General features: G+C 43.9%; 1 long non-coding RNA gene across 1 annotated transcript; it reads right to left on the reverse strand.

The window, feature by feature from the left end:
* Positions 1-20,157: 20,157 nt before the first annotated feature.
* LOC309795725 lies at positions 20,158-57,457 on the reverse strand. Its single transcript, XR_014292350.1, has 3 exons — positions 57,348-57,457; positions 36,345-36,417; positions 20,158-20,337 (listed from the first exon to the last, which is right to left on the reverse strand). It is a non-coding gene; the product is annotated as an uncharacterized lncRNA (long non-coding RNA).
* Between the last annotated feature and the right edge of the window lie 3,491 nt (positions 57,458-60,948).

A 60,948-nucleotide genomic window follows, 5' to 3' on the forward strand; every position in this document is an offset into this window, starting at 1 on the left:
GTCAAAGAAAGAATGACTGAGGCCAGAAAGTGACAAAGCACCTGCGGGGCAGTGCCCCTGCCCCTCGGTCAGAGGCAATAACAAATGTGGAGACACCCCCGGTCCAATCATGTCCCTCAGGCTGATCCATACGCATTAAAAGTCAAATATATCAACACAACCAGCAAGAGTGATAAGCAGCCCCTTTCAGAGGCATTGGGATAATTTTAAAATTTATTTCTTTTACAATATAATTTAAAATGGGATTCTTCCCGTTTTATTTCTGGCTGACAGTCCTGTGTTAGTTTCCTGGGGCTGCTGTAACAAATTACCCCCAACTGGGCGGCTTAAACAACAGACATTTACTCTCTCCAAGTTCTGGAGGCCAGACGTCCCAAATCAGTATCACTGGGCTGAAATCAAGGCCAAGGCCACACCACGTCAGGAGGCGCTAGGGGAGGATAGGCTCCTTGCCTCTTCCAGCTCCCGGGGGTCGCTGGCATTCCTTGGCTTGTGGCTGCGGCTCTGTCGCCTGTACCTCCATGATTACATTGCCTCCTAACCCTATGTGTCCAATCTCCCTCCACCTCCCTTGTAGAAGAGTGCTTATGATTGTATGAAGAGCCCACCCATATAGTCCAGGATAATACCATCCCAGAATCCTTAGTTTAACCCTGTCTTTTGCCATGTAAGGTAACAGTCTCAGGTTGTGGGACTTAGGACTGAATATCTTTGGGGAACGTTCTTCAGCTGTGACAGCTCCCACAGGCCAAGAACAAATCACTAGGTGCCAGGCCAATGTAGGACGCAAAAAGCATCCAAAAAGGTTAAAAAAAAAAAGTCAAATACCATCACCCACCTAGATATCCAGAGGTGGATGCTAGAGAGGCCAGAGGGGGTCACCAGGATGCTGATCACTTCCTCCCACCCCCACGGAGGAGAGAGGACCTTCCCCTCTTCCAGGCCATGTAAGGCGCTGCCTGGAACAGAACGCAGCATGGTGACAGAGTTTTTAATGTGACTGCAACCCCTGGAGTGTGCAGAACACAGACACTGGCAGCTCATTCCTGCCTGGGAAACCTTAGGGCAGAAGCTATGACCACAGGCTTGGGCAGGAAGAGCTGAGGGAAAGGGAGGTGGGCCTGGGGCTGAGTGGGGAAGCACTGCTCACAGGCCGTGGAAGACCCCCTCCACACCCAACAGGGCTTCCTGGAGGGGCACTGCCTTCCAACAGAGGGACCGCCATGCAGAGACCCCAAGACTGAGGGGGGAGTCATCGTAAGGACCCAGCAGAACAGCTCTGTCCTCCCCACGCGGTCCACAGTCAGAAAGGGCCCCCATGAGAGAGAAGCAGACAGTTACCTAAGATCATGTGCAATCCACTGTCTGATTACATCTGGGTCCTTCAGGAAAGACCTCTTGGTCTCCCTCCACACCTCCCTTGCCCCAGCTCCAGCTCCTGGGAAGCCAGGAGCAGTGTCAGGAAGAAGACATTGGAGGAAAAATCCCTATGTCAGATCTTGAGCCCACGGCAGACACAGAGCAGGAGAAAAGCTTTAACTTTGGATGAAGTTTCGAGTTTTGATGCATACATTTAATTTCTGAAATGCCTGATTTCTGAAATGAGACTTATCTTGAGATCTAAAGGACACAGAGACTTTTTATTACTGGCAGTGACAGTCAGTGGACCTGCCTGAGTTTTCCCCCAGCAATGGGAATGAACTTGCCTACAGAATTATACAGAAGGGATTCAGCTGCACTAGAGAGAGACAAAATAACGCAGTTTTCTGCGTGCACGTTATCAAGTCTAGCCCATTCACCATAATGTTGGATTTCTTTTTACCGTTTGGTCCTCTTTCATTTTTTAGGCCATGGAGCTGGATTTTGCCAGTGATCCTAAGCTTCAGGAGAAGGGCAACATAGCCATGTGCATTAGCTAGAGCTGCCCAGGTCTTCCTTTTTTCAAAGATCAACTGCACACATCGCCTTCACAATGTATATCCTTAGCCATGGATGACAAGGATTTCTGGGTCAGTGGGGAATCCCCCCCGTTTCCAAAATTAGCTGAGCCACTGACCTCACTGCTTAAAGAGCTGCAGTTCATTTGGCTTCCAAATGTCATCCAATTTCAGTTTCGGTACAGCATTTTTCTTCAGCCTGGGAACAAAGTTTACTGTTTTACTCACCCTTCCAGTCCTGGGAAGCCCCATGACTTTTTAGCATCCTTTGTAGCTCCTCCAAACGTAGTCATCTCTGCATTTATCTGCTCCTAAATGTTAAGCAGCCTGAACAGCTGGAGCAGATAAAGAAAGCCCAGAATGGAATAAAAGAGTTGTATACCACACTTCCCTCTTCTATTTCTCTTCTTTGTAGACTCAGGCAGTGAACCTGAAATTTTTTTTTTTTTAAGAAGATGTTGGGGGTAGGAGTTTATTAATTTATTTATTTAGTTTTGCTGTGTTGGGTCTTCGTTTCTGTGCAAGGGCTTTCTCTAGTTGTGGCAAGCGGGGGCCACTCTTCATCGCGGTGTGCGGGCCTCTCACTATCGCAGCCTCTCTTGTTGCGGAGCACAGGCTCCAGACACGCAGGCTCAGTAGTTGTGGCTCACGGGCCTAGCTGCTCCGCGGCATGTGGGATCCTCCCAGACCAGGGCTCGAACCCGTGCCCCCTGCATTAGCAGGCAGATTCTCAACCACTGCACCACCAGGGAAGCCCCGAACCTGAAATTTGAATCATGGTTTTCCAGGATCAGTGGTGGATCCGAGGGCATCATGCTTCCTAGTGGCAGGCGGTCTCCTCAATATAGGGCCAGGACACAGTTGTGAAAATGCAGAAACGGCGTTAGAAAGAAGTCAGAAGGCATGTGGTGTGGTCCTGGCACAGTCCCTTACTGTTTCCATGTCATCCTTCATCTGTGCTATGGGCATATGACAGCCTCATGACCTGTCTAACTAGGCTGAGAAAAGCCAATGAAACGAAAATCGTGACAGTGCTGATACACGCATTCAGGAGCGTGAAGACAGCTCATCGTCTATCATTCCAAGGGAGGTGGTGATTGAGGGCTCTGACCCCTCCATAAGGAGGATGATCGGACATACTCATTTAACTCCACTCCTGTCTGTATTCCCAACAAAATGAGGATTTGGAATAAAGTCACTAGGACAAAGAGACTGGGGCAGAAGACAATAAAACAAATCCATGCATACATATCTCTGTGTGTGTGTGTGTGTGCGCGATGTTTGTTAAAAGCAGAAGGACAAATGATAACTGGCTTAGAATTTCTAGGCAGAATCACTCTAAGTCAGCAGGCAGGAAGCTGAGAAACAACTCAGTTTGCATCCAGAACCTTCAGAAGCCTCGGGAATTGGTAGCACAGGTGCTTTTAGAAGCGAGGGTAAACAAGGGGCAGAAAAGGAGACAGTTGGTTAAAAGTCTATTTACAAAGCAGTAAGGTGCACAGATCCCCTCCTCAGCTCTGCACGGATGGGTGAGTGTCCCTCCCTGCCACCCCCCTCCCCAGAAGATTGGAGTCTTATTCTCTAAGGAGGACAAAACAGAAGATCTACAGACACCAGACCAGTTGAGTACTCGGGCCAGAGTGCTTGGTTGAAAACAGAAGGATTAACTGAAAATCCCCAACCTCCCTCCCTGACTCGACTCCTAAAACGCTGGCATCCAGGGTGACATTCTTCAGACAGGAGGCTGGAGGATCTCCTCTGGGAAACACGATCGGCCTGAGATTCAAATGCCCAGTGATGTACCATAAATGCCCTTGTGCACATGGTTCCCAGTCTGATTTTTAGCCCCCCTCTAACATCTGGAGACAAACAGCCAAGGATCACAGGACATCTGAGGCAAGTCTCAGATATGAAAGGCAAACTCCAGAACAGACAAACAGAAAAAAGTAACTTGAAGTAAACAGAAACTATGCAAGGACATAAGAATTACTCCCCACCCTTGTCAAAAACAAACAGAAAACTGCCACTGTTACTTTCAGAGAGCTAACAACAGAGATTACAGCTTAAAACAAGAATAGAATTGTTTCAGGAAGGAAGAAATAACGACGTAGGGAGCGTACCATATAGCTCAGCCATAAACAGGGTTTACACAATCCAAATGATGTAATCTGCTATGATATCATCAAAGTATGATGCAGCTCTACTAGGAGAAGTGAGCAGTGATGGGCAGTAAAAGTCTGCCTTAATCTTCCACATGGGAAGGTAAGAGCTAATGCTTAAAGCTGAAAAAAGAAAAAGATCACATGATGAACAGTAATAGCGAGAGACACGTATGTAAATATGAAAAGAAAAAGTAAAATAACTGGAAGTGACAGCCTTGAGAATGAGGAAGTAGGACAGCGGAGTGTGGTGCTACGGGGTTGATAGGCTGGTATTTTTAGTAGTGAACTTTGAGAACTGTTTGGCTCTTGAAACTACGTGTATTGAAGTTTTATAAAATACAAAAACCACATTATAAAAGAGCTTCGGCTCTGGCATCAGCCTGCCTGGATTGGTAACTGGTTCTCATCACTGGCTCCTTGTAAGATGTTGGACAATCTACTTAAGCTCTATGTGACTCGATTTATTCCCTCATATGTTTAGAGGGGATCATAGCAGTACTGCCGGATAGAGCTGTTGTTCGAGTGAAATGAGGCAATGCGTGTGAAGCCCTGTAGCACGGAGCCCGGCACGTGCTATGTGCTCAGTAAACGTTACCTACTATGTTGCCATTACTGTTGCTGGCTCAGCCCTAAAGACCTGATGTAATTGGTCCGGGGTGTAGCCTAGGTACAGAGAGTTTGAAAAGATGCCCAGATGACACTAACACACAGCAAAGGGAAACCAGTGGTCCACAGCCTAGAGGAAGCCAGCTAGGTGAGCAACACAACTATTGCTAAAAAAAGATGATCCCTGGATGCTTCCTTGTCAGTCATCTCCCTCCAGCCCTATACCATCCGGAGGATAAAAAGATGGAGCATTGGGCTTCCCTGGTGGCGCAGTGGTTGGGAGTCCGCCTGCCGGTGCAGGGGATGCGGGTTCGTGCCCCGGTCCGGGAGGATCCCACATGCCGTGGAGCGGCTGGGCCCGTGAGCCATGGCCGCTGGGCCTGAGCGTCCGGAGCCTGTGCTCCGCAGCGGGAGAGGCCACAACAGTGAGAGGCCCGCGTACTGCAAAAAAAAAAAAAAAAAAAAAAAAAAAGATGGAGTGTTAACCCCACAGTATCTCTCATTTTACTAAAGAGTAGTTACCCACCTGGAAAGTTGACTATACACCAAAGTCTTCTAAATTGAACCCATTTGCTCACTGAATTAGATTTGATTTCAGACATAGGAGAATGCTGACCCTAAGATATACTAAGGCTCAAGCTTAAGAATGTAGTAAAAATCTTAAGAGCACACTGTTTAAGCATAAAAAACATTATGGAAAATATTAATAACCTCTAAGCTTTGGCCGGAGGTGGTTCAACAAGTGGTATCTTTAGAGCACTTAGGTTGAACCAACATCAAAAGCTTAGGGAAAAATTCACTTATGTCAGCTTTAGTGATGTACAGGTCTCCCCCAAATCTCCTGGTTAAAAATTTCCAACACAACTCAAAACTAGCTTAAGCAAAATAAAGGGAATATGTAGGCTCAGAAGGCGGGAAGGGATCCGTGATAGAATGAAGGCAAGAGCAGAGGGAACCAGCTCTGGAAGGCCTTGGAGGCCAGCACTGGAATTTGTGGTGCTCGCTGTGTTCCAGGGTCCCCCGGGGACGTGCGGGACACAGCAATGAGAGCAACAATAAAAACCAGAGAGGTAAATATATAGTGCACACAAGTTAAAAGACAGCCATGTCAGAGGATGGAGAATCGTTCAGGAGCTGAGGAGGCTGACGGGCTCCAAGGAGGAAGGGACGGAGGTTGTAGGGAAAACCACGGTAAGACTTTGGCTCTCCTCCGGGTGAGAGGAGAATCCTCTGAAGGGTTTGAGCAGAGCAGTGACAAGGAGTAATTAACGTTTCAAAACACTGTACAGGCAGACAACTAAATGACCTCTTTGCTGCATGGAAAATGGACTGCATCAAGGCAAAGCAGGAGCAGGAAGACAAGGCAAAGGTACTGTCATTTTCCAGGGGAGACACAATGAAGGTTGAACCTAAAGTTGTTATGATGGAGATAAGACCCTGTCACATTATCAGGATCAGGTTCCAGTTCAGAGGTGGAGATGAAAGAACGTGCTGACGGATCCCACCTGGGCTGCTACGAGAGAGCGTCATGTTTGATGCCTTGCTACCAGGACTCTCCCCCTCCCCAGCCATCCTCAAGCATGTGTCCATCCATCTTCCATCTCTGCCTGCCTCTTGGCTTCACTCTAATTTTCCACGTGGCAGGAGATAGTATGATGTCCAAGAGCCCCAAATCTACACCCTCCCATTTAGCGGCCATGGAAGCTCACTTCCTATTTATATATCAGACCTCAGCAAAGCCCTGTCTGAGTCAAGGATCCAACCCTTGTACCAATCACTGTTGTCAGGAAGATGGGATATAATGATTGCCCAGGCCTGGGATACACACTTATCTCCGTGGCCAGGGCAAGTTACTGAAATCGGGAGCTGGAAAAGCATTCCAGACAAGCAAAAACCAACGGTTACCACAGTCTAAGCACCCCTCCCCCGCAACTGAAACCCAAATTATTTTCCCTTTGAGTTTTATCCAACTCCTATGGACCCTGAAGACCCTGCCTTTTCCCTAAACTCAGAGCAGCTTTCAATTTGGGGCACCTACCTCAAAAGAAACGTTTTTCTTTCGCTATCAAACAATAAGTACCCAAATTAAAAGTCACAGTGATTTTAAATCTGGCCTCGGTATCTGACTTGGTTTGTCATTCAAAAGCAGGTGCATTGGGGAGGGGGAAGAGAGAAAGATCATCTCGAATTGCCAGAAAGATCTTTGATTCCAACCCCCCCACACCCAGTTTAATTATTGAAAGAGATTTTTCTCTCAAATGTTTTCACAGAGAGCTGCGCAAAGAAGTATTTCCAGTTGGTTCTCTGAGCATCCTGAGATGTTTTAGAGCAAGGCTGGCCTGCATTTTTATCATCCCCAGGCCTTTCTGCACTCTTGGTCAGTTAAGGATTCTTGGCCCCAAACCAGCTCCACCACTAATGTTTGTGTGCTTTGGAAAAACTGCTGAAGAACTGAGGAAACAATCCATGATCTGAAAGAATTTACACACTGTGGTAATGCAGGATTTTGAAAAGCGAGTTTTACAAAGGGCAGGGGCCCCTGCGCCCTGTCCACATTAACATCCAGGGACTTCCGTGCAATCAGGGCCTGATCACAACCCACCACAGCTGCCATGCTCATCCTTCCCCTGGAACACCTGCTCCCACACTCGCTGAGAAAGACCTGATTTATGTTGACAGTTTCTTACCCCAAACAACCCTGGGCTGTTTATAGTACACATCATACACTAGTGAGGTTTTCTTGTTCTCTTTTCTCCCAGATGCCCCTCCAGCTCTTCCTCGCCTGCTTTCATTCTTGTCCGTCTGCCACCTGGAAGCAGCAAATGCAGCCGCCCCTCTTGCTCTTCTGCATACCAGAGGCAACCATAATATTTACTGTGGCAGTGAGAGGCCTTCCTGCCGTCCTCACAGCTCAGATCGTGGTGAGAGCCAGGGAGAGCCCAATGCGGAACCAGGGCTCTTTCCCAGAGAAGCGTTCCGCTCTGACCCAAACTCCTGGTGTGATCCTGTACAGAAGCCCCCCTCCTTGGCCACCTGGGACGCGGTAACCAGGGAACTCCGAGAAGTTTCCCCAAAATGGAACAGTGTCCCTCTAGGTGTTCAAGAAAAAGATTGTTTTTTTTGGAAGAGAGTTACAGAAGAGATGAAAGCATCTGGTTGAATTTGAAATTTGAATCTAAAAATAGATTTCATGTATCCCAGAGACAACAAAGATAATATGTTAGAGGACAGGAAGAAAATAATATAACTTTTATTTATTTATTTGTAAATATAATGTTTGTGTTTGTTTTAAAATAAATATATTAGTACAGAAGGCTAAGGATGTCATTTAAAAATGAATGAATACGCTTAAATTGAAGCTACATGCTCAAACTGTTTTTTATTGCTGAGGGTAGATGATCAAAAGGGTTTGGAAACGATTAAATTAGGAGATACATATGCTCTTTTCTCACTGAAATTCTGTGGTTCTGTGGTTTTATGTCCTGGGACAAAGGCTGCCATGGTAGAGCCGATGAAAGGAGGTGAAGGCAGACAACTGTCTGTCCAGGGCTTGCCAGATTCCAGTAGCCTTTCTGCCGTCTGAGCCTCTGGGCCCTCTCGCCACTCCTGGAGGGTGCAAGAGTGTGAGCAGCTCTCGGGGAGGAGGTGAGGGAGGTCTCAGGCCCGGGGCACACGATGGGCCTTGCTGCTGCCCTTTGTGCAGGTTCAGAGTCACCAGGCATTGGGACCCGGCTCCTGGTCTTTACCGACTGTGTCACCAAACGGCACCATCTTCTCCTGGTCCTGTTTGGGTGGTTCTCGGTCCGATGCAGACCGTGTCGTCCAGCTTCAGGCTGGAAAAGTCTGCCTCTCGATCATCTGCTCCGAGTCTGACCACTTTGTCGCTCTTTGTTTGGGATTTAATACAGGATGTTTTAAATCTTTTCACTTTTCTTTACTCCTTTCCCATTCGACTTTTCTCATGTACTTGTTCATCATTTTCCTTCTTTCTGTTATTCAATTTCACCTTTGTCTTCTCTTATAAGGATCTGTGGCCAAATGCCTTTAGGCAATGCAGATTGCCAGTGCCCCATGCCGTTTGGTCATCATTTTTTAAAGATTGTATATGGAGTCCAAACCTTCACTTCAGTTGCTCCCCATTCCCTTCAGTGCATCTAACCTCTCCTCCTAGAAAACCCCCCTGCCTGGAAAATTCCGATTTATTTTTTTTAAAACACAGTTTAGATGTCATCTCTTCCAAAAGCCCTCCCTGTGCCTTATACACCATTCAAACAAGCTAATCAATCCCTTCATTGTATTTTCTACACACACTTCTTTTTTATAATTGAGATATAATTGACATATATTACATTAGTTTCAGGTATACAACATAATGATTTGATATTTGTGTATATTGTGAAATGATCACAATAAGTCTAGTTAACATCCATCACCACACATAGTTACAAATTTTGTTTTCATGTGATGAGAACTTTTTTTTTTTTTTTTTGCTTCATTGGGCTGCTGTGCTTGGGCTTTCTCTAGTTGCAGCAAGCGGGAGCCACTCTTCTTTGCAGTGTGCGGGCTTCTCATTTTGGTGTTTTCTCTTGTTGCAGAGCATGCGCCCTAGGCGCGTGGGCTTCAGTAGTTGTGGCATGTGGGCTCAGTAGTTGTGGCTTGCGGGATCTAGAGCACAGGCTCACTAGTTGTGGTGCAGGACTTAGTTGCTCGGCGGCATGTGGGGTCTTCCCAGACCAGAGCTCAAACCCATGTCCCCTGCATTGGCAGGTGGATTCTTAATCACTGAGCCACCAGGGTAGCCCTGTGATGAGAACTTTTAAGATGTACTCTCTTAGCAACTTTCAAATACACAATACATATTATTAACTATAGTCACCATGCTGTACATCACACCCCATGAAATTTATTTTATAACTGGAAGTTTGTACCTTTTGCGCACCTTCTGCACATACTCCTTTCACGGCACCAATGACACTTGTCTCCCTCCCTCTGCTAGTCTGTAAACTCATCCAAGGTCAAGGCTGGAGCCCTGCCCGGCAGCTTCTAGCACAGTGCCTGGTACAAAGCAGGCTCTTAAGAAATGGAGTGAACAAAGGGAGAATATCTGAAGCCAACTCCTCTTGGTCTCCCTGTTGATCCACCAGAATGTGGCCAACTGCAGAGGGAACAACAGCAAAGCTAATACTTATTCCATGTGCTTTCAGTGGGAAACCAATGACATATAACTGGCTGAGTAGAGACCACCAGACCAGTTAACCATCCACTCTATTCACGAAGAAGCAGCCCCTTCTCCTACACACGTTGATGAGTATATTCCAGGTTAACTGACGGCATCTTATTGCCAGGCTCTAATTGTTAGATTGTTTCTTAAGTTCATTTTCTGTCTTTTAATCACAGTTTATGCATGACTGTTCCTGGACTTTGAGGATTCAGACTTTGCACCAGGAACACTGCCATTTTCTTGTTCCTGGAAATTCACTGGAAATTTTCCAGTCACCGAAAGGTTGAATCTAACTGAAACACAACTTTCCACGAATACAATTTTCTTCTCCAACAAAAAATATTATTTTTTTTTTAAAAAATCACCAAATTGAAAACAAGAATGCAGTTTACTAACTTTGATGACTAACTTCATCATCTGACCCATCATGCACAGCCAGGAAAAATCACATACTTTTTCTTTTATTTCCCAGGCCATGAAATCTTTTGCACCTGTGAGCACTCCTCTCTCAGTGTTATAACCAGGTCTCAGCCCTTTCCACCCAAAGCTCCCTATTAGCAGCTGCCCAGAAACCGACAGAACCCGAGAACCTCCCAGGCCACCCCACTTCTGCCAAAGCATCCCTGCCCCCCAAGTCCCCACTCCCACACTGATACACCCATCCCAACAACGTACCTGTGAAGAAAACTCCTCCCTCGAGTCAGGGCAAGCCCGTACTGTCCTCGAGCTTCCCTCTCTGGTTGATGTTATCACAGTCTTAGAAAACTGAAAACTGAACTTAAAGGCACGTATCCGAGTTCTAAGATCCTCGGCTACCTGAAAACTATGAGGCCTTGGATGATTCACTGAGTCTCTGTGGGTCACAATGAAATTTAGCAAACCTGCATGTCCCCCCGGGTCTTCTTCCTTCTTTTCGTCTGATCTGCCCACTCTCCGATCTCTCTGCTTCTACATAAGGTCATCGTGAGGACAGACGAGACAATGTTTGTGAAATGCCTTAAATTTCTACGAAGGAGGTTTATAAATTCAACCTATTATTGCTTTTGGAGGTGCTAATTTTAGTGCCGTGTGAACGCTGTCAACATATCTTTATAGATAAAGAGAGTTCCTGGTTGGATGGTGGTGATGGTGGCACAATGGTACGAATGTACTTAATGCCCCTGAAATGAACTCTTTACAGTGGTTAAGATGGTAATTTTTTTTAAGGTGGTAAATTTTATGTTATGACTATTTGACCACAATTTTTAAAATAAATATATCGTCAACAACAACAACAAAATCTTTGTATTATCTGATTGTTTAGAAAGCAGGTTTCCTGGTATCCACCTGCTCTGTGTCCCCTTTTGCTTACTTGCGTCTGCTTGCCTTCTGATCTGTGATGGAACCTCACATAGCATGGGAGGGGACTTGAAGATCGGTGGTCCATCTCACCCCTTCATCCTACATTACAGATGAGAAATGAGGCCCTTTTGAACAAAAAGATCAACTCTAATTTAAAGTTCCTCCCTCCTACACTGTTGGTGGGAATATAAGTTGGCACAGACACTATGGAAAACAGTATGAGGTTCCTCAGAAAACTAAAAATAGAGTTGCCATATGATCCAGCAATCCCACTCCTGGGCATATATCCAGACAAAACTATAATTCAAAAAGACACATGCACCCCTGTGTTCATAGCAGCACTATGCACAGTAGCCAGGACATGGAAACAACCTAAATGTCCATCAACAGATGTGAATGGATAAAGAAGATGTGGTACTATATACAATGGAATACTACTGAGCCATAAAAAAGAATGAAGTAATGCCATGTGCAGCAATATGGATGCAATCAGAGATTATCATACTAAGTGAAGTAAGTCAGAAAGAGAAAGACAAATACCATATGATATCACTCATATGTGGAATCTAAAATATGACACATATGAACCTATCTACGAAACAGAAACAGAATCACAGACATAGAGAACAGACTTGTGGTTGCCAAGGGGCAGTGGGCTGGAGGAGGGATGGAGTGGTAGGCTGGGGTTAGCAGATGTAAGCTATTATATGTGGAATGGATAAACAACAATGTCCTACTGTACAGAACAGAGAACTATATCAGTATCCTATGATAAACCATAATGGAAAAGAATATAAAAAAAGAATGTATGTACATATATATATATAAAACTGAATATATATATGTATAACTGAATCACTTTTCTGTACAGCAGAAATTAATACAACATTGTAAATCAACTATAATTCAATAAAAAAATATACGAAAGAACAATTTAAGGTTCCTAATTTCAGGTCAGATTTTGTTTACCTGGGGGAAAGTAGCAGCACATCAGTCTATAACCATAATATTAGTAACTATCATAATAAAAAGCTGTAAGACAACCTCCTTCCACACACCCGCCCCCTGGGGCCCTGGGAGAAAGGCTACAGAAAGTGGAGCCCAGTGCACATCTCTCTGGGCAGGGGACACCCCCGAGGCCACTGCTCCAGGACCAACAGGCAAGGGCACACACACTGGAGTATGTCTGATTCCCATCCTCCTCCCCCTCAGGTTTTAGGTGACCAGCTTTTGATCTAGTACTGACTCAGAAAACTGAACGCCAAGTTTCACCAGAGAATGGACATTTTACAAGTGGGTTATAAATTGTCATTAGGCAGCTCTCAGACAGGTTGACATAACCTCCCGCTACCTTGGCTGAGTGGCACCGCAGTAACTCAACCTGGGCCTTTCGAAGATGCTCTCCCTGGATACATGTCTGCTGAACATACGATGTGATCACCAGGCAGGGCAGAATCCCGGGAAAGGAAGCACAATTGCGTTAGTCACAGAGACACTGTGAGAAAGTAAGAGTGGGAGGGACCTTAGCCATCTGGTCAAACCCCTCATTTCATAGATAAAGATCTGAGGACAGAGGCACTAGGGGCGGGGCCAGCAACCTGTCCAAGGCTGTCCACTCAGCGGCGTCTGGGAGTGGAGGCCAGACCGTTTACCAGCTGGGATCCATTGCTCTTTCTGCCACCCTAGTCCATCTGTGCCAGGGAGGCAGAAGGGTAGGGGGAAAAGCATGGACTTTGGAGCCAGGCCCAGCCACACGTCCCATCTCTCCTTTAATGGCTTTGGGCAAGTCATACTCTCTGAGGCTCAGTTTCCTCATCTATAAAATGGGCATAATAGTTGTCATCTCTGAAGGTTGACATGAAGGTTAAGTTAAATGATGTGTGTGAAATGCCAGCACGGTTCCTGGCAGAATAAGTGTCCTCATAAATAGCAGCTGTGACTTATTACTATTCTTTGGGCCACCATGGTTCTCTGAGCACAGTGGGGCAGGATTCCAAAGGCACTGTGGGTCCCGCTCGTTGGATGAGGGCAGGCCTAGAGCACAGAGGGAGGACTCCAAGGTGGAATGGAGGGGTACACAGGAGGAAGGGTGCCCCGGCTAGCTGGAGTGCCAGGAGGTCTGAGGGACTCCATGGAGCCGGCTAGCGCATGCCCAGGACACTGTGTTCCTTGGGATTACCAGATATGATACATAATTAGATGGCTTTCCCCCAAATCAACAAGATCAGCAAAGAATAAAGCCCTTACATTTCCAGGCTAGAAAAAAAAAGAGGCTGCCTCCCATCGGCTGGCTTGAGAGAGTGGGGCAAATTAATTCGGATGTGCCCTCCAAGCACACATAAATGAGGGTTCACAGAGCTCCCAGGGGCACACAAGGAATGCTGAATGGCTTAGCTGTCTCTGGATATAGTAACAGAAGATCCACGGAAGCCAGTGGTCCTCAAAGTGTGGTCCTTGGCCCTTTGAAATGCAGCATCTCTAGCCGCCACCCTGACCTACTGAATCCTCTGAAGATGGGCTCCAGGAGATTCTACCAAGCCCTCCAGGCCATTCTTAGGCACGTACAATTTGAGAACCGCTGGCCTGCGCCATTTCTCCTGATTTCCTGACTGACAGCACAGTAGCGGCTATCAATCTTGGCTGCACAGAAGCAGTCCGCTGCCAAGGCTACAACCCAGAGCAATTAAATCAGAATCTCTGGGATTGGACCCCGGCACCAGGTCTTTTAAGGCTCCCCAGGTAATTTCAATGTGCAGCCAAGCCTGAGACCCACTGATTTGGAGCAAGAATTTGAATGAGGCAGTAAGTCATTCATAGCATTTGTGTGTGAGCGTATCAATCAACTAAGAATGCTGAGAGTTACCACCTTTTCCTTTGCTCAGAGTTTTTGTGTTTGTTTTTCCCACCACTACTTCCTCGATCGTCCTCTGCAGGTTCTGCAACCCCAAGAGAAGTTCTGAAGACACTTGTCCCCCCACCCATTCACCCACCGCTACCACCATCCAATTGTTAACATTACTGAAATCACTGACTCAAGCTAAGATCTAAGAAAAGGCTCCATTCATTCTAGGTTCTTAGGATCCAGTGTGAATCTGCAAATTGGAGACAATTATGTTTCTGTTATATGTGTGTTTCTTCTGTGTCGGATTTATCTACAGTGTTCCTATTATGTTCATGCATTTTATTCAGCTTTTGGTCCAGATCAGCACCAAAGAAGGCTAATAAGGCCTGGTTTATGTTTTGTTTAGCCTTTGAAACATGCAAGCATCTCACCTGCTAATTGGATATAGTGGATGGGCCCCAGCACAGTGTTTCCTCAGCTGGGGGAGGGTGGAGAGGGAAAAAAAAAATCAAATTTTCCCCCTAGTATCCTGTGAATTGTACTGCAAGAAAGCTGGTGAGTTGCTTTAAATGACACTTTCAGGTTCTAATAAAAATATGTTTTAAGGGCTTCCCTGGTGGTGCAATGGTTGAGAATCTGCCTGCTAATGCAGGGCACACGGGTTCGAGCCCTGGTCTGGGAGGATCCCACATGCCGCGGAGCAACTAGGTCCGTGAGCCACAACTACTGAGCCTGCGCGTCTGGAGCCTGTGCTCCGCAACAAGAGAGGCCGCGATCGTGAGAGGCCCGCGCACCACGATGAGGAGTGGCTGCCACTTGCCACAACTAGAGAAAGCCCTCGCACAGAAACGAAGACCCAACACAGCAAAAATAAATAAATTAATTAATAAACTCCTACCCCCAACATCTTCTTTAAAAAAAAAAAGGCCACCTATTGTGTGATTCTATTTAAAAAAAAAAAAATATATATATATATATATATATATGTTTTAAAATGGAGCAATAGGATAGTTTACCTAAGATGTCATCATAAAGGCTAGGCTTACACTTTTAGCTTCAGATCAATTACTTGGAAGTTTTAGAAATCTTCAAGAAGCCCAATTTAGCAATGTGTCCAGTTCCTGGAGTTAACAATCTTACTCTGCCAATGTAACTCAAATGTTCTTTCTCAGGGGCTCCCTAGGGTGCCATCTTCCACAAAGTCTCCAGGAGTTCTGAAACTATTCTATTTAAAGAGAAATGGATATTTAATATACTTGTTCATGTTTCTCTGCACATATTAGGCTGACCAAACATCCTGATCACTCTGGAACTTTCCCGTTTTAGCACTAAAAGTCCCATATTCACCTTCCATCCTGGGCAACCGGGACAACTGGTCATCCTACATTCTGCCCAGATCTCCTTGCTCACCATCACTTTATAAATCCTCTCCTTCCGTGTGACTCATGCACTGCCTCTTCTTAAACCATCAGCACTTGTGCTTAGAACACACACACACCTGGTTCCTTCCTCACAATGCGAATGCAGATACAGTCATTTATTCTTCTAGAATTTCTACTTCCCATTTTTCCCATGGCCATCACCACCCTCTCTCTCCACAGGGATGATTCCAGAAACATCGTTCTTTTTAATCACACCACCAGAGCAAATGCGAAGAAGAAAGGAAAGTGATTCCTGTGTTTCAGAGCTCAAACTAGATGAAAGGGTACATCATAAAAGTTAACGAGTGCCTTTTTTCAATGGCGTAAATCTTTATTGCATCTCCCTTAATTGCTGGATACCGAGTCCACAGTAAGCAAGCTAATAAGTGAGACAAACGAGCTCTCTTCACTCAGTAAGACTCCCTGGCATCCTAGATTTCCCTGTTCCTGGACTTTCCATTGAACTGGGTAAATGCATCTTTGGTCTTTGCTATTCTTTATCTTGGGCTGCTAGTAGCAACTGACTGAATCCACTGCCAATTTGTTCTAACTTCGGTGCTGCTCCAAAATTATTATAATAAACTCAATTAATTTATCGTAGTGGTTCTAAATTCTGTCCACAATGAAGTTCTTCAACCCACCCATCACACAGCGCATGGCTCTGTCATCTACCTTCCTGGGTTCAACATCATGGGGTGGAGTTCCAGCTACCGTTCACCTCCTACCTTACATTCTCCCAGGCTCATCATGGTCATTTTCTCTTGCCCTGTTGTCTTAAATAAGGAAATGTATTTTATTCTCTCTGAGACTTCTTCCTTTACCCTCTATCACTTCCTCTTTTAACATGCTTCTTCCATCAGTACCCATCAGATGTATTTTTCTGCCTTTTGATTTCTCTTTAACATGCAAATAGGCTTAAATCACAATTACTCTCAAGAAAAAAAGAGGTGATCTGACTCCACTGAAACTGTGGAATTCCCACACCTTTCCCTCTTGACCACGCCCGCCATCCATTTCTCCCACCCATTTCTCAACCCTGTGCTATCTGTGTTTTGCTCCTGCTAAACTGAAATTTTCTTTCAAGTGGTACCAATAAACTACCTGTTAAAATGTGATGCCTCTTCTGAGTTCTCATCCATCCAAGACTCTTGGCATCATTTGAGGGTGTTGTTGGGATTATTCACTTTGACATCTCTCATGTTATATACCCTGACTCTCCTGTCCTCTCACTGGACCACATCACCTCCCATTGCCTGTTCTTCCTCCTGTGCCTCTTCCAGTCTCACTCTGGACCCCATTCAGTGTCATGGGCTTCAGCTATAGCTCCATTCTGTTGACTACACATCTATATCCCCACCTCTGAATTCTCTCCTGAGTTTTCTATCCTTATTTCTAAACATCTAATGGGCAGTTCCACATGGCAAAATCCAAAGATCCTCAAACTCAATACGTCCAAAGTTAAGTTCATAATCATCCCTCAAACCTGTCTCCCTGCGTTTTCTGTCTTAGTCTCTGAGTCTATCCTACTAGAAACTCCTCCATCAATCTTTACTTTTTTCTAGTCCACACTTCCAAGCATTTGCTAAATAACATCATGTTATGTTCATCATCAGAACTTTTTATTACAAATAGCAGAATCAAAACTCAAATTAAACAAGAAAAAGAAATGTATTAGCTCATGGAACCAAACCATAAAAAAAGGATGGATTCATGTGAATGGTACCAGATTTCTCTCTCCACCTCTCATCTCAGCGTTTGTTTTTGTTTGCCCTCATTCTTGCAGGCTGCTTCATGTGGAAGGGGCCATGGCCACTAGCAGCCCCGAAGGCACATCCCGTTAACAATAATGAGAAGAGACACTTAATCTGTATCAGGCACAATTCTAGGCACTTCAGAGCCCGTGAGGCAAGAAAGAGAAAATATACTCTCCACATCAAATGTAGAAGATCCACAGACAAGCTCTAAATTGGGCCAGCTTGGGTAACGTACCCACCTGCTGGAGCAACCACTGGGTCTAGAACCATGAAGTAGAGTAACAAGCAGGGTTTGGATCATCCATCAGCCCCTGACCTTGAGTGTTTCAAGTAGGAGGGGTCCGAGAACCACAGCAGGTGGGAAAAAATGCAGGGTTAGACTTTGGGGCGAGAAATGGAAATGCAGAAACTCAACAGTGCTAATTCACGTTCACGGGTCTTTGCATCACCTTATGAAAACTAAGAAGCCCATCAGGAATTGTATGTGAATAGATGCCCTACCCTCCAAAAAAAAAAAAAAGTACAGAAGAAAATCAAGGCATTCCTCAGAAAACAGTTTTAAGAACACACTAGGGCTTCCCTGGTGGCGCAGTGGTTAAGAATCCGCCTGCTAATGCAGGGGACGCGGGTTTGAGCCCCGGTCTGGGAAGATCCCACATGCTGTGGAGCAACTAAGCCCATGCGCCACAACTACTAAGCCTGTGCTCTAGAGCCTGCGAGCCACAACTACTGAAGCCTGCACACCTAGAGCCCGCGCTCTGCAACAAGAGAAGCCACTGCAATGAGAAGCCCATGCACCGCAGTGAAGAGCAGACCCGGCTCACCGCAACTAGAGAAAGCCCACGCACAGCAACGAAGACCCGATGCAGCCAAAACTATAAATAAATAAAAAATAAAAAAAGAATACACTAAAAACACAAAGAATGGGTCATCAAAGCTCAAAAATGTATGCCGAGAGTTCTTAGCCTCTGCAAGCACAGAATATCTTTTTTTAAAAAAAGTCTCAAACTTCTAAATAACAGTGGTTGTCATGATAAAAAGCATAATGTGAGACAGGACGGCACGCCTCTGCATAACGTTACCTGTTCAGCCTGCAGGTGTTGTTTCATCTCCTGCACTGACTGTGAGGCCCCAGGGAGGTCTGCAGTCATGGGTGACGTTTAGCTCTTCTTTCTCACAGAACTTCAGAAGGAGTTCTACCTGGAAAATTTCCAGAGGGGGTATTGAAATTGAAGCCATAAGAATCTCTATAATGTACCTGTAGTTTAACTTTCCAGTATCCCTTTTTAAGATGAATAGTTGGAAAATATACCCTGAGGTAACTGCACAAGTGAACTTGACATTGTTTTAGACCCCATAACAACTGCATCTACGGGCTGGCACTAACTGTCATGGATGGTGAACTCTATTTTTTTTGTTTCTACATCTATAGTTCCTCAGTTTATTGATTTCTCATTCATCAGAAGATCTGTAAACATAATGAAGCCTAAATGGAGCACACATGAATATGAATTTTGTGGTGTGTATAAATTAAGCCTCCCGCTGCAACATTTGGGGGAGATATTTCTCCTAGGAATGAATGTTGCCACCCGACAGGTGTGTAATGAATGTTATTTTCATCCTCCATCATCTAAGGTTTTGAATGTAACTGGAAACATTCTTGGAGGCGGGGGAGGGAGATGCCCTGAGTCATTGTGAAAACCATTATTCTGCATCATGCTCAGCTGGACGTGGGAATGAATTAAAACAAACGTTCAAGAATGTTCTATTTCCATATGAAGCTATTTCATCTGTTATCTTTTTCTCTTGCACTTAAATGTGACCAAAAGATCTTCCAAAATGAAATGCAGCCTTGTATGAAATCAAATTGATTTCTCTTATTTGTAATTTACCAGAGAATATCTGTTCTGAGTACTATTAGGCAGCAAAGCTATTCTATTTATTAAAAAAAAAAAGAAAAAGGAAAAAAACATTTGGAGTTGATGTTAAAAAGAGAAAGCTATACAGTGTGTTCTACATTTGAAATTCCACAAACTGTTATTAAATTGGATTTTTCCTGTAAAGAGAGGCATGCATCCTTTTGCCTCATTTCACCAGGCTCAGTGTTCACTTTTGCCATCCCCAGCACCCCTTGTTCAGTCAAATGTGTATGAAGTCCAAAGCCATCTAAGAAATGCCCTGCTCCAGCCAGGATCAAACAGAATGCTTCTGGAATGGAACATCAGCAGAGCTGCTCCCTTTGTTCACTTTTTTCCCTTCACGTTTTTTATTGTTAGTAGTGACTACATTTCAGAAACAAAGCCACCTGCTTTCAAACACAAATGAGGGAAGGCTGAGTCTGTGTGTTTGTACGTGTGTATGAACGTGCTGGGATGGGGGGCACGGATGTGTGTGTGTGTGTGTGTTCCCTCGCAGAAGGAGTTATTTATGTGTCTAACCTGTCTTCAGGCACTTATAAAATATTCAGCAGGCTGGAATGAACCTCTCCGGAGGGTGCTGAGCCCCAGATGGACATGTTAGGGAGTAAGGCACAGGAGTAATGCTGGGAAGGGACTCATGCTGAGATGCTCCTAGCCTGGCAGAGCCAGCATTCACCTGAGGGGCCAGGAGAGCCTTGACTCCTTATCTGTGAAAATCAGGGCACCTGACGTTGCCTTTGGGAGCCTTGGTTTTCTTATCTGTAAAATGAAAAGTCTGAACTATGTTGGGGGTCTCCATTCTTGGCTGCACAGTAGCCTCGCTTGATTTTCTTATTTTTAATAATGATGCAAGGGCCTTACCCCAGACCACTTGAATTAAACCTCCAGGGATGGAATCCAGAAACGAATATTTTTTTAAGTTCCCAGGTGCGTCTAGGTGCAGCCAGGGCGGTGAACTGTGGCTGGGTGATCGCCAAAATCTCTCCAGCGCAGGTTCTGCAGGACTTGCTCCTGTCAGATCAGGTGTCTGTTGGGTCAGCTCTCTGTCCTCAGCGGTCCACCCTGCCCAGCCATTCTCCATCCCATGGAACGTTCCAGTTGCATAAGTCATCAGGGCCGAAGCTCCAACAGGATCTGCGGAAACAGTCAACATCATTAACTGGACTACCTAATCTAAACAGTGAGGATTTGGGGGATGGGGGGAGGGAAGGGTTGTTTAAAGGGAATCGCAGTGGTTCCTAAGAAACCTGTGGGACAGAATCAAAGCTGCTGGGAACTCTGAACAGTGAGCTCATTCCCCTGTGCACACCCAGCTACGATGTCTCTTTGCAGCCCGGCGCTGTGCTGCAAAGATAAACAAATTTAATCAATAGCAAGAGCTGCATTTTTTTGTTTGTTTGCTTTTAAAGTTGTTTTTTTTTTTGACATGGACCAATTTTTTTTTTTTTTTTTTTTTTGCGGTACGCGGGCCTCTCACTGTTGTGGCCTCTCCCGTTGCGGAGCACAGGCTCCGGATGCGCAGGCCCAGCGGCCATGGCTCACGGGCCCAGCCGCTCCGCGGCATATGGGATCCTCCCAGACCGGGGCACGAACCCGTATCCCCTGCATCGGCAGGCGGATTCTCAACCACTGCGCCACCAGGGAGGCCCGACATGGACCAATTTTGAAGTCTTTACTGAATTTGTTACAATATTGCTTCTGTTTTATGTTTTGTTTTTTTGGCCGCGGGGCACATGGGATCTGAGCTCCCTAACCAGGGATCGAACCCGCACCCTCTGCATGCTTTTGATCTTGCAGTCAAGTCACATAGTTTCCTTTTCCAGGACAGTGCCACACTTCCTCTGCCCTGTTCTCTTGTCTCTCCGAGCTTTTCCCCTCCTACTCCTGTTTAACTCATCCATCCCCTCGCCCAGTCAGCCACAGATCTGCTCCCCACCCCGCCTTGTGCCGCCCCCGCCAACCCTCCGCATGATTTTATTTATTTGTTTGTCATTTCCCATTCACCCTACTTTGTATGCTCTCACCCTCCCTTCCCACTTCTCCCTTTCCCAACCAAGATCGCTGGGCCACCTATGGCTGTGAGGATGTGAAAATCTGAGCCACAGGCATGAATAATGAATTGGAAGAGGCAGACTGAAGCCAGTCGGAACTGAGACAGTATTTCCGAAATGCAGCCAAATGACTTAGCAAGAGGAAGGTCGGAGTTACTGCAATCCCTGGAAGCCCCGGACACACTGGTAATTATGAAAATGCAGTTGTGATCAAGTACAAATCTGCAGTTGTCCTAAGGCTGACGGAAGCGTCATACCCTGCTCTGGGCTGAAACTGGGAGTTCTGGAAGGTGCAGGGACACTTGCTGACCCCATTGCGCTGGGGGACTAGTGCAGTCACTGGCGAGATGGCCTGCTTCCTCATTCCAAGAATAGCATCTCCACCCTGCGTTGGGGGCAGCTAGACAAGGATGGCTAGAGGGTGTGGTACTGGGAGCTCCCACCCGGCAGCAAGGTCAGGGAAGTGGGGGATCTGGATCTTGAGGTTGCCGGAGGGGGAACAGGCAGGAGTCTGGACGCCAAGGAGAGGTGTCTGCTGCTCTTCTAACTCATCAGAAACCAGAGTAAGTAGCAGCCCTCAGCTCTCAGGTGTCTGATCCTGCACTGTTCCCATTTAGTCGGAAACCTCCTTCGGACCTTCTTTTACAAGCAAGACTTGCAAGACTTGGTGATGGGTCTGTGGAGCCAGTGGTCCAATCTGCAGACCTGCTGGAGCTGGGTGGTGAATGAGGGCCTGCAGACAATCTTAACTAACATTCTGGCTACCCCTCGAGTTCTCTCCCATTTGCCCCAGACACGTCTTTGTGAAATATAAACCTGGCTATAGCGCCATCTGCCCAGAAACCTGTCAGCAGCTACTCATTGGCTCCAGAACTGAGGCTAAAGTCCTGTTAATAAGCTCCAAGGGCCTCTGTGACTCGGCCCAAACTTCCGTCTCCGACTTCACGTCTCCACTCGGTGACTTGAGCCGACAGTGCAGACGTGCCGAATGCTTTGTGCTCCGTGCCCGCTGCCGCTCCTGCCCTGCACGCCCGTGACGCGGCTGCATCTCTGCCCCCTTCATGAACACCCATTTATCCTCCCAAGACCCAGCGTAGGAGCCGTTTGCTAGGAATTGCTCTGGAGCTCTCAGATTGGGCAAACTCCCTCCCCAGCCTGTGCTCCCACCTTACCTACTGTCTACTTAACGTGGAAAGGTCTTTGTGAGCCCGGAATGTGTTACCCGGCCCAAGCACGCTCTGCTCGCTGCACGACAGGCCAGTAAGTCGGGAGACAAGTTGTTGAGGCAAGGAGTAATGACGTCAACGGGAAAGCTAGCAGACTGAGAGAATAGCCGACTGGTGTCACAAAACACCATCTTCCCCTCAGTCCAAATTCGGGTTTTGTTACACAGAGAAAGGGGAGGGGGAGGAGCTCACTGCGATGCCAACCAATGGCTGAGCAGGACTGCTAAGGCTCACTCGCTAACTAACGGTTACCCGCTAAGGGTCCTTCCCTACTAACAGTGGCTCCTTGACACTTGCTCGCTAAGGGTGGCTCGGTTGGGGGGAGGGGCTCCCTGCGAGGCCGACCAACGGCCGAGCAGGACTGTTAACGGTCACTCCCTAAGGGTTTCTCCCTAACGGTCAGTTGCTTGGGGGAGGGGCCCCCTGCGAGGCCGACCAACGGCCGAGCAGGACTGTTAACGGTCACTCCCTAACGGCTGGTCCCTAAGGGTTTCTCACTAACGGTCAGTTGCTTGGGGGAGGGGCCCCCTGCGAGGCCGACCAACAGCTGAGCAGGACTGTTAACGGTCACTCCCTAAGGGTTTCTCCCTAAAGGTCAGTTGCTTGGGGGAGGGGCCGCCTGCGAGGCTGACCAACGGCCGAGCAGGACTGTTAACGGTCACTCCCTAACAGTCAGTTGCTTGGGGGAGGGGCCCCCTGCGAGGCCGACCAGCCGCTGAGCAGGACTGTTAACGGTCACTCCCTAATGGTCGGTTGCTTGGGGGAGGGGCCCCCTGCGAGGCCGACCAGCAGGGGAGCAGGACTGTTAATGGTCACTCCCTAACGGTTGGTCCCTAAGGGTCTCTCACTAACGGTCAGTTGCTTGGGGGAGGGGCCCCCTGCGAGGCCGACCAATGGCTGAGCGGGACCACTATGGGTGGCTCGCTAACAGCCATGTGCCTGCCCCGCCCCTATTACAAATGGACGCTCTGGGGGCAGAGACCCCCTCTCATTCCCCCAGGAATGTTCCCTGCATCCAACACAATGCCTGGAATAGAGTAGACATCCATTAATGCTGTGTAAAGAATCCTGGCTGGAACAGAACAGGAAGCTAGGATTACAGTACTCCCATCTTCCGGGTATGGATGTTCCCACAGTCCCTGCCTTGCATAGAGGTCCAGCCCTCAGAGCAATGCTCCCCTGCCCCGTCCCTCCCAGTGGAGAGCTCCCAGCACCTGCTCATCTGATACTCCCTCCCCCAGCCTGACGTGTTGTGATTGTGATCTCAGGGGTCCACTGCTCCCCAGTTCCCTGTCTCTTCTCAGTGTTGTGCAGCCTTGACGGGCAGAGGAGATGCACCCTGCTGACTCGGATATTGAACTAAATCTTTCAAGCCAAAACTTAGTTCACTTTCCCCGAATGAGGACAATGACTGAGTCACGAAGGAACAGGTAGAGTAGGTATGAGTCTCTGTCTGCAAATTCGAATGTGCTAAAAAGCAATCCTGAATTTTTCATAACTCGATTTAATTTTTATTTCAAGCTCCATTTTTTTCCTGAGATGGTGGGGTGAGTCTCCCCTCCGTTTTCCCGAGTGTGGCACCTGAGCACCAGGGGGTTAACGTGATGTCGGGGTGAGGGCAGACCTGGTCTTCACCCTCAGTGTCGTCTATTCATCCTGGTTCCTGCTGGGAAGCACCATCTCATGTCACACAGTGTCCGCCCTGGTGGTCGCTGAGGCTGCCTCATTACCGTACTCTCTGCCACACTTGGGGACCAAGAAATCATGTTGGGGTCATGATGGGGCCTGGAGAACTCTATAAGGCCACATCTGCCAAGTCACAGTATAGAGTCATTGTCACTTCCCCAGAATATTAAAGAAATAGGACGTGGGCTCACTCTGTTCTCTTTTTCTTGGGTTGGTTTTAGGTTCCAGCATCCCTCACACTTGACGTGGAACCAGGGCTCATGGTCTCCTTTCTTAGGGACCTCCCAGCATCTAAGCTCTCATAACTCCCCGATCCAATTCACTCTCCTTCCAGTCTGTGGCATCCTTTTCTAGCCAGTGTGTATGTGAGGGTGAAGGGAGGGCCCTTCCGACTACTCATCTGAGATGGATAGTCTGTTACCTCTGTCCTGTCTCCATTTCCTCAAAGCCTATTCTTCTGAAACTCAAAGGCCACGAGGAGACTTTTTCCTCTGATCTTTCCTTTCACATTGCTTCCCTATAACAGTGATCACCTACCACCATCTAGTTACTGAATGGAGAGCAGAGGTATGATCTAGAGGGATTGGAGGGGGAGGTATCATTAAGAATGTGAGCAAACACTAAGGTAGCATTTATAAGCAATCAGGCACTGTTCTAAGGTCTTCATATAAATAAGCTCATCAAATCATTGCCACCCAACGAGGCGGATACTGTTATTATTCCCACTTTGCAGACGAGGAAACTGAGATTAAGTAGTGACAAATTGGAGGAGCTGGGACTTGAACCCAGGCAGCCTGGCTCCAGGGTCTGTGCCCTTAACCACTAAAACGACAGCTTCTCACTAATCAACACACACCCTGCCACATACATTATTTTTGTTATAGATCTGTCTTCCTTGAAGATGTATAGGAGAAGAAAAGTTTAAAAATATTATGATGGAGCCATCTCCCTCTACTCAAAGTGCTTATGCTGGGATTTAACAAATTTTGATCTTGATGAGAAATCTATCCATCATCCGTGTGAATGTCAAAAAACAGATAAAAGCCTAGAAGTCTTTAAAAAACAGAATCTCCCACCACCACCGCCACCAGCTCAATCTGCCTGGAAGTGTTTTATCAGGCCCTTCAGCAGCAGGGTAAGAGTTAGAGGACCTGACCTCTGAAAAGGTGTTGCCAACTCTACATATCTCCCTCTCTGTGCCCTGGATGCTTCTATCTAATGCTAAGAACTAACATCCCTTTTGAATGAAAAGATGCCCAAGAAAAAGCATTTGTGTAGAACAATCATTCTTAACATTTTGGGGGGTCACAGACCTTTTTGCAATCTATGAAGTACATCCCCAGAAAAAACAAATGCTTATATCCAAACGCACACATAATTTGGCATAAAATTTTAGGCAAATTACTGAGCCCTGTACTACGTGTGAACTCTTCCTGGAAGGGAAACTGCATTATGTGTTTCTGTACCTTCAACACCTAGCAGAGAATAAACTCATTGAGTTAGACCCATCCTGCCTCCACGCTGGCCCCGGGCATGCACACTGACTCTCTGTCATGAGACACGGAAAATCTTCCCCTCCCCTTTATCCAGCTCAGATTCTCTGCAAACGCCTGGTGCCAACAAGGACATTTGTTCTTTGTGCATGGACGCCTGTGTTTTTGCCTCCGAGAGACAAGCACTGACTGGGATCTGAGTAGAAGCGGCCACTCTGATTTTCAGGCAATTTGGGGGCTGCACATAAAACTCTACATCCTTGTGGGGGCCAGGTAGGAAAGGACCGAAGCTCTGGGCCTCTTTATAACCCCATAGAGGACTCCTCCTCACCCATTACTGAACAGTAGCCAATCCCCTGACGGGTTTTTCCCTTTTCAGAAGGGAATCCAACACATCAAGTGTTAAAATACCTTCTCAAAGAAAACAAGTTAATGCGCTTTCCTGCACCTCAAGAGTACTGGTGAAGTGCAGTTAACTCTGCTTTTCAATTCTCGAATCAATCAGCAGAGAGGATGTTTGGGTCAAGGCCAAACATTATTCTTTCTATGAAGGAAACACAGAGATGGTTCAGGATAAACTCTGTGAGCAACTCAGAGCCCTCTGCAAGAAATCATGGTACTCTGTGAGGGCAAACGCTTACATGATTATCACTTGTGGTTAGCTGGAGTCACGCCACCAATGGGATTATTAAGAATCAGTAGGGGGCTTCCCTGGTGGCGCAGTGGTTGAGAGTCCGCCTGCCGATGCAGGGGACACGGGTTCGTGCCCCGGTCCGGGAAGATCCCACATGACGCGGAGCGGCTGGGCCCGTGAGCCATGGCCGCTGAGCCTGCGTGTCCGGAGCCTGTGCTCCGCAACGGGAGAGGCCACAACAGTGAGAGGCCCGTGTACCGCAAAAAAAAAAAAAAAAAAAAAGAATCAGTAGGGCAGGACTTCCCTGGTGGTGCAGTGGTTAAGAATCCGCCTGCCAATGCAGGGGACACGGGTTCGAGCCCTGGTCCGGGAAGATCCCACATGCCGCAGAGCAACTAAGCCCGTGAGCCACAACTACTGAGCCTGCATGCCACAACTACTGAAGCCCGCGTGCCTAGAGCCCGTGCTCTGCAACAAGAGAAGCCACCGCAATGAGAAGCCCGCACACCACAACGAAGGCCAGCCCTCGCTCACGGCAACTAGAGAAAGCCCGCGCGCAGCAAAGAAGACCCAACGCAGCCAAAAATTAATTAATTAATTTTTTAAAAAATAGAAAAATCTTTAACAACAACAACAAAAGAATCAGTAGGGCAAACATAGCAGAGACAGCTAAAAGCTACTGGGAAATAACAATACTTTCTTCATTCTCATTTTTCTTTTCCTCTCCTCCTGGGTTGGGGTGGCATGGTTAATCCTTCTCATTCCTTCTATCAACAGTCTCTACTTCTCTGATGATTTTTTTCTTGTGATCTATTCTTATTATCGAGTTTTATATCTTAACTGTGTTCATGGATTCCTATACCTTGAAAAGGGCTATCTTCCTTCCTTGCAAGTGATCCCTGGGCCTTTGTGATTCCCTACCCCTCAGTAATTATTCTAGACATGTTGTTATGAGTACATTTATGATTATATAAACTACATACATGTATAAGTGTAGTAAAATACTTTCCATATATATAAAAAACACAAAAATAAATTGCAAAACGATAAGATGAAATAAACAGGGCTCTAATATTTTATTCTTTCTCCTAATGCACTGTCCACCCCTTTGAGATTTAAACACCCTGCTTCGAAACACAGGCCTAGTGTATCACCAAGCAGGTAAACATCAGAGCAAAGCCCTCCAAGGGCTAAAACTGGCTGTCACTGCCTCGGATTGTAATTTGTAATAGTCCTCTAACACCCAACATTCATATAGGTGAGTTCATTCACAAACTGAATGTTTGTGTCCCCCCCCCCAAATTCATATGCTGAAGTCCTAACCCCCCAGAGTGGCTGTATTTGGAGTTGGGCCTCTAAGGAAGTAATTAAGGTTAAATGAGGTCATAACTGTGGATCCCTAATCCAATTGGATTAGATAGGTTTCGTGTCCTTATAAGAAGAGAGAGAAGAGAGCCCTCTCTCTCTGCCCCTCAGTCTCCCTCTCTCTATCTCTCTCTTCCCCCAAGCCTGCACCTCAGAAAGACCATGTGAGCACACAGCAAGATGACATCCATCTGCAAGCCGGGAAGAGAGTTCTCACCAGGAACCAACCCTGCCAGACCTTGATCTGGGACTTCCAGCCTCCAGAACCACAAGAAAATAAATTTCTGTTGTTCAAGCCACCCGGTCTGTGGTATTTTGTTATGGCAACAGGAGCAGACAAATCCACTCTCGGAAAACTCACCAGATTATGCCTGTAACCCCAGCGCTATAAACACAGATCGATATAGTCATTCAACTTGAGGTTAATACTTTCTTCAAAGTTGGTCATACAATTAGTATCAGGTGAGAAACTTTGGTGGTGCCAGAAATGTTTGGAGTAAGAGGAACGCACACAACATCCCCCTGACCTGGGCGAGCAGAGGAATGTAGGGCCAGTGCAGTCCTGCTGCTACAGCAGAGGTGAAAGCCCTCACTTTTCCATCAGAAAGGCACCAGCCTCCCCACTGCACTGCACTGTAACTGCCCCCATTATCGTGATCTTAGTGTATGCCTCAGAGAGACAAGAACTGAAGTGTCTGTGGAAGGAACTGAAGCTCAGCTCTTGAGAATTTTATGGGCTGCTGTTTCTTGACATAATTTTAGAGAGATAGCCTGATCTGCTCTTCCACCGAAAACAACAAAGATAGATGCTGTTTTTATTTAAAAAAATAAACCTCTTTATAAATGCACTCATAAACAAGAGAGAAAAGAACATCAATGGAGGGTAAAAGTTAATTAAAAGGAGAAATATATATAGGTAACTAAGCACTGAATCTGGCTTTTGCTCTGGGGAAATCTTTTAAATCATGATTATTGTGAGCTCCTGTTTTTGACAACTGTGCAAACTGTGAGGCATAAGACAAATCCTCATATGCAGCCAAAGGGGGGAGTCTGAAAGGAAAACCCATGAGTAATCTAGGAACGACAGACAAACCTAAGAAACCACAGAAGGGACCATTCAAAAGTGCTTGCGTCTCTCAACCTTGGAGCTGGTTGAAGGGAAAAATCTCCCTCCTGAGAATTCATAACCATAATCTAGGTTTCATGGGAATATTCAGCCCAAATTCACACTACTTCAAATCTAGAACTGATTTTAAAATAGACCCTGGTGGGTAGTGCCCTGCTGTGCAAGGTAGAAGTAAATGCACATTATCTTTGAAGGAAATTACTTTCAACTAAGGCTTCAAAGACTGCTACAGATAAAGTTCCAAGGAACATGAGTCCATAGTCAGCACTACAACAAACACATAAACAGGAGTCACAAATGAGAGATTATAAAATCAATCAAGAAAATTCAAAAAGAATCCAAAAGAATGTCTAAAAACAAAAATATAGTGATTGAAAGTCAAAGCTCAATTTTCAGGCTACACAACAGGCACAGTTTAAGACTGATTCACTGAAATGGAAAATGGTTCAGCAGAAATTACACTAATGCAGCAGAGAGAGAAAATGAAGTGCTGAAAATTAGAAAGATATTAAGAATCTTGTAGCATAGAGTTGAGTTTCAGAATCCCAAAATTACAATCAGATTTTCAGAGGGATGTAATAAAGAGAATGGAGAAGAGGCAATATTCAAAATGAAAATGGCTAAGAATTTTCTGTTACTGTCAAAAGATTCAAATTCTCATATTTGAAAGATGAATCTTTCAAAGATTAAGTTTTTTAAGATCCACAACTATACACATCATAATGAAACTGCAGAAAAAACATAATAAGAGGATCTTAAAAGCAGCCAGAAAAGAAGAATCATCTGCAAAGGGGTAACAATTATACTGGCAGCTGACTTCTTAGCAGCAATAATGAAAATCAGAATATAGTGGAATAATATTTTCAATATGCTGAGAAAAAGATAACTCAAAAACTAAAATTTTATACCCACAAATCTATCATTCAAATATGAGGATGAAATAAAGATATTTTATGGTAAATAAAAACTAATAGAGGTTCCAACTAACAGACCCTGGCTTTAAGAACTTCCAAATAAGCATTTCACATAGAAAGAAACTAATCCTAGACGAAAGGTCTGGGATGAAAGAAAGAATGGTGGGTAAAGAAATATGTAAAATTGTGGGTATACATAAACAAACTTTTGATGTGGAAAAAAACAATAATAATATACTTTCAGAGTTAAACAAAAAGATAAAACTAAAATACAGCAATGGTATAGAAGTAAGGAGGAGGTGATTGGAGTTAAGGTGTCTACACATTGGATTGTTTGGGTGGATGGTAAAGGTATTCATCAACTTTAGACTTTACATTCATATTAAAACTTTCCAAGGTAACCATTAAAGGAATACAATGCATATATTCCACAATCCTACTTCTAGAAATTTTTGAAACAGTAACAAATTGGAAACTTTATAAATGACTATTAGTAGAGAATTAGTTAAAATAATTACGGATAATAGAATACTATGAATACAATTCAGATAATACAATACTCTGCAGCCATTTTTAAAGTGCAATAACTATATATGTATTTCTTGGAAATAATCTCCAAGGTAAAAGCAAAAATGGTGCATATCATGTGCTAATATTTATTGCTTTTTAAAAAGGAGGGATTAGAAAAGAATGTGTACATACATTATGCTTATATTTTCATAGGATATCTCTAAAAGATATATAGGAAACTGACAATAGTAATTGCCTCTAAGTTAACTTTTTTTTGTGGTACGCGGGCCTCTCCCTGCTGTGGCCTCTCCTGTTGCGGAGCACAGGCCCCGGACGCACAGGCTCAGCGGCCATGGCTCACGGGCCCAGCCGCTCCGCGGCATGTGAGATCCTCCCGGACCGGGGCACGAACCCGTGTCCCCTGCATCGGCAGGCGGAATCCCAGCCACTGCGCCACCAGGGAAGCCCTAAGTTAACTTTTCAACATTCTAGTGCATATGTACTCTTTTAATAACCTGTAAAATAAAAGCCAGAGCCAAAACATACAGAAATAAATACTCAGAGGAAGGCGCACACACACACACACACACACACACACACACACAAATACAGCAAAGAATCCATGGCAAAAGGTACCATCTTTAAAAAGGATACCTTTGTGAAAGTAAAACAGCTTAACCGAAGCACTCAGACCTTCCCTTCTCTCATATATAACGACAGAGCTCTAGTCCTTGCATTTGCTACAGTCTTATATGAGCATTACTCCTCTCCTTTACACTCTGTTCAATCGTACATTCCTTGAAAGCCTGAATCAATATATTGTCCCCTTTGTAGTTCTCACAAAATATATAGAATGGAGCTTTGTATATAATAGATGCTTAATAAATTAATTAACATTTGTGAGTTACTATGTACTGTATTTTTATGGATTTGAAGTTTTTACCCTACCAAACTTATCTGAATCATAGTAATAAGTTTTCATAACACGTGAAACTCAATGGTACATTATATGAGTTAAAATTTGGAAGTTTTAGTTCCACTACTTCCTTTCATCTTCTAGATTTCTTGCTAAATTTGACACAATAAGAAAGAGTTACTTCAGGTATTTAGGACAGCAAAAACCACAAAATTGTCTTACAAGCAACCATATTAACATGTTCTTAATGTCTTCATTCTGTGTGACCCAAAAGCCAGCAAATGGAATGCATTCTGTGATCATGTTTGTATATGTCACATTCTTAAACTTTGCAATGAGAAGCTCTTGGGCTGAAGGCCAAATTTGAGAAGTGGACGGGGGAGTAGGGTCCTGGATGTGCAATGGTGGCCGGCCATTAATCTCAGACACCCTGGCCCAACACTCCTGGGAGTCTCCCGAATCCTACAGATCAGTTGCAGCTGGAGATGCAGAACTGGGTCCTTGTGGTAGATGAAGTAAGTGGCTTTCTATATCCTGAAGTTTTCTGGACAAAATCACTTTCTTATGCATTCATTTGTATTCTAACTAGAAAGAAATCATCAGTGAAAATAAGCATGAGAAGGTCTTTTTCAGATGTTTACACTGGAATAGTTATTTCTAACTTCTTAAATTTTTTGGCCACAGAAGTGTTGCTTCCCGTGTGTAAAGTAGATGAATGTGGAATGGGGATGGGGGCAGCCCAGAACCCCAATTTCCAGCTCCTAAATCTATGGACAGTCAGCAGTGGTTCTGAAGCTTTTGCGTGTGTTTAAAGAGTCACCTGGGAGTCAATAAGAAATGGAGGTTATTGGGTTTAACCCCTGAGGAGCCTGATCAGAAGATCTGGGTGGAGTCTGAGAGTCTAAATCTTAACAAGCACCCCAGGAGATGTAGAGGATGTGACCCTGCCCTACCATCTCACAATCTGTCATCCTTTACAGTGATGCTCAGCAGAGTCCAGTGTGAAAATTACCTGGCAAGCTGGTCCCAAGTGAGGCTCCTTCTTTGACTTATTCGTATAGTGATAGAGGCCCAAGATCCTCAACTCACTTTAGTTGATTTTTCCCATAATTTCCTAAGGCACTCAAACCTGAAGCGGCAACTAGATTTTTTCCGGTTGGTGGAAAGAATTCTAAGAACTTGTTTGTTTTAAAGAAGCAGTAATGATAGATACAGAGACTGAAATTCCATCTAACACTCATTTCCCAAATTATCTCAATAGAAGGAAGTGGAGCAACTTCTAGGTCATGTGGAACTGGTAAGGACACCAGCTGAAACCCTAAAAATAGCTGCATCATGTTCCAAGCCCAATCAGGGAATTCCTTCCCGACAAATGACTTCAGTGGATTCCCATGAATGCACAGCTGCCTGGGGGGATGCAAGACTGCCACACGGGGCTGAAACAAAGGGTCTTAGATTTTAGAAACACTGATCACTAGTGAACCTACACTGGACCAGCTATTTTCTTGTCTAAGAAATTGGACATTGGTGAAACCTGTACGTCCAGAATAGGGGAGTTGTGCTGAGCAGGAAATACATTGCTCTCTCCGTTTGGGGTGTGGTAACACGTCACACCTGGGTGCCCATCCTGCCTCTCAGATTAGACAGTAGAGAAACTACAGAGTAGGAGCCAGCATATGTGTCTTTCTTTATCCAGATTCTATCACAATGTTTTTTATGGTGATTGATAACACCAGCTGATTCCATCTGACCAGGAAAAGCCTGCAAAGGGGGTTCCGAGATCCACTTTCCTTCAGAAGAAATCATGAGCTCACTTAGATATGTCAACAGAAGTTACAGAATCGCAGTCTTATAACCATAGCACCTGGGACCATATATTGGCAAAAAACACCAACAATAAAAAACAACTAAACTGTGGTAAATTACATTTGGTATTTCTCTGCCACCTGAAATTTCAGAGAACCTGAGAACCTATATACATCATATAACTTGCTATTTTTTCATAAGGATTGTGGAAAATTGTAGTCTAAAATCTGCAAAGCCCTTCAACTCCTGGGGGAGACAGCTGGATAAGAAAGATGACTATCAAGTATTAATCTAATTTTTTTTTTTTTTTGCGGTACACGGGCCGCTCACTGTTGTGGCCTCTCCCGTTGCGGAGCACAGGCTTTGGATGCGCAGGCTCAGCGGCCGTAGCTCACGGGCCCAGCCGCTCCGCGGCATGTGGGATCTTCCAGGACCAGGGCACGAACCCGTGTCCCCTACATCGGCAGGTGGACTCTCAACCACTGCGCCACCAGGGAAGCCCCTAATCTAATTTTTTAAGTGAGTATACTAGAACTTTAATATTAAAATGAGCATTAACCTTCAAAACAGTTGCCCTAAGAAGATTATACCTCTATTTCATTGCAGAGGCCGTTTCTCAAAATATTTCTGGAGTCCTATTTTGTAAATTTCTTTTAAAATCAAGTTAGAAGCCACACAAGAAAAAAAGTCTTCTTACAACAATGTTTTTTAACCTTTCATACATCTCTTTGACATGTGAAAAAAAACTTTAAAGACCATCAGCTATCCTCTGTCCTAAACCCCACCACACTTATCATGCCATCCAAGAAAGTTTAAACTTAAGTTGAAATTTTTTTTACTGTTTATTTAATGAAATCAAGGATTTTTTTTCAATCTGCCATCTCAGAATGCATTTTCAAAATAACCAACACATACACCATCCCCAGAATTTTTACTTACCCACTCAGAATCACTGTATTACATTTTAGTAAAAGCTTGTTTTTAACCAAAAAACAAACAGTTTCATACTCAGTTTGGTTATTCCCTTTACTCAACAGCCTGCCTCTGAATGAGGCCTTTTTCAAAACTGAAATCCATTTTGAATAGGGAGAGTTTACCATCATAAAATAAGAGATGTCATAGACTTTGAGAACAGTTTCAGATAGATTCTTAATAGATTTTATACTGATATCTAGAAAAGGAAAGTATCTGTTTGTGTGCTCAAAATCTAATTGGTTGATTAAGAAAATTAATCTTAGTCATATCTACTTGTTACAGTTTTTAAACATAGGGATTGTGCTCATAACACAGGTCACTATAGATTAGAAACTACGCTGTGCAGAGAGCAAAGTCTGATCCCCAGTTTATTAGTCATACAGTGGGTTAATCTAGGGCCTCGAAAGACAAGTAGTGAGAGAGACATTTGTATTTGTATAATATAAATTCATAAGGAAGAGCTAAATGTTATTATAGAATCACATGAGTGTGTGTGTGTGTGCGTGTGCGCGCGCGCGTGTTTTCGGAGGAGTGGGGTAAGTCAGAAAAAGCGTATATTCAAACTTACTTCAAAGACATTTTTGAAATTTGACCACTTCTATATAAATGATGAAAAGAATCTGACTGATCAAAAAGAGTTTGTAAACTACCCCTGCCATTAATGTGGCTTAGTTCTTTGTTTTTACTTACTAAAACCCTGTATCCTGTCAAAATCATGTTTCAATGTTTGAAGTCTGAATAGGCTTGGATAGTGATGGGACATCACTTTTTAGTGAAAGGGAAGTCATAAATGTGATATCCACATACGGAAGAGAAATCGACCCCTTCTGCCTTGTCCCAAGAAAACCTAATGCGGATGGTGATGGTGGTGGTGGTGGTCTTACTGGGGGTTTTGCTGCTGGTGGCGGAATTATTGTTAGCAGGAGCGATCCTTCTAATTTTTATCATGCCTTTTCCCCAGCTGGTTCCACTGAAGTGAACAATGTGGTTTCCTGAAGTTTAATATAATCTCATAAGCAAAAACACAGATAATGAGTTGCTTATGTTTTGAAAGAGTAAAACAAAATAAGCAAAAGTGAGAGACCACCTATTTTATCAGAATTAATATTTTTAGTCCATAGTGAACCTGGGACCAGAGACTTAATTTCCAGATGTAGCACTTCAGCCACTCACTGTGACATTCAGTGGTGTGTTTATGCTTTGTTTTTCTCTCGTAAAGATTACAAAAATGTTCATTTTGAAGTGCCACTGTGGGTTTCTCATGAAATACATTTTTTATCAGCACCAGGATTAATAAGAATGTTCCAGAAGTTAAACAGATAAAACAGTAGACAACATGGTATTACAGAATTAAAATCTGAGGAATTCGGTTCAAATCCCAGCTTTTACACTCTCAGGCTGTGTGGAGTTAGACAAGTTAATCTCTCTGAGCCTCTATAAACCATTTTTACTCATAACAGTTGTGATATCCAAGTGTGGGTTTTCCACACCAAGCAATTCTCCAAGTCTCTGGACACCAACTGTGTCCTACAATTTAACTCAGTTATGACACTAGCTTCCCAGAGTTAGCATCGGATCCCACAAGCTGAGGGTTCAGTCCCACAAAACTTCAGACACCAAGTGTAAGTTCTGGACCTCCCATACTTCTGACCCACTGGCTGTAAATCGGGGATTCCCACCATCCTCTCCTCGGGTTTGGTAATTTGCTAGATCAGCTCACAGAACTCAGGAAGAAGCTTTACTTATTATTACCAGCTTCTTATAAAAGATACAACTTAGAACAGTCAATGGATGAGATGCACAGGACAAGGTATGTGGGCATACCACCCTCCCGGCACCTCAATCGGTTTACCAACCAGGAACTCTTTAAATCACCCCAAACCCCCGCCCCCAAGCAGTTTAGGGCTTTTTATGGAGGTTTCATTACATAGGCACGATTGATCAAATCACGGCCATTGGTGATTACCTCAGTCTCCAGGTCCTCCCCTCTACCTGGAAGTCAGGGGGTGGGGAGGAAAGTTCCGATCCTCTCATTGCGGTCTTTCCAGTGACCAGCCCCCATCCTGAGGCTCTTTAGAGGACCCCAGCCACCAGTCATCTCATTAGCGTACAGAGTGACATTCTTATCACTCCAGAGATCCCAAAAGCTTAGAAGCCCTTGTGTCAGGAACTGAGGACTACAACAAATATGATAACAAAATATGCTCTTTATCACCCCTATTGCTCAGGAAATTACAAGGATTGTAGGATCTCTGTGCCAGGAACCGAGGACAAAGACCAAATATATATTTCTTATTATATCACATTATCACAGCCTCAGTTTCTTCACCTGTGAAATAGGGTTATAATCAATACATCACATGGTAGTTAAGAGGATTCAATCTGTCACTTGTTAGCAAAGGCTTGGGACTGAGGGAGTGTTCCTTTGGTGGCAATTACCTTATTTTTTCCTGTTCAACAACGATACCCACTCCCTTTGTGCCAGTCTCTGAGCGGGGTACTCCAAGGGATGCTGGAAAAAAAAACAAGCAGACAGGTCACAGTCTACCAGGAACCTCAGCAGAGCTGTGTGGGCCCCTTAAGGGGATAATTCTTCTCCAGAATAGAAACTTAGTTTGCAGAGCGGCTGGGCATTTTTTGTTTAAGTGTGTCAAGTAGCAAAGTGCCTCGAACGTCAATGATTAGCTTACTTCCACTCAGAGTTTAGAGACCCACTTCATGTATTTGTTTAGAGATCGAGGATGTGATACCAAAAAAGGACATTGAACATTGTTTTCCTGTGTGCTGAATCTGGAAAGCTAGTGGGAGCTCATGTCTGCCCAGTCTTTAAAAATGAGTTGTTGGCCTTCCCTGGGGGCGCAGTGGTTGAGAGTCTGCCTGCCGATGCAGGGGACACGGGTTCGTGCCCCGGTCCGGGAAGATCCCACATGCCGCGGAGCGGCTGGGCCCGTGAGCCATGGCCGCTGAGCCTGCGCGTCCGGAGCCTGTGCTCCGCAACGGGAGAGGCCACGACAGTGAGAGGCCCGCGTACCGCAAAAAAAAAAAAAAAAAAAAAAGAGTTGTTGCTTAAACATAAATAATAAATAAATAAATAAATAAATATATAAAATGGAAAGAAACCTACACAGCTACGCTGGCAAGAAAGTGTTATTCCAATGAGATAAAATATTTCTGAAGCGCTTTGTGAACGGCACAGTACTCTACAAATGTTTGGCAAGCTTCCACATTTTATTACCTTTGTTATGTTAGCGTGGGTTATAATCGAAGGTTTTAGTATTGTAAAGAACGTAAGTCCTCCACTTGTGCTAAGGATGTTTGAGAGAGAAGAGTGAACTTGTGTGCACAAGAAAGCACATACGTCGGAGTTATGGGAAGAAGAGAAAGGGGGCAATGTGACTCCCATGTGCTGCCGTTAGCTTAAAATGTTTGAAATATTGTTCTATTTTTAAATAACTGCTTTTTCAAATTAGCCACTGAATTTGTTTCTGATGTGCAGTAGCATTCCTTTCATGGGATAAAATTCATAGAAACATGCTTAGGAGCTGAAGAAAACTAAGTGGGACTTCTGTGTCTTTCACATTTCCAAACTGTGACCTTGAACTGAAATTAGGTTCCCATCTTTGCCCTCCCAAGACATTACTGCATGAGCCCCTCTGGATTTAGTTACTCAGATGTAGCCCCCACTCCCCAGCACCCACATACACCCTCACCCCATGCCTCCCAGCTAATCTGAGGTTTCTCAAGGTGCCATCACATATGTTCTCAGGGTAAGTTTAGGGGGGCTGCTTTTTTCATGCTTCTTGGCCTGCAGCCTTCTGCTGCTGCTTCTTTTTTTTTTTTTTAATTATTTATTTATTTATTTATGGCTGTGTTGGGTCTTCGTTTCTGTGCGAGGGCTTTCTCTAGTTGTGGCAAGTGGGGGCCACTCTTCATCGCGGTGCGCAGGCCTTTCACTATCGTGGCCTCTCTTGTTGCGGAGCACAGGCTCCAGACGCGCAGGCTCAGTAATTGTGGCTCACGGGGCTAATTGCTCCGCGGCATGTGGGCTCTTCCCAGACCAGGGCTCGAACCCGTGTCCTCTGCATTGGCAGGCAGATTCTCAACCACTGCGCCACCAGGGAAGCCCCTGCTGCTGCTTCTTATATAAGAGTGCAACTCTACTGGGCCATGCATCTCTGTCCTCATAACATCCTTTTCTCCAGCCTCCAAGAGGGGGTCTGATTCTCCTTAACCCCTGCAATACATCTGTACATAGTACATCTGAGATCAGGTTTTTCATAAAACTTTACAGAAGACTTGGTTATAAGCTCGGTGAAATTCACAACTGCTTCTAGAGTTGGATACTGTCAGGATTTCAGGCTCAGACCCAACCTCTGCACCCCAGTCTAGGTACCATGGGCCTCCCCTGGCACTATCCCCACCTCCACAGTTCAGAGTCCAAGCCCAACTCGGTGACCAGAAAAAAGAGAAGAATCTTCCCAGCCTAGTCCAAACCCAGCCTCCTCCTCCTCTGGGATAAGAGATCATTATTTCTTCCCTTTGGGTGAAATCCCACCCTTGTCTTAAGCAGGTAGCGTCTGACCCTCAGAGCTTGGGCATGGCGATCATGGGAGTCCTGAGAACCCTCCCAACGTCAGGCACATTTCACCTGAAATCACAACTCGTGGGGGCCGTGACAACAGTCCAGGCTGCATGACGCAGCCCAGCCACTCCTTTTCTCAGCCCTTCCTCCAGCCTGAAGTGAACAGAAGTTCAGGTAAGCTTGTCCTTCCTGACTAAGCTGGTTCTTCCTCCCAGTCGTTCAAAACCAAGTGTTTGGATGACAAAGTATGCTTACCTCCGTGAACAAAAATAATATTCTGGAAAGTTTGGGGGAAACCTTTTTCTATCTCTTCAGACGTGGAGTTCTGTTATTATACCTAATCAACATTGCTAAGCACCAAAGGACATCTCAACCTGAAGCATCTGCTGCTAGATTCCTTCTCTGGGTTCCAAGTTTCCCATTGCACAACAGGTGGCTGTTTGATCTATAACTAACATGCAGAAAAGTCCCACCCAGCAGTCCCTCCTACCACAGGGGAGGCTCCACCCCCAGGGATGCTTGCAATCTCTCAGTGGGGCAGTATTCTGCACATCAAAAGATACAGTCCGGCAAGAGGGAAGAGATATGGGAACATATGTATATGTATAACTGATTCACTTTGTTATAAAGCAGAAACTAACACACCATTGTAAAGCAATTATACTCCAATAAAGATGTTAAAAAAAAATAGTAGCTTAAACAAACCAAAAAAAAAGATACAGTCCAGTGCCTCACTACATAAATTTACGATTTTAAGTATATTTTTCTTAAACTTTTCAGCTCAATCATACAACTCCAGAGCATCACTCCTACCAAGTCCTCAACCTGTCATGGCAGCATTAGAAATAAATATTCCCCATTGGGGACAACCTTATACCATCATGTGGTGGATGATCATCCTGGGAGTTAGGTAAAATGAAGTTGGAAAGATTTACAAAGCATGAAAGTCCTTCAGGACAACAATTTATTTGTTAATGTGCTAATTCCAGCCAGTCCTATCCCTCACCCCCACCCAACAATAACAGCAACACACAACCATTGCCTTTCCTTCCTTTATTGGCATAATTTTGCACATGCTGTTTGGATAATGTGGTTGGTGCAACAAATAAAGCCCATAAAAAAACAATATAGCAGATCGCTTGTGAGTGCAGAGCAACTTAATTGTTGTCTTCAGCAAACCCAGATTGACAAAGGGGATTATAATTTAAGTTGCGCTGATGGCATTTGTTCTAGACAAAAGCTAGTATTGACTTCAGTAGTTATTATTCTCCCCTGCAGTTTAAATTACTTTCTTCCTAGGAGCAAAAGAGCAGCAAGAAAAAAAATTCTAACTTTATGTAAATGCAGTTCTCCAAATAGATCATGTTTTGCAGATTCTGGAACCGCTAAGAGAAATGTGGTTACACAAATCTAAGGAATCCTAGAATTTTAGAGATATGGCCATAAATATCACAAGGCAGTTTCCGTAGTCCGTGCTTCCTAGACCGGGGTGCCTGGGCCTTGATTATGCAGGGACACATCAGGGCTGTTCCGAGGAGACTACAAGATAAAGCCCCACTGAATGACATTGTTATAGGGCCTGACACAAGGTAGGCCATAGTTTATCAGTTTTGCTAGATGTTAGGTAATTTAAAACATTATTTTAATACTAAAGCATGAACCTCAATGTATGCAAATTCAAAAAAATCATCTGGAGATTGGGGATCCCAGAGATGGAATGCAGAATGTTAGGAAACAAGTTAACTATAATTGTAAATGTGGAAAACAACCCATGAAGGGGTTTCAGGCTTGGGGAAAATTGGTGTTGACCCTAGTAACTTTGGAAGTAAGTGGAGTCTGTAAGACCAAAGGCAAAAGAAACTGAAAGCAAGCTTTGTGCTTGAGTTGATAAAGTCGTTTCCCACAGGGGTACAGATGAACAATTCAGATTTACTATACCTGCATGCTGGAAATTGACAATTAAGTAAATGAATGACCACAGTGGAGTCAGATTTCTCATTGTTGGCATGAGAGATTACAGATAAGCAAAGGGAGAAGGCTAGAATGATCCATGTGTTAATGGATTCACATTGGAAACACTGTATGTTTAGCTGAATAGAGGTATAGATATGTCTGTATGGCTACATATACAAATATTTGGTTACATATACAAATATTTATAGACACGCATATAAATACAAGTTAATATACACACATGAATTTCCTTTCTCTGTCAGCTGAGAGGACCTAGAAGCAAGGACACCAAGAATACCTAGACCTCAAACCTTGGTTTCTTATAGCATCCTCCAGTAAAAGGAACTAGGACTCCTTGGAGACATGGTTGATTCTAGGGCTGGGGCAGGAAACACCAAAGATGAGTCTGGAGTATCTTATTGTGCCGGAAGGTTTTTTTAAAAAGTGATAAAAAGAAAACCCCATAATGATAGACATATGTCAAAGGGACACAGAAGCCAACTAAAAGAGCTCCTAATAGCCAAAATTGGAACAATCTGCGCAAGAAAATAAAGTAGAATTGGATTACAACCAAAAGTAAAAATAAATACCCATAATGTGTATATAAATAAATGATTGAATAAATAAATAAACGGAGAAGAGACAAATTGGCTGTGCAGAAAAATTCCAAATAATTTCTGTACTCTGCCCTCCAAGAGGTGGAAGATAACTGTCCACTTCTTAAGTGTGGGTTGTGCCTAGGGACTTCCTTCCAAAGAGGACAGTTTGGAAGCAGGAGAAAAAGAGTTAACTCTGCAATGGAGAAAACTGACGGATACTACTATCTCCGCCAGGAGCTCAAGGTCAACATCAACAGTGATAGGTCACATTGGTAGTATGTTCTCTTGATTTGATGTATTGAGAGGTGCCCTTCATCTGGGGTCTTCCTTCCAAAAACCTGTAATCTAATCATGAGAAAAACATCCCAACTGTGAGACATTCTACAAAATACCTAACCACTAGTCCTCAAAACTGTCAAGTTCGTCAAAGACAAGGCAAGTCTGAATAACTGTTACAGCCAAGGGGAACCCAAGAAAATGTGACAGCAAAAGGAAAGGTGGTACCCAGGACAGGATCCTGGAACAGAAAAAGAATATGAGGCTAAAACTAAGGAAATCCGAGTAAACTATGGCTTTAGTTAATAAGAATGTGTCAATACTGGTTCATTAATTGTAACAAATGTAACTTACTAATGTAAGATGCTAATAATAGGGGAAACTGGGTACAGAGTGTATGGGAACTCTCTGTACTATTGTTGTGATTTTTCTATGAATATAAAACTGTTCTAGGGGACTTCCCTGGTGGTCCAGTGGTTAAGAATCCACCTTCCAACACAGGAGACGCGGGTTCAATCCCTGGTCAGGGAACTGAGATCCCACATGCCACAGGGCAACTAAGCCCATGTGCTCTGGAGCCAGCACACCACAACTAGAGAGAAGCCCATGCACTGCAACTAAGACCTGATGCAGCCAAATAAATAAATAAATAAATATTTTAAAATAAATAAATAAATAAGTAAAACTATTCTAAGATAAAAAAAAGTATATTTTAAAGAAAAGCTGGATAGGTCATGGGTGAAATGCCAAGTATGATGAATCTTTAAAGAAACAGGTTGAAGGCAGGCTAAGTAAGGACTAACCTAGAATGCTGAGTGTCCTTTGATCCTTCTCTGCTTTAGGGGACTTTGGTGGTGAGATTTAGGGACTTTGGTGGTGAGATTTATGCTTTATGGAACACTACCTTAAACTTTGGACTTTACCTAAGATAACTCCAAGGAAACTTCAAGGATTTACAATCTTCTGGTTGTTTAAGAAGTGGAACAAAGAAGAAGACTGGGAGTTCTCCAATGATTAACCAACATATTTACATTATCCAGGTTTTAAAAAAATAACTTTATTTACAAAGAATTAAATCAACCACTTAACAGTAAGACTTACTAAAATACTTTGGTTTAATACATAAAGACAATAAGTAAAGCTGCTTTCTTTTAGCAATTCCTTTTTATTCTTTTGGAAGTTTATATTGTGATTTTAAATTCCTTTGGAAGTTTATAGTGACTGTACATATTTATGCAAATAATCCCCCTGACTTCATTTCAGCAATTTCCCTCTTTTTGCCTTTTACACTTTCCAAAGCTAATATCCCAGGTAATTCTTAAGGTTGAAAAATCTCATCTGTTTAGTTTATACTTAAGACTTGAAAGCCTTTTAAAATGTATTGCACTTATTTTTCATTACGTCAGGCCCAGAGTACCCGTTAAATTATAACTTGTATTTGAATCTTAAATAAATCGTACTTCGTTATTAATCAAATGACTCATCAAACTAAGTACATGTTCTACTTTGCTGAGTATCTTTGTAAACATTATATGTAAACTTTTGCCTCTTCCTTCCTCTCTCCCTTCCTTCCTCTATCCCTCATTTCCTCTCTTCCTTTCTATCTTCCTTCCTTCCTTCCAAAATGCTCACTGAGCATCTACTCTGCCCAGGATTTAGGAAAACAGCATAAAGAACACATGCTTGGTATCAAGGAGCTCACAGTCTAGAAGAAACAGATGAATGGAACGGGCAGATCGCGAAACCTCATGATATGAATATCAGACTAGGGCTGTGCAAAAGACACTTGTGATGGGAACACAGAACATCTGTTACTCAGATGGGGGAAGGAGAAGTCCTCTCTGTGCAATCCCCTCCGTCACCCAGCACTGGGCTATCACTTTCAGGAGATTGCTTCCTCTGTCCTAGGTACTTCTGAAATCTGATCATTTCAATCAATTGACAAATGCATCAGATATAATCGAATCAACCAAGCCTTTCTTATCATATCCCAACTTCCCTTTACAGTATTCCCCAGAAGTAAAAAACAAGGTATTTGTGATTAAATCCTAGAAGGAGCAGTGAACTTCCTTCTGTTTCCTGGCCCTCTCCACATTACATACATAAAACAGAAGGGAATTTAAAAAGTGATCAAATTTAACAGCTTCATGTATTATTTAAATATTTGCATGGAAAGCCAGATTTCTTTAAGGGTTTAGAAAGTTTGTGAAATAATGTTTAAAATATTTCTTTAAAACTTTCTTCTCTGATAACATTGTGGCCTTTTAAAGTTGTGAGTGATTAGGGATGCCTGCTTTTTACATCAAACCAAAGTGATAAATAGCTATCAAGCCATAATCTGATAGTGCTGGTCTCAATGACTATCTTGGAAAAAGAATGGCCCCATTGTAATGCTGAACAGGGCAAAGTGGAAGCCTGTCAGAAGGGTCTTAGTGTCATGCTTTTGCTCTAAAATTGCGCTGAATATCAAGGATCGTGTCATATTACTGTGTAAGGCAGTGCTCACATCCCTACACAAAACCGGATTATGTAGGCGAGATGAGGACCACCAGCAAATATCAACACTGACATAACCAGTTCCACCTCCCAACCATCAAAGTTAGCAGCAGACTTTCTAAAATTTTATCCAGGGAGTGCTCTATTAAAATTCTTACTTACTATCTAATTCAAGAAAGAGATATGTCTAAGTGTGTGAACAGTAGAGGAAAAAATTCAGGAAAGAATTAAGCATGTAAATTATCCATGTAAATTACATGTACACGTAAACTACACATGCCCCACTGTGTTTTATCGCACGTTTTAAATCAGATCCTGCAGACACCTGGCTGACAATGAATCTTAATGGAAGATGTTTATGAAACCACCAGACTGACATCTGAGCCCACGACTTCTGACGAGAAAGAAAGTGTTACTTACACCATGCACTTCGCGTATTACCTGGCTTGAATAAACTGTGGGTGTGAGTCTGCATGCAGTGTTGGTTTGTCAACAATAGTTTCACTAGCTAAGGAAGTCCTGAAGGCAGTTCTTTGGTTAAACAGCACCACTGCCGGATCAAGCCTCTCATCTAATCCAGATAAAGAGTGTTCTGTGGAGGGCTACACCCCGCCCCACCCAGGGCGAGCCCTGCAGGGATGAGCTGACGGTGGTGCTTCCTACCGCGAGATGCTGTTACAGAGGAAGAAGCAGAGAGAAGTTAGAGTTTCACAGAGACCAGAGGTCAGAAGGCACTTCCTCAATGTCCGGGTTGACTTGATTCATCTTCCCCTGGAAACATCCAGGGTGGCAGTGGGCAGTAGGGGGAGGCAGGAACTTAAACAGGGGGAAGCGATGCAGAACCGATGACCAGTGAGTAACTGTTAGGGACTTCTGACCATCTGTACCCTTCGACTCAAACTCGTCCCTTCTGTTCCTCTTTACTTTCTTGGCAATAGTCATTACTCACCCTTTAAGATTCTAATCAGATAACGCATCTGCCAGGAAGTATCCCTTGTGTCAGGATAAATAGGCTTCCCCATCCCCGCCTGTCACCCTGTTCCCATCACAGCTTGTGCAGGTACCCGCCTTGGGTGGATGAGCACCCCCTGAGTCTTCCTTATGATGTCATTCCCCGCGGTGAGTCATCCTCCCAGTCACTGCTTGGACATTTGCCCAGCAAACAAACTTAAAGGCAAGTGAGAATGGTGATAAAGGGGTGATGGGAAATTGTTGCTGAGGAGGACTTGCAAGGCTGAATGCAACCTATTCTGAAATCACCACTGTGGTCACCAATGTAGTCAGTCTAGGACTGTAAGAGTCACAGAATGAAGACAGGGCTGTCTCTGTCTCTTGGAAGCAATAGAAAAATTATAACAAAATAAATCTCAGCAGGAAGAAGACTGGTGTGCCTGAAATGCATACATGTGAGTGTGTGTATTTGCGACATATGTGTGGATGCATATCTATGCCTACAGCATATACATCGTTTAGTAAATATCAGCCACCCTAGACATGTTTCCTTTTGCTCTTAAGAGAAATGTTCTTGGCATGCCTCGACTGGCACTAATTCAAATGAGATAATCCCAACAAAATCCCCTACCTTGTCACTCCCAAACCCAGAAAATGTTCCAAGTTTTAAAGTAATTATTTCTGTCCTTTTCTCAAAGGTGGTTAGGCCAAATTCCTAATTCCCAAACTAATCAAAAACAAGATCTTTGAGAAGGCTGTTACACATGATATTGGCAATTTTAATAGATTCAGAAGGAGCCTACTCAAGAAAACATAAGGATGACTAATTTCTGCTCAAACATGATAAACTGCGTCACAGAGACTTAGCAAGATTGTTTGATGCCTCTAAAATTTTTTAAAGTTTAATACAAAGAGACCAACTTCAAGACAGATTTGCAAGAACGTGGTTTCTGATTAAAAAGAACATTATCTAGTCAAATTACTTGTGAAGTATTACTGTCAGATTTTCCCATATCATAGTTCAGAGGTCAGCAAACTTTTTCAAGCATGGGCCAGAGAGTGAATATTTTCAGCTTTGCAGGTCTTACTCAATTCTGCCATTGTAGTGTGGAAGCAGACCTAGAAAACAGGTGCCACTAAGACTCAGATATTAATTATAACGGTGACTGCAGCTGGGTTTCCAGGGCCCTTACGCCTTCACATTTTCATAAGGTAGGTAGAATTGCTCCCCAGATATGGAGACTGAGCAAACAGCTGATGACTGGCAGAACCTTAATTTGAAGGCAGTTCATTGGCTCCAGGGCCTTTACCATTAACCACTGGACTCTCCTGTCTCCACCCAGATGGCTGTTCTCCTTCTGCCACTGACTTGCTGTGTGAATTAGTCAAGGTTCTCTGGAGAAACAGAACCAAGGGGATATGTGTGTGTATCTATTTATATCTATATCTATCTATAACTATTTAAAAATTTTAAGAAATTGGTTCATGTAATTGCGGACACTTGATAAGTCCAAAATCTGCAGGATAGGCTGGCAGGCCAGAGACCCAACGAAGAATTGCAATTCAAGTCCGAAGGCAGTGGGCTGGCAGAATTCCCTCTTGTTCCAGAGCTCAAGTTTTTGTTCTATGCAGGCCTTCAACTGACTAGATGAGGCCCACTCCCATTATGGAAATAATCTGCTTTACTCAAATTCACCAATTTAAATGTTCATCTCCACCAAAAAACACTTTCACAGAAACATCCAGAATAAGGTTGGACCAAATATCTGGGTGCCCCATGGCCCAGCCAATCGACACATAAAATTCACCAGTGCACTGTGTTTCTCTACAAAAACCCATTCCAGTTCCTGCCTGGTTTCCCCCATCCTGACAGTCAAGTAGTGTTAAGTGAGTTGATTTTGAAAACAACTTTTGAGATTCTAACATCAAAGGTGCTATATAATTACCCAGGGTTTCTATTTCCTTCTTCTCCACTCCTTACCCCCCCTTTTCCTTCCTTCATCTTCTCCTCCCCCCCCCACTTTTTCTGGGAAAAGAAAGGTGTTAGAGAGAGAGAGAGAGAGAGAGAGAGAGAGAGAAGTCAACAGCCACAGCTTTGCAATGTGATACTGCAGCATGCTGCAGCACTGTGATGCCAGAGGCAAGTGAATCTACAAGACAAATTCCAGTTTCAGTGAATACACGAAGTAATAAATCAGCACTCACCTATCTCAGAACTTTGATGTCTTTATATGCCCTTTGCTTCTTACTGCTCAGATAGGTAACTTTCAAAATGGAACAGTTTGAAGAACTAAAGTTCGGCTCCCAATTTCCCATGAGTAAAGCTGAAAACCCATTCACATATGATTATTTACATCACAGCCTTATTGCAAAGGGCGACTACTGGATCTCAGGCAGCTACAACCACTACCTTCTGAGTCCCCTCCTCGAGCAGACTATTTGCCTGTTCAGATACAGAGAAGAAGTGGCGTTCTATTCTCCACGAGGAAAGTCGCAGGCCTGGAATGACACGTACAGGAAGAAGGCTACCTATTGGAGCATCTGTGCTAAGTTCCCATGACCAGCCTGCCCTAGTTATCATCATATTTCAGAACGAATACTTCAGTTGAAAAGGCAAAAGATAATTCCTTAATATCAAATCAAACTAAAAGTACTAATTGCTAATTGCTACATAAGTAAGTTATGGTAAGTTGCTAAAAAACAAGGTTGACAACTTTCAAAAAAAAAAAACAAACCCTTTCAAAATGAATGTTTGTTCAAAATCACCAAAACCCAGAAAGAAACTAAATGTCCGTCAATTGATGAGTGGGTAAACAAATGGGGTATATCCATATAATGGAATACTATTCAGCATCAAAAAAAAACATACTACTACATGGAACAACATGGATGAGTATCAAAAGCATTATGCTACGTGAAAGAAGCCAGGCTCAAAATGCGACATACTATATGACTCCACCAGTATGGTTTTCTGGAAAAGGCAACACTATAAGGACAGAAATTAGGTCAGTGATTGCCAGGGGCCAGGAATGGCAGGATGGGGCTGACCACAAAGGGGCACGAGGGAACTTTGAGGGGGTGACAGAACTACTATATCTTGAAATGTTAAGAAAATCCCTCATAAGGAAGAGAAAATACATTACAATACTGTACTGTATTTACTGATATTTCTAGGCTACACGGTTCATCTCCAAGTTTTTTCAAGTTGTTGCAAATCTCCAAAAATTTTTCCAATATATTTATTGAAAAAAGTTCACATGTAAGTAGACCAGTGTCGTTCCAACCTGTATCATTCAAGGGTCAACCGTATACTCCTCACAATGGCTAAAACTTACCATGTCCACACTGTGTTAGGTGCTTTCCATATATTATTTCATTTACTATTAAAAACAGCCCTATGAGGAAGATACTGTTAGCATGCCCATTTTTCAGATAAGGATAGAGACCTACACAAGTTATTGAACTTGCTGAAGGGCACTCAGCAATTTAGAGGGAAGAGCTGATATTCAGACCCATGCTAGGGCATTGCCAAAGCTGGAGTTCCCACCCGCTAAGCAAATACTCCTCCATCCTTGTAAAGCCAAGTCATGTCTTTCAGAAGTAACAGGCTTCTCTAAACATTGCCTTCCATCTTTCAAAAATATGCAGGATATATGATTAGAGCCATGGGATTCTGTGAAAGGACTGTGGCATCACACAAGCCCAGATTCAAAGACTAGCTCAGCAGCATTATGGTCATGTGAACTTGAATAAGTTGCTTGCCCTCCCCAACTCCATCCACTGTAAAATTGGAATAAAAATGCTTACCTTGTAGAATTATTTTAGAGATTGAATGTGATATATGTATGAAAGCAACTCAGTAAAAGGTACTTTTTCTCCAAAGAATAATTCCCCCAAAGCCTAATTATTTGGTACTCCTAGTCATTGTAAATTGACATGAAAAAGCAACCAAACATTATTTTTCAAACTTTTAGAGGTTTTAGAATGCCTGAAATCCTGGTGTACTTATAGTCGACATTCAATCCAAGACTGGTTGAATTCACAGATGCGGAACCCGCAGATACAGAGGGCTGATGGTACTACTGGGTTTTATATAAGAGACTTGAGCATCTGTGGATTTTGGTATCCGTGGGGGTCCTGGAACCAATCCCCCATAAATAGTAAGGGGTGACTGTATTGAGCTGTGTACTGGTTGTGAAGGAGGGAACAAAATTAGTATTGCCTTGTGAGTGACCACTGCTGTTTTCAAGATAGACCTACTAGAACAAAACCATCAAGATTAATATTGGACAAACCTTCCCCCTGCCCATTCCCCCCTCCCAATCCTGCCCTTGCATAAAATTTTTTCATCCATACGAAATCTGGAGTCTTACTTGTTTCAGGTGCTACATCTCTTGAAAGACATAAATGAATTGGAAACCATCACAGGTTCAAAGAAGGCTGGAGTTAGAGCTGATTTGCATCTCTTTAGTTTCATGTCATGCAGGCATCTCTTCCATATCTTGATTAACCATTGAACACAAGTCCTTACATCTGACTAGTGTTAGGAGCATGCTCACCAGTTACAATGCAATCCCTTCCATTTTTAAACTTATGGAGCTTCCCTATAATTTAACCTCACTAGTCCTAGCTTTCATATGAACAAAGTCCCACTTCCACATTACCTCCCAACCCGTATAGATAAAAAGAGAGTCCCGTTGCTCACTCTCATCCTCTTTTCTGGGTGATACAGCTTCCAGCCTTTTAAACTGTTTCTTATCAACAGTGTCCAGACTCTTGGCTCTGCTAGAACGTCAGCTCTGCCCAGGATGCTATCACCCAAAGCTGCAATGAGTCTAAGATTGTACTGACTTTTTTTGATAACACAACACCTTGTTGTTGGCTTAACCCTGAGCTTGTGACGATAGAAACTGCATAAGGAAAAGATGAGGTCCCTGGCTCGGAAAAGTGGTGATGAGAACCAAGTATACGTGGTGGGTTTGACCAGGGCAGCAAATGCTGACCTTATTAGTACCCTGAAGGTCAATCATGCTGCCTGTGGCAGGACAAGCCTGTGAGGTTGTACAGTATATAAAATCCAGAAGGCCAGTGAGTTAATTCAGAATGAGCAATGACTGCTTCAGGAGCCAGATATGCTCAGATTCAGCACAATTTACTTCCCTTCTTTTACCCAAAGATACCATAACATTTTCAGTCAAACACCTCCATGAAGTCTGTAGATGCTCTAAAGACTGCAGAGTCTTCATCTATCAGCACGATAACCCACTGAATCCCCTTCCTGCTGCTTCATATTGAGATAACCAGCTTCCACGGTCATAACAGGTGTGTCCTTGTGCGTACAGATGCAATAAAAGTGATCCAGGTGGGGAATAAGCTTAGCAAGAGGACAGACTAAAGATTTTCTTGACAGAGATTGACAGGGAAAAACCATTAAAGACTCTAAAATGCAGTGTATGGCTCTTGCTAGATGCAAAGCTCCCTCCTACAGAACAAGTCTAAATTGGGATATCTGGCCTTTGGTCTCTCCCTGTCAAGGCAAGAGCAAGAGAGAAAACTCTAAAATGGTTAAGAACAATGAACGGAGGCTTGGAGGTGGCATCGAGGGGACCAGTAGAAATGGTCGAGTAGTTTGGAGTTTGGAGTGGATTGGATTAAGAGGGTAAAGGACACGGTGGGGGGAGTGGGGGAAATGACCTAAAGATGAACTCTGGAGAATGAACAGAATTTAGACTGGGGAGGGTGGTGTGAAAGAACTGTATGGGTAGAACAATTAGAACTGATTAGAATAGAAAATATGGAAGGAAAAACTCATTGGTAGGGTAGACGCATTCGATCGATGATGACAGATTTAAGGGGACATGTCTAGGACGAACTTGTGTACTGAAACTTAGGGCAAGACCAAGAGAGATTTAAAAAAAAAAGGTTGGACTTCCCTGCTGGCACAGTGGTTAAGAATCCACCTGCCAGCGGCTTCCCTGGTGGCGCAGTGATTAAGAATCCGCCTGCCAATGCAGGGGACACGGGTTAGAGCCCTGGCCCAGGAAGATCCCACATGCCGCAGAGTAACTAAGCCCGTGCGCCACAACTACTGAGCCTGTGCTCTAGAGTCCGAGCGCCACAACTACTGGGCCCATGTGCTGCAACTACTGAAGCCTGCGCGTCTAGAGCCTGTGCTCTGCAACAAGAGAAGCCACCGCAATGAGAAGCCCGCGCACCGCAACGAAGAGTAGCCCCGCTCGCCACAACTAGAGAAAGCCCGCGCGCAGCAACGAAGACCCAACGCAGCCAAAACTAAAATAATTTTATTTTAATTTTAAATAAATAAATTAATTTTTTAAAAAAAGCTTGCAGAAGTAGTGAAAGAATATGAAGAGCTTCCCTGGAGCCCAAAGGGGACATAGGATCACCTTTTGGAGATAGAAAATGAGAGCATTTGGAGAAAGTAAAATAAAGTATTACTTTGCAAAGTAGTTGGAAACCTTATTGAACTTGATAACCTTGAAAGATACAGACTAAATGTATATACATTCAAAAGTGTGACTACAAACTCACAGTTTATACACACATCATAGGTCATTAAGAGGAACTAGGGATGTGTCTGTATCCTGAACAGAGGGTTAGCATCACAAAGGGCAATCATGTCTTTTCTTAAAACACAATATCTTGGGACATCCCTGGTGGTCCAGTGGTTAAGACTCTGTGCTTCCAATGCAGCGGGTGTGGGTTCAATCCCTGGTTGGGGAACTAAGGTCCCACATGCTGCGTGGCCAAAAAAAACCCCCATCTTTTCTAAAGTAACATAGGCTACTCTCCAATGACATGACCCAGTGTAGCCAGTCTTGAGTTAAATCTTAGACTGGGGATTCCATGACACACAGATAACATTTCTGAACAGAACCATCTTCTGATGGCCTAGACCCTAAAAGACAGTCCCTTGCTCCTTAAAAGATGTCCAGTTTCCTTTGAAGTAGTTTGTGTGTCAGGAAGAACTGACCTTATTTTCTCTCTTGACTCTCTTGTACTTTCTGGTCTGTACATTTCTAGATATTCCTCCAGCCCTTGGAAATACTTAAATAATGGAATTTGGGATAAGTGTTGAGAAGATCCTTCTGTTTTACAGTAACTTTGGTTAAAAACGAGAGTGCTATTAATATGCTGTTTTTAGAGATAATTTATTTTTGTATGTATTATATCACGTCAGAATATCTCAATTTTAGTCATTAGCTTGCTCTTTCTATACCACAGAGAGCCCGGGAGCTGTTGCTATATATTACTAACAACAAGTTTCAATGTCACTCCTGAGTTTCTATTCCACAGAAAAAAATAGATCCAACTTTTTTAAACACTTGTTTTATAAAGTGAGGGGTTTTGGTGAGGAGGAGATAGGTGTCTCTTACCAACATTTTGTTTAAAAACATATTTAAATTCCATTAGAACCAGAAAGCACAATTTTTATCATGATTCCTTTCTTCTAATAGAGAAACAGAAATAAACAACTTGGGGCCTTTGATATTGTGTTTAACTGGCAACACATTTAAATTTTTCACAAAAGCGTAAACTGAAAAATTGTGTGTGTGTGACGGGGAGGGCAGTGAAGCAGACATTGGCATGAAGAACAGTGTCTGGTCGCCATGGCTTAGGGAAAAAGGAAATGCCCAAAAGGCTTTGAGGAGAAGCAAATTTGCCTTATACCTAGCGTAGCCCAAAGGAGGTCTGGTGTAAAAAATAAAAGGACAAGGCACTGCCTACATTCGAGACCCTAATTTCGGCCAGGTGACTTAACTTGTTGTCTGCCCTGGGTGTAAAGTAAATTGTTTCTTTGCCTGGCGTTATGTCTCATTTCTGAACCTACAGGCTCAACACAATAGCATGGAAGAGGTTAAGGCAATGAAGCTCAGCAGAAACCTCCAGCTTGGCCGCTTTTGGAGCTGCGAGGATATTGGAGCTAATGACTCAGAACCGTGTTGAACTCTCTCAGGGGTTCGTGTCTCCATGGCTTGCCCTGTGTTTGGCACAGATAATCAAGCATTGGCTGGAATAAACATTATGATAATATGGCAGGGAAGTCTCACATCTATCCTAGTGAGTGCCCTGACGGTGGGCTGGAGACAGAATACTCAGTTGGCAGGTGCTCTGATGTGGATTTTAACGGCTCTATAAATGATTAAAGTGGACATATTCCTAAGTAGAAAAATCATAGATAAAATTCAAGATTTTTTTATTTTCTCTTTTCCTTTCTCTTTTTATTGTTTCTTTGTCTGTCTGTCTCTGGGTCTTCATCTCTTTTCTCTTTCTTTTCTCTCTTTCTTTCTTTTTCTTTCTTTCCTCCCTTCCTTCCATCCTTCCTTCCTTCCTTCCATCCTTGTTGACCTTACCTTTCCTCCTTTTCTTTCTTTTTCATTTTTTTTTCTCTTTACTATTGAGGAAGCACCATGGGGATCATTCATATTATTGAACTTTAAACCTGGAAGGGACCTCAGCGATTATGCTCTCAAATCCTTCCATTTGTGGTATAGTCAAGAGACCTGGAATAAAAAGGCCTGGATTTTAGTCTAAGTTTTACCACCTATCAGGTGTATATCCTGGGTAAATACACAATCTTCTTGAAGCCCAGTTTTCTCATCTGTAAACTACAACTGCTAGCTGGGGACAAGATCTAACTCTCCTGCCTCTCAGCCCGGTGTTCCTTGTGTTAACTCCACAATCCTACTGGCTCCTTCCTATTTGTCAGCCAGGTGTCTTCCCCGCAGACCCCTAAACCATCTCCTTTGCATTGTCTGTGTTCCCTTCATACACATCCCTGTGATACCAGAGGACAGCAACTCATGCCAGAAAAGGCACTGGAGGAATTTAGTCTTCTAAGTTCACACCAATAAACCTCCTGATCCTCCAACAGTATGAAATTAAACCACAACAGAACAGATACACTTTCTCACATCCTGCTTCTGTCTCATGTCCCACCCTCCATGTCAACCCTCATCCTTGCAAACTCGGCAACAAAGTTCCATTCAAAAGGAAGACTTCTTTGACTCCCTAGATGATGGAGTTCTCCTGCACTGTGACCTTACAAAGCACCGTCCGTTCAGAGCACCTGTCACAATTTGTCATCAAAAGTGCATGGTCCTGTTTGGCTCTGTCACTGCTTACCCCTCTCCCCTCCATTATACTGTCCGATTCAGAAAGTCAGAAAGCATATCTGTTTGGCTCATTGCTGTTATCATCAGGGGCTTGCTTAGCGCCTAGTACAAGGTGTGTCGTCAAAAAAAAAAAAAAAAAAAAAGCGGGGCTTCCCTGGTGGCGCAGTGGTTGAGAATCTGCCTGCCAGTGCAGGAGACACGGGTTCAAGCCCTGGTCCAGGAAGATCTCACATGCCGCGGAACAACTAGGCCCGTGAGTCACAACTACTGAGCCTGCGCATCTGGAGCCTGTGCCCCGCAACAAGAGAGGCCACGACAGTGAGAGGCCCGTGCACCGCGATGAGGAGTGGCCCCCACTTTCTGCAACTAGAGAAAGCCCTCGCACAGAAACGAAGACCCAACACAGCCATAAATAAATAAATAAATAAATAAATAATCCTTCCCTCTACTTTAAAAAAAAAAGAAGCTCGCCAATTGAGTAAATGAATGGATTTAGCTTTCTGATGCATGCTCTAACAATGCCCATCAATTATTGAGAGTGCATGCCAGGTGCTATAGACTGATTGTTTGGGTCCCCCCCAAATTCATGTATTGAAACCCAACCCCCAAGGTGATAGTACCAGGAGATGGGGGGTCTTTGGGGATGATTAGGTCATGAAGGTGGAGCCCTCATGAATGGGATTCGTGCCTTTATAGAAGAGCCCCCAGAGAGCTCCCTCACCCCTTCCACCATGTGAGGAGAGTGCAAAAAGACAGCCTTCTATGACCCAGGAAGTGAGCTATCACCAGACTCTGAATCTGCCAGTGTCTTGATCTCAAACTTCCCAGATTCCAGAACGGTGAGAAATGTTTTCTGCTTATAAGTCACTGATCTATGGTACTTAGTTATAGCAGCCTGAATGGACTAAGACACCAGGTTCTGAACTAGGCATTTTACATAATTTAGCTTACTAATTTTCAAAACAACCTCCCGGGACTTCCCTGGTGGCGCAGTGGTTGAGAGTCTGCCTGCCAATGCAGGGGACAGGTTCGTGCCCCGGTCCGGGAAGATCCCACATGCCGCGGAGCGGCTGGGCCCGTGAGCCATGGCCACTGGGCCTGCACGTCCAGAGCCTGTGCTCCGCAACTGGAGAGGCCAAAACAGTGAGGCCCACATACCGCAAAAAAAAAAAAACAAAACCACAACCTCCCGAGGAAGGTATCACCAATTATGTTTTAGAGACAAGGAAATTGAAGCCAGCGAAAATGCCAAGAAGGGACATCCAACTTAGCTTCCACAGTCAGAAAAGCTTTTCCAAAGGTGACAGTGATGACACCTCACTTAATTCCTTCCAAGTCCTGCTAAAACCAAATTAAAGTGATGACCTTATTTGGCGACTTAGCATTTCAATAAGGAGAGAGAGAGAGATAGACAGACCGAAAGATGAATTAATATCTCACAATACGATCACACAACTGATATTCATCAAGGCTCTATTAGCTATGGAAAATGTCAATAAATTTGAGAAACAACCACCTAGAATACATCTGGGCTAAGCTGGTTGAACATGGAAGGTATGAGGATTTTTTCTTTTGCTTCTCCTCCCTCCCCCAAGTATAGCCCCTTGGAAACCAAGGACTGTCCCCTTCTGGCTCTCTTCAGCTACTGATTCCAATCTGTCAAGCACAGGTTTAGCTGAATTTCAGCCCCAAAGACGTGGATCTCTTTATTATCTCCTCTGTCATACAAGAGCATTGTAACGCCTGTTCTTTAACTGAATTACAAACAAAGCCCTGCTAGGAAGAGTCACATTTATTTTCATTCTGGACACTTGCTCTGTGGGATCACACGCCAGTGAATGCTGCCGTCATCCCCACTCAGACTTAGTCAGCTGAGTTGGAAGAGATTTTGTGTTTGTTTTATTTATTTATTGTTTTAAGAAAAGAGATTAGTGAATACATGTCTGTTTGAAAGCAAATTCCTTTTTGAGCAAAACACCAGCTTGGAGCCCTGGTAATGAGTCCTCTCTCTCGTCATCTGGTGAGCCCTGACCTACGGGTGAGAGTGTTAGATAGTAAAAGGTTTATTTAAAGGAGAATCAGATATAAAACTCTACAATTCCCTCATCTCACAAATGCACAGTTTTCTTTTCCTTTTATGCTCTTGTGTTACATCTTTTGGGAAGCTGTTTTCTCATTCAAACCACCCCTACTGGGCAGGCACGTCTGGAAGAGCTGCAGGTGTCCCCTGGCCAATGCTCACAAAGCCTACTTGTTAATCAGCCCTGTCACGTGTCTTTTGACCCCCTTCCTACCCGGCTCTCTCCACATCTTTCCCAGCCAACCACCATTGCTACTTCTAAAAGGGAAAAAACAGAACGGCCAGTCAAAAGAGCTATTATCATAAAGATTCCTTAACAAGGCCTGGGGCTTTCCAGTAAATTAGCTCAAGCTTTTGCTCTCTCTTCTAGCTATGATGCCCCCCTTTCCCCATTCACTGGTCACTGCAAAGCTTGTTGAATCTGCTACATTCTGTGGTCACTGGATACTCCACCAAGTGTCCCTGCCGGAGCCTCTCGGCCACCATCATTATATGCCAGCACCAGGCAGGAGTGTGCGGGTCATCCCGACTCCACAAAGTGCAGCACGGGTGACACTGCATGTGACAGTATCTGGGAGTTTTACACAGAGGATTTGGAAGACCAAATTAATCCTGTTTCCCCCCCCCCATCTTCTATACTTGATGATTAACTGGTCTGCCTAGGCAAGTCCTCCCCCTACTACTTGACAGAGATGCAAAATGAGAATGTTAATTCCGTGACATTATGACTTGGGAAGAGGTAATTTACTAATAAGAGTCAGTGTTTGTAGAAGGTGCAGGGGTTGGCATAGATAGATACTCTGTGTCAATTATGTACCGTGGACCTGAAATCGAAGGAGGCTACAGGGTACCTGCAGGTCCTCCTACAGGGGAGGTTTATTTGCTCCCCCATGTCACCCCACCCCACCCCATGCAGAAACCAAGCAACGTATGTCTCTGGACTGAGTGCATGCACTCAGAAACCTGAAAGGAGAAAGCAAGTTAAAGTCTTTTTTTGGTTTCACCATGTGGTGCACCGCAGAGAGAAATAAGACCTCTCTCCAGCGTCCCTTGTGCTGTATTAAAATGGGATTTTACTCCTGCAAAGGGCCAAGGCTGTTTATTGGTAAAATGCTCTGTGTCCAAAAATTGTCTTGAGATCCTTTTGTGGTATATTTTCTATGAAAAGCTAAGGAAAAAAAAAAAAGAAGGGAAAGAGAAAAGGCCACCTCACTTCAAGGGTGACTAAGCAAAGGAAACAGTTTTTCAACAGGTTTAGACAACTTTACAACAGATGGCAAATGACATGCTCTTTTTAGATAAATAGAAACCTTTTATTCTACCATTGAAAAAATCCTCAGGAAAACTTGATTTAGAACACTGGCTTACCTTTGTAAGTGAAAACCTCTAAGATATGGTCCATGGGATGACATCCTTATGGCTGGGTTTTGGCAACTGATAACTAGGTCTCAGAGGTCAGGTTACACAGAAGGCTTCCTGTCAAAATCAACAACAACACAGAGGTCAGGACACTCGGGAAGCCTACTGACCTAGTAAAACCAAACCCGAAGCTGCCTTGGGAAAGACAAGGGAGAAGCAACTGTTGAACCACAGTAAAGCATGTGATGTTTTCTCAACCCTGACCTGATTTTTATCAGGCAGCAATCAGCCTGGAGTTTCTGCGATGTTAGAGAATTATGGATCCATCTATCTGCTACAGGAGTTTAAACCTGATGGCCTTCTGAATGACTAAGGCTCATTGACCTAAAGATACGTGAGATTTCTCAGACCTGCTTCATCTTTCACACACAGGCAGTCCTCTCACAGAGACATGGGTGATCTCTCTAATTGTGATAAAATATATGTAACATATAATTTACCATTTTAACTTTTTTTAAGTGTGCGATTCCATGGCATTAAGGACATTCACATTGTTGTACAACCATCACCACCATCCATCTCCAGAACTTCATCTTCCCAAACTGAAACTGTATCTATTAAACAATAATTCCCCACTCCCCCTTCCCAAAAGCCCTGGCAACCACCCTTCTCCTTTCGGTCCCTATGACTTTGACTGCTCTAGGTACCTAGGTGAAGTCAAACAGCAATTGTCCTCTTGGTTTACTTCATTAGGCATAATGCCCTCGAGGTTTATCCATGTTGTAGCATGTGTCAGAATTTCCTTCCTTTTTAAGGCTGAATACTATTCCATCTTTCTCTTTTTATACACAACTTTACTGAGGTATAATTTATATACGATAAAGTTCAACAATTTTTAGCGTGCTATTCAATAATTTTTAGTAAACTTGTCAAGTTGTTCAATCATCATCACAATCTGGTTTTAGAACATTTTCATCATCTCAATAAGATCTCCCCATGGCCATTTACAGTTCATCCTCACTCCCCAACCCCTTTCCCACCTCCAGCCCTAGGCAACAACAGATCTACTTTCTGTCTCTGAAAAGTTGCCTTTTTTGGATATTTCTTTTTCTTTTTTTCTTTTAGGCTGCATTGGGTCTTTGTTGCTGCACACGGGCTTTCTCTAGTTGCGGCGGGCAGGGGCCACTCCTCGTTACGGTGCGTGGGCTTCTCATTGCAGTGGCTTCTCTTGTTGAGGAGCATGGGCTCTAGGCGTGCAGGCTTCAGTAGCTGTGACACGTGGGCTCAGTAGTTGTGGCTCGCAGGCTCTACGGCGCAGGCTCAGTAGTTGCGGCACACGGGCTTAGTTGCTCCACGGCATGTGGGATCTTCCCAGACTAGGGCTCAAACTCGTGTCCCCTGCATTGGCAGGTGGATTCTTAACCACTGTGCCACCAAGGAAGCCCCTGGATATTTCACAGAACTGGAATCATACATTAAGTTGTCTTTTGAGTCTGGCTTCTTTCACTTCGTACTTAGCATGATGTTTCTGAGGTCCATCTGTGTTGCCACGTGCATCACTATTTTATTCTTTTTTTATTATTGAACAGTATTATGTTATATGGATATATCACATATTGTTTATCCATTGACCAGTTGATGGACATTTGGGTTGTTTCCCTCTTTAACTATTATGAATAATGTTGTATGAACATTGGTATGCAAGTTGTTGTGTGGACATATTTTCATTTCTCTTGGGTAGATATCTGAGGGTGTAATTACTGGGCCATATGACAAGTTTACAGTTAACTTTTTAAGAAACTGTCAAACTGTCTTCCAAAGTGGCTGTGCCATCAGGAGGTTTGCCTGAGGGTAAGTAAACACATCTTTCAAATGGGTTTGTTTTTCCTTTGTGACCTTCCCAATGTAAAATGTTCTGCTGCTTTTCAACTCTGACCCCAGCTCAGTCAGAAAGCCAAGCAGTGGGCGTGATGAATTAATTCGTCAAATAGTTCTCATTTTCACATCCTTAACTCACAGCTGAGTTCACATTAAAATCAAACAACCTTGAAAACTCAGAAGAAGTATTATGAAATGTTCTATGAGACCTTGGGCAAGTCACATTGGTCATCTAGGGCCTCAGGGCCCCCATCTGTCAGTGAAGGATTAGGCCAAGATGACTTCTAATGTCCATTAAGGGCATCTCTGGATGTGTCTGTGGACCCAGAACAATCCCTTGATGGGCTTTGAGATACTTAATGCACACTGCCTGGGTGTGGAGGTAAAGAGTTTCTCAACCATGCAAATACAAACTCAATTAAGGAACTGGGACTTTCCCCTAACCATGGACCTTAAAACTGGAGAAAGAGAGAGCTACAGATGAAAGAATGACCTTTTTCTTCCTCGGGCAGGTTGAATGAAGGGACACTCTGACTTTCTTATTCCAGTGAACTGTCTGGCATTACATTCATGGTGGGCATTAATTAACATGCCTCTGGAGGTCATGTTCTCTTGAGTTGACTTTTGAAAAATATTGATCATCTGTCTAGAAGCAGTAGTGTATATCACTCATTGGAACATTTTTATTTTAGGACCTATATTAGTTTCCTAGGGCTGCTCTAACAAAGTATAGTCGTCCCTAGGTATCCGCAGGGGATTGGTTCCAGGAGTGCCCCGCATACCCAAATCCACAGATGCTCAAGTCCCTTATATAAAATGACGTAGTTCAATGAATACAGTCAGCCTCCTGTATCCTTGGGTTTCACATCCTTGGAGTCAACCAACTGTGGATCTAAAGCCTTAGAAACAGAGGGCTGGCTATACCAAAAACTGGGTGGCTCAAAACAACAGAAATTTATTGTCTCACAGTGCTGGAGGCTAGAGGTCCCAAATCAAGGTGTCGCAGGGGCCAAGCTCTCTTTGACAGCTTCAGGGAAGAGTCCATCCTTGTGTCTTTCAGCTCCTGGTGTGCACTGGCAATCCTCGGCCTTCCTTGGCTAGTAGATGCATCACTTTACCCACATGGCCTTTCTCTCATTGCGTCTTTACACTGTCCTCCCTCTGTGTGTCTGTCTCTGGGTCAAAATTTCCCCCTTTTATAAGGACACCAGTCATATTGGGTTAGGACCCACCCTAATGACCTTAGACTTGGTTACATCTGTAAAGACCCTACTTCCAAATAAGGTCACATCTGACCTTATTGGGGGTACTGGGGGTTAAGACTTCAGTATATCTTTTGGGGGATGGTGGTAGGGGAACACAAGTCAATCCATAACAGTAACATTTTGGAAAAAAATGAGGTTTGCAATAAGGTATCTGTCACTGAATACACATCTCACTGTAATTATATTATAAAAGGGGAGAAAAGTGTTTTCCTTCTTCAACACCTGACATCTGAGTTCTATGGCACTTGGGCACAAAGAAACGTCATAACAATCCTGAACCCTCGGCTTTCAGTCCCATGTGGGTTGAGATTCTGACATCTGCAGTTATTTAAATAATAGCTTTCAGTTTGGAGGGGGGAATCTGTTCAGTGCTTGGGATAAAATACTGTAAATTACTTAACATGGCTTATCCTGGGTAGCACTGCCTGGGACTAAAGACAGGGAAGAACGGGATGTTGGGAATGGTT

This window comes from Mesoplodon mirus (assembly GCF_964341445.2).
Source record: "Mesoplodon mirus genome assembly, chromosome: 20".
Classification (NCBI taxonomy): domain Eukaryota; kingdom Metazoa; phylum Chordata; class Mammalia; order Artiodactyla; family Ziphiidae; genus Mesoplodon; species Mesoplodon mirus.